At 32.3% G+C, this 72089-nt stretch overlaps 7 protein-coding genes across 11 annotated transcripts; 3 read left to right on the forward strand and 4 right to left on the reverse strand.

The window, feature by feature from the left end:
* The first annotated feature begins 8197 nt into the window (after positions 1-8197).
* Positions 8198-13078, forward strand: LOC125839761 (thymidylate kinase). Of its 4 annotated transcripts, none has more exons than XM_049518759.1 (6): positions 8198-8304; positions 8983-9360; positions 11678-11789; positions 11867-11926; positions 12242-12346; positions 12697-13078. In XM_049518759.1, the coding sequence occupies exons 1-6, from the start codon at positions 8276-8278 to the stop codon at positions 12811-12813; spliced, it is 801 nt and encodes a 266-aa protein (XP_049374716.1). In that variant the 5' UTR covers positions 8198-8275; the 3' UTR covers positions 12814-13078. The 4 variants fall into 4 exon arrangements, with proteins under 4 accessions (XP_049374716.1, XP_049374714.1, XP_049374717.1 ...); XM_049518757.1 differs by having other exon boundaries at positions 8202-8304; positions 8944-9360; XM_049518760.1 differs by having other exon boundaries at positions 8208-8304; positions 8986-9360.
* Positions 13079-14813: 1735 nt separating this feature from the next.
* Positions 14814-17589, reverse strand: LOC125839737 (BTB/POZ domain-containing protein At5g48130). Its single transcript, XM_049518730.1, has 4 exons — positions 17492-17589; positions 16958-17027; positions 15674-16852; positions 14814-15530 (listed from the first exon to the last, which is right to left on the reverse strand). The coding sequence occupies exons 1-4, from the start codon at positions 17587-17589 to the stop codon at positions 14814-14816; spliced, it is 2064 nt and encodes a 687-aa protein (XP_049374687.1).
* Positions 17590-21426: 3837 nt separating this feature from the next.
* Positions 21427-23172, reverse strand: LOC125839774 (probable serine/threonine-protein kinase WNK11). Its single transcript, XM_049518774.1, has 2 exons — positions 22654-23172; positions 21427-21916 (listed from the first exon to the last, which is right to left on the reverse strand). Exons 1-2 carry the CDS (start codon positions 23155-23157, stop codon positions 21548-21550), a joined length of 873 nt encoding a protein of 290 aa, XP_049374731.1. The 5' UTR covers positions 23158-23172; the 3' UTR covers positions 21427-21547.
* Positions 23173-28796: 5624 nt separating this feature from the next.
* Positions 28797-30507, reverse strand: LOC125839746 (uncharacterized). Its single transcript, XM_049518740.1, has one exon. The coding sequence runs from the start codon at positions 30407-30409 to the stop codon at positions 28877-28879; it is 1533 nt and encodes a 510-aa protein (XP_049374697.1). The 5' UTR covers positions 30410-30507; the 3' UTR covers positions 28797-28876.
* Positions 30508-31834: 1327 nt separating this feature from the next.
* Positions 31835-39399, forward strand: LOC125839756 (SEC12-like protein 2). The gene is made up of 10 exons (XM_049518754.1): positions 31835-32206; positions 33381-33475; positions 33855-34002; positions 35645-35736; positions 35832-35928; positions 36297-36372; positions 36475-36595; positions 38461-38577; positions 38669-38736; positions 39028-39399. The coding sequence occupies exons 1-10, from the start codon at positions 31952-31954 to the stop codon at positions 39132-39134; spliced, it is 1176 nt and encodes a 391-aa protein (XP_049374711.1). The 5' UTR covers positions 31835-31951; the 3' UTR covers positions 39135-39399.
* A 412-nt stretch (positions 39400-39811) lies between these two features.
* LOC125839752 (WRKY transcription factor SUSIBA2-like) lies at positions 39812-44868 on the forward strand. Of its 2 annotated transcripts, XM_049518749.1 has the most exons (5): positions 39812-40062; positions 42531-43229; positions 43317-43485; positions 43577-43738; positions 44393-44868. In XM_049518749.1, the coding sequence occupies exons 2-5, from the start codon at positions 42536-42538 to the stop codon at positions 44628-44630; spliced, it is 1263 nt and encodes a 420-aa protein (XP_049374706.1). In that variant the 5' UTR covers positions 39812-40062; positions 42531-42535; the 3' UTR covers positions 44631-44868. The 2 variants fall into 2 exon arrangements, with proteins under 2 accessions (XP_049374706.1, XP_049374707.1); XM_049518750.1 differs by lacking the exon at positions 39812-40062 and having other exon boundaries at positions 42413-43229; positions 44393-44847.
* A 1180-nt stretch (positions 44869-46048) lies between these two features.
* Positions 46049-49640, reverse strand: LOC125839743 (scarecrow-like transcription factor PAT1). Its single transcript, XM_049518737.1, has 2 exons — positions 49513-49640; positions 46049-48051 (listed from the first exon to the last, which is right to left on the reverse strand). Exon 2 carries the CDS (start codon positions 47824-47826, stop codon positions 46189-46191), a length of 1638 nt encoding a protein of 545 aa, XP_049374694.1. The 5' UTR covers positions 47827-48051; positions 49513-49640; the 3' UTR covers positions 46049-46188.
* Positions 49641-72089: the final 22449 nt, after the last annotated feature.

The following is a 72089-nucleotide window of genomic DNA, read 5'->3' on the forward strand; positions in this document are numbered from 1 at the left end:
CTGTCTCATAGATACAAGCTCCCCCTTTTCATTTGGGCTACCGTGATGCCTCCCTTTTTCAGTACACATTGCACCAGACTTACCCATTTGATATCCGCAATAGGGTAAATCACACTTGCGTCCAACCACTTTATTATCTCCTTTTTCACCACCTCTTGCATCGGTGGGTTAATCTCCGCTGATGTTAAACACTCGGTTTACAATCACTATCAAGCTGAATCTTGTAAGTTTAAATGCCAGGAGGAATTCCCACTATGTCAACGATAGTCCAACCTATAGCGTTGATATTCCTTCTCAACACCTCAAGGAGCAATTTTACCTTCCATTCAAGCAAGTCAACTGCAATGAGCACCGGTAAGGTGTTATTTACCCCCAAGAAAGCATATCGGAGATGGGAGGGAAATACTTTCAACTTCAAATTTGGTGGTTCTTTTGTTGATGGCTTTGCAGGAGGACTTTCTCTCAATTTTTTAGATAAATGTCCAACTCCAATGGAGTCTTTGAATATTCCCCCATGCCTGAAAGAGTGGCTACTACCTCTTCGTAGCCTTGAATTTTGAATTCATCATAGTTAGCAAGCATGACCTCAAATGGTTCACTCATACACATTAAATGGCTCACACTAGCCACCGTCTCATCAATAACATCAACAGTAGAAACCACGTGAATATCGCTTGGGTGTTTCATTAACTTACAAACATTAAAGGTTATTTCATCTTCGTTCACTCGGAACTTCAGTTCTCTACTTTCAACATCCACTAACGCTCTCCCGGTTGCCAAGAATGTTCTTCCTAAAATGATGGGAATTTCAGCATCTATTTCACAATCGAGTATGACAAAATTAGTCGGGAAAATGAATCGGTCAACCTTTACCAATATGTCATATAGTATCCCTGCAAGATGTTTGATTGATCGGTCCACCATCAAGAGTCTCATTGTTATGGCTTTCGGTTCACCCAACCCAAGTTGTTTATAAATCGCATATGGCATTAGGTTGATGCTTGCTCCCAAATTGCATAGGGCTTTGACAAATTGAAGCATGCCGATAGTGCAAGGGATGATGAACGCTCATAGATCTTCTTTCTTTTTTATCAGCTCCTTAGTTATAATGCACTGCAACTATGAGAAACTTCGATTGTTTTTAAAATCCAAGCTTTTTTTTTTGTGAATAACTCCTTCATAAACTTGGCATAACTCGGCATCCCCAACAATGCCTCCACTAGAGAGAGATTAATTGATAAAGTCTTGAACACCGATAAAAACTTCTTGAACTTTTCATCCTCATTCTTCTTCTTGAGGTGTTGGGGAAATGGAGAAGATATTTTGGGTAAAGGTTACATAACTTTTGGGATTGGGTTGTGTTTTTTCCACATCTTGTTGTGGCCCTTTGGCAATGCTTTGATGGATGGATATTTTTTCTTCCTCCATACCTTTGTCTTCTTCATGTATTTGAGCTTCGTCATTTCTCATCACATCGCCTATCGCTACCTTTCCACTACGAGTAACCACAGCTAGACTTCTATCATTATTTTCCCTAGTCATATTTGGTTCCAATTGTGCTGAAAGTAAACTCAATTGACCTTCAAGTAGCTTGATTGCATCTGCGTGAGAGTTCACTTTATTGTTCAATGACGAAAAATCGGTTTTCATCCCTTTTAACAAATCATCTGGACTTCAACTTTGGCAAGGAGACATGACAACAAATCATTCACTCGGGGACTACTTGCACTCCCTTTCGACTTTGGGCTCTCACTCGATTAAGTGTGGTTTTCTTCATGGCCATTCTCTCTTTTCCAATATTCACTTTGCTCAGCCCATTCTTGATAGTATATTATTTGCTCTTCCTCTTTGTGATAGTTTCAACCTTGATTCCCACATCCCTGTAAATAGCGCGGGTGGAAACCCTCATCGTATTTCTTGGAATTCCAACCTTGATTCTCCCAGGCAGCTATGCTATTTGATTAACATTTTAAAGACACTTCATCGAGTTCTAAGTGACAACGATTGTAAATCAGTATAAACCCAACTAAATGAGTTTGGATCGATCCTACAGAGAGTAACTTTCTTTTGAGTTTGAGTATGAGAGTATGACGGTGACCTTTGCAGCTAAACGAACGCAACACTTAAGAGTCTAGAAGTCAAATTCCAAGATGTCACTACCAACCCACTTCAACAATGAACAATGAACAATCAAGTAACGAGATAACACTTAAGGGGTTGACTAACCAACTGTTGAATTCAACTTAACAAGTGTATATCATTACCAACAATATTAATTCGTCATGGGTAAAATGGACTATAAGTAAAGCAATTTTCTCTCAAACAATTACCTTATTTCCGTTGAGTTCTCTCGAACCTCAACACTATCCATAAGATGAACAACCCACTTTCCCATCAAATTTACTTTTTCGAGCTAGATACAAAGGCTGAATCTCAAGTTTCACTTTCTCAAGCTGAAACCGTCATGACCCATTACTAAGGATGCCAAATTATTACATTGGCTCTATACTTCTCTCTCGAGCAACCACAAAACTTTGAACTATATTACACTAAACATGCAATAATGAAGTTAAACCACAAAAATAATTCAGACCCACTTCAAATTAACACCAAAATTCACTAATTGATAACATACATTTAGTCAAACGCAACAATTGGTCACATTATCAAACATCCAAGGTTAGGGTTTTAGCGAATCATAGTAAAAAGATGAAATTCAATACCTGTCACATTTTCTATAGCTAGGTAAAAATGAATTTCGAAAGTCAAAATTGAATAATATCTTTTCTATTACAAAACCTAAATGAAAAACCTTGCTAAAATCACCTGAAATTAACAATGACAGTGTCTTTGCTCTCTATCTTTTGTTCTTTGCATTTTCTAAATACTTTCTCTCTCTTGCAAAAATCAATTTATACAGGTCTGAGGTGTGACTTTTTGGGACCAATCGGCGAGGAAAGTCGGGCTTCGCCGACCGTTCGGTGACTCGCCGATCGTCCTTTGTCTCGCCTTCATTCTTTACATCTTCTTCATTCAACCACTGTAATTTTAGGTGAGCTAGATCGGGATCGTTGTTTCATTCCGCGATGTGCCCTTTTGTTTTTTAACTCGCCCATCAGCATTTATTTGGATCTCCATCAGTACCTTTGGCGACAATGTCGTCCTTTACTGATGTGATCGACGTCACGCCGAATGGAACTGTTGCTCGCCGAAGTTACCCCTTATCCAGTCTCAGAGTTCTGCAAATTTAGGCGATAGATGAGCAACTAGGTGATTCGTCGAGTGATCTCGACGATCATCAGACTTGTTTTTCCTCTTCTCTTTTTTGCTTGTGTTGTCCTTGTTGCCCATTTCTGTCCTAGCTTTGTTCCTTAATCAATATATCTGAAAATCATGGGTTTTACATTAGTTATTGACATAAATTTAGCATTTGAGGGCATTAATTATATACAAACAAATCCCTAAATGAGTCCAAATTTTGGACTCATCAACGGTGACTCGAGGTCGGGGTTCAAGGGGTGTAGCGGCCTCGCGGCATGACGCCTCTAGGCCGGGAGAGGCCTCTAGGCATGGCGGCTCCAGTTCAGGGGTCGGGAGGTCAGCCTCAAGACACAATGGGAGTCGAGAGGTGGGGTGCCTCGAGGTCGATGATCGGAGGTAGGTAGCCTTGTATACTTACACCATATTTTTAATGTCTATTTCCGCATTTAAAGACCCATTTTTAGGAATTACCCAAATTTCTCGATTTTTCATGTGTATTTAGCCCTTAAATCTGGCGCCTCAAAGCACCAATTTTTTTTCTGATAGAACTTTTTGAGCACCTTCGTAATGAGTTAGGGAACCACCACGTATACTTACACTATTTTTTAATGTCTATTTCTACATTTACAAACCTTTTTTAGGAATTATCCAAATTCCTCAATTTTTCGTGGTATTAGCCCATGGATCTAGCCCTTCGGAGCGCCCAAATTATTTTCTTAAAAATATTTATTAGGACCTCCATAATAAGTTGGGGAACCATCACGTATACTCACATAATTTTGTAATGCCTATTGCCGCATTTACAAGCCTTTTTTTAGGAGTTACCCAAATTCCTTGATTTTTCATGTGTATTATCCCATGAATCTGGCGCTTCGGAGCACCCAAATTTTTTTTCTAAAAAAAACTTTATGAGGACCTCTGTAATGAGTTGATAAACCACAATGCATACTCACACCATTTTTTAACGCATATTTTCACATTTATAGACCCTTTTTAGTAATTACCGAAATTTCTCGATTTATCGTGTGTATTAGCCCATGGATTTGGCGCCTCAGAGGACCCACAATTATTTTCTGAAAAAAAACTTTATTTGAACTTCTCTATTGAGTTGGAAAACCACCACGTATACTCACACCATTATGACTTCGTTTTTCGTATGTATTAGCGCATGAATCTGGCGCCTCAGAGGACCCAAAAATGTTTTAATTAAACATAAAAATAAAAAAGACTATCCTTTGAAAATTTAATTAAATTAAACCAAATTAAAACAAGGACAAATTACTTAACTACACTCTTTTACTTACCTTAATATCCATTTATCTCTACTTATTTCAAAATTTTCAAAAATCTCTTATTTACCTATGTATCCCGTGCACAACGTTATGTATCCCGCTATGTGGAATGTATCAAACACTATGTATCTTGTGCACAACGCTATGTATCCCGCTATGTGGAATGTATCAAACTTAATGTATCCCGTGCACAACGCTATGTATCCCGCAAACATCATTTTTAGGAATTTTTGGTAAATAGAAAACTAGAAGAGATAGGATGTTATTTAGTACTTATAATATGTGGTTCCTATAATTTATACTTAAAACAAAGGTTAGAGTTAATACCATGAATAAATAATAATAAAAGAGGGAAGCAAGGTCAAATTTGGACTTTTGGTCCAATCTGCCCTAAGTCTAAAAATGGGTTTGCTGCACAAAAATGGGCCTGTTTTAGCCCTTTATATCTTCCAACCTGCTGTTGCAAAAGAAAAGCAAAATTGGGATTTGGCCTATTTTCATCCCTGTCCTAAAACTATCAAAGTAGCTACTAAAAATGGATGAGTTTTGGCCCATTCATCTCAAAGACATGCTGCTGAAATTTTTCTTGTGCTGTTGGCCCATTTTTGCTGCTATATACAGTGTATATACCTATTGTATATTTCTGTATATTCTGCGTATCCTGCTGTATACAACATATAATTTCGCTCCGGAGACCTGGAATTCATCGGTTCTATTGACCCAGCTAACTCGATGAAGGGAAGAATTGAGCCTTTGGCCCAATGAATTCATGGTGAACTGGGGAAGATTTCATGTAAAACAAATAAATAAAGGAATTAGTATTTAAAGGAGAAGATGAAGTGATAGAAAATATTAGAGAAGCACATGCTTATTTATCTTCATTAGCAAAATAGCAAACTAAAGTAAAATGATGAAGACTTGACATTTTTGTATCATGGATGATGATCAGTAAAGGGACAATATGAACTAGAAACATGGTTTAGAGACAACCCAATTCTTTATACTTTTTCAGGAAATAAAAAATTGAGCCTAAAACAGGCTAGGCTGACTTCCTAGATAGAACAAACAAGTAAATAAACTAAGATTTAAAACGACTATAAACGGAAACAAAAATCAAACTCATGACCATGGATGGATCACTAAATAAACGAATTTGGAAATTAGAAAAGTCCTTAGACCCAAAAACACCACATAAGAGAATTCAGAACAGACCACAACTAAAACTCAATTAGCATCCATCAGACAAAAATACATGCTAAAACAATGAGTTCAAGTTTGCAAATAAAAAGGCAAGATTTCAAATTAAGACAATGCCATATGAGTTCAATTAAGAACGGACACGAATTGAATTAGTTTAGTAAATTTGGTTAACAATTAAATAAGACAAATTAATATAATTAAATAACAAGCTTCTTAATCAAAATAAAATAATTAACTTAATTATAAACTAATTAACTCTAAAATATAAACTATTAATTAACTAAATTAATTAACCAATTATTAAATTAAAACAAAATCCTTTTGAGACGATTTTTCAAATATTTATAAAATATACTTAATTATATACATATATATTATTCAAAAATTAATAAAAACGACTACAATTATTTTAAAATAACTTGAAAAATGTTTAGAATTTTATAAAGTTAAGTATTTCAAATCGTTTGAAATTAAAGAGACTCGATGATTAATTTATATTATGGAGGGTCAAAATTGGGTGTCAACAACCATAGCCTCCAATATTGGTATGCTGGCTATACATCTGAATTGATGGTTTGAACACCGGGACTTTTTCCTAGTAACTGAGAAATCTTTGAGGGCCAATGGCACATTGTTCAATAGTCTGTGGATAGTGGCCCATTCCTTTACCCTTTTTCACTTAATATCATGCTTCTGACTGCGGTATAGTTCAAATCCATGACTTGCACCTGACACACATATCATGAGTTATGCTTTACAATTAAACCAAAACCTAGGGGGCGTGTCCTTTATGCTAGTAGAATTACATATCTCACTTCATCTAGCTATACATTAGTTGGTATTTTCCTGTATTATATTTGTTTACAAGAACAAGACAGGGAAACCGAATATCAAGAGAACTTGGCAGGAATACATTGACTAAGACCAGCCTTTGCTAGTTATTCACATTATCTCTTTTGCTAATTTCAAACTGATAAAAAATATTTTGCCTCTGTGGATCAAGAAAATGAAAATAACTTTGTATAATGGCTGGAACAGGAATTAATTGGTATGGGCTTACCAGTTCAAAGAACTCTTGACCAGTTGTCTACCTATAATTGTCATTAGCCTGAAATATAGGAAGACCATTTAGCTCGTCAATCCAAATGATAGAAAGCATGAAATTTACGTTATGATAGCAAAATTACACGTGGTCACACTAAATGAACAATTCTTAAGGAATTTGTGTGATAGCTCCTGATATGTTTGGATTAAGAGTTAAGACGCCAGAGAAATAATGATGATTTGATTTTTTATTCAAATTTAAAGTTTTATGTATAGTGTAATTAAATTTTAGATAGATATAAAAATAACAACAATATTGTATATCAAAATTTTGCCTATATATAATACTATAGAATTCAATCATTTTATTTATAAAAGTATTCATCCTTTGAACGAATATATGCAAAGCAAATTTATTTTTTGTAAGGTCTTTTATAATTGAATTCAATTTATCTTCTTTAATTTTTTCTAAAGTTTGATCTTTTTTTTTTTTTTTTTTTTTTGCGTATTTGAATGATAAAATAGTCACAATTTTTATTCACTATCAAAGTTATTTTTAAAAGCTCATCTACCCTTTTTTTTTTTGCAAATGTAACCAAAGTTTAAAAGTGTCCACTTCTATATTGCAAATCCATTCTTTCGTTTGCATCTTTTTTCTATTTAAAAAAAAAATATGAATGTGAAATAAATATTCTATGTATACATTTCTTAAAATTGAGATAATATTATATGATGAAATCTATGCTATAAAAAGATTAAATAGTGCGTTGATTGAATGTTAAGTTATTTATCTAGAAGACTAGAGATCAATTCTCACTTAATATATATGCAATTCTAACTAGTATAATGTTGTCTTGTACTATTTTAAATTTTTGACAAATATTTTAAAGTTCAGATTTTTAATAGTTTAAACTTTAGATCAATACTTTAAAATTGGCAAGTAACTGTTCAAGCTTCAAACTGTTGATATGAAGTTTAATTACTTGCCTTTATAGAGTTAAAAAAGGTATAAATTATAGGAAAATACTAAATAACATTCTATCCCTTCTAGTTTTCTATTTACCAAAAATCCCATAAAAATCATGTTTGCGGGATACATAGCGTTGTGCACCGGATACATTAGGTTTGATACATTCCACATAGCGGGATACATAGTGTTGTGCATGGGATACATAACATTTGATACATTCCACATAGCGAGATACATAGCGTTGTGCACGGGATACATAGGTAAAATAAGGGATTTTTGAAATAAATAGATATTAAGGTAAGTAAAGGAGTGTAGTTAAGTAATTTGTCCTAAAAAAAAAAACCTCTCAATTCCTCAAGCCACAGTTTAGTGAATGGTTATGTTTTAAATAGAAACTTCATAGGTGGTTATTTATGCAAATAACCCGAAGAACCCTAAAAGGCGCCAAATAAAAAAATGGTATTTTTCAAAAGAGGCGCGGAAAATAGGTTTTTAGGTATTCAGTGATATGAGCAATTTCGCACTCACCACAACACTGTAAGTTTCCCTTTACTGAAATTTGTGTATTTGGTTGTTGATTGATTCATTTGAATTTTGTTTGATTACGAAGAAATAGTGAATCTCTTTGTAAAAGATGAAAATTTGTTTGATTTATTGATAAATTTATTATTGTACTGTGTGTATTTCAGATTTTTCGCCAAGTTTATGCAGAATTTCTTAGTAGCAAAACTCAAGAATTATACATAGGTTTTGCGTTCCCTTGATATGGGTGTTTCATACTGTCAGGGGCAGATCTAGGGAAGGGAGGGTGTTTAGCTGAATTCCTCGACGAAAAATTATATTGTGAGTATAAGGTTAATTTTTTTATTTTTAGGTAGGTATATATATTTTGAATCCCTCGAACAGGTTGAGTTAGTGGTTTAGGGGTTCAAAATTCACTTTGGGGTTTCCAAGTTTTAATTTTTATAACCCTGATGTAAATATTTATGTGCATATTATGCTTGATAAAATGCCAATGAGTGGATGATCAATAGGATATGAGTCTTTTCTGTGAGGTACATTATATGAGTATATGTTTGGAGTTTAGTTTGTGAGAATAAGTTAAATGGGGATTAACTTGTAAAGTTTGTTCTATATGTCATCTAGATCTAATGTGTTCTGTGTTAAATATTTTAGGCGAAGGACTTTAAAAGTGGAGGAAACTTTGTTTTCCAGCAGAAGCTTTGTACCAAAGACAATTTCGACTTTTCCTAGAAAATTTGGAACTTGGGCAGCTTTGTTTTCATTGAAGTCTAGCTTGGATTTGAAGTTACGTTTTAAGCCTTCAAGACTTATTCATATGGAGAATAAAGAGAGCAGCAGCTCCAGAGGTGCTTTAATTGTGTTAGAAGGGCTGGATCGTTGTGGGAAGACATCGCAATCTGGCAGACTGTACAAGTATTTGGATGAGCAGGGACATTCAGTTGAGTCGTGGAGATTTCCTGACAGAAATACAGGCGTTGGGCAAATGATTTCTTCTTATCTTGCTAACAAATCACAGTTGGATGACCATGCAATCCATCTTCTCTTCAGTGCAAATCGTTGGGAGAAGAGGTTTGTTCAATTCACACAGCCTTACTTGCATTGCCCATATGTAGTGTGTAAATTGTGATGCTCAATGTGTCTGATACACAGAGATTACCTGTCAGAGTTCAGTACTTGGTCATGTCCCCAGTCAACAGGGGCACACCCACCACCCACGTAGGTCCATGTGGGTGCTCGAGCACATACTGCTGTCGAGCCTGACTATATATATACATAAAGATAGTTGTTACTGAATAACAAACAAAAGAGATCAGTGAGCACCCTGCAAAATAAAATCTCAGTGGATGTTTTGGTTTTATGGTGGGTCAAAGAGTTGTAAAATCCTACTTGCCCCATGGTCAATTCTCGCCTCAACCATATTTTTCTCATCTAGCTGATGCTTATTTTACCTTTCTTGTTTGTGTATGTACTTTCCTCCTTTCTCTCTAAATTGCAACTTTCCAAAACTGAAGAACTTCATCTTCTCCATGGCAAAAAGGAACTCCTTTTGTCTCCTTTGTTACAGCTCTTTCTTTCATGAAGGAGATTTAGCCCTTTTGTCAGGTTCCACAGTTTGTTTAATTTCCCAAAGTAATCCCCCTTCTGTTTTCTTGAATGGCTTCCCCTTCTGTTTTCTTGAATGGCTTCTGATACTAAAAGCTCACTCAAATATAGTATAAAGAATAAACTCTCCGTTGTAGAATTTTTACTCACAAATTTTGTAAATAAATCAAACTATTCAATTTATGTTCAGTCTAGGGCTAGTCTATTGCACAAAAAATTTATTTTGGAAATAAATTTAGTGTGAGCAATGCTGCTATTATTCATAGTTGGCCAAGAAGAATTGAATATATAGAATGATCTTTTTTTTTATTTTTTTTTATTTTATAATTTAGTATTAATTATAATTTTTACCATCAATTTTCAAATAGTTCTACACTTAAATTTGATGATTTTAACGATGCAGTGGAGTACCCATGACTTTGCTATCTACCACCGTCTGTCAAAAATCCTTAGGCATGACATTTGTCACTATCCTTTCCATATCTAGGTATATGTGGGGATGGAATTGGCTAGCTTATTAATCAAATCAATCAAATGGTTAGTCAGTAGTCATATATCCTCCTAATTTGATATGCTGACTATCTATCTGAACTGATGGTTTGAATGCTGGGACTTTTTTTGATTAAAAAATGAACGCTGGGACTTTCTTTGAATAACTGAGGAATCCCTGATATGTTGCTCGTGAGCCGCCAACTACCAGTCTTGCAACAGAGGGCCAGTGGCACACGGTTCAATAGTCTGTGGATAATGGCCCCATTTCTCTATCCTTTTCCATTTAATATCACGCTTTTGTCTGTGGTAGTGTTCTAATCCATGACGTGCACTTAACCCTCATATCACGAGTTCTGCTTTACCACTAGACCAAAACCATGGGCATGCTTGGACTTCTTTATGCTATTGGAAGTACTTTTCTCACTTAATCTAGCTGTATTTCCTTATAATTGTTTACAAGCACTAGATGGATAAATTGAAAACCAAGAGAACTTGGCAGGAATACATTGACGAAGACCAGCTTTTGCTAATTATTCACATTTTCTCTCCCGCTACTTTCAAATTGATAAAAGACTTTGCCTTTGTGGACCAGCAAATGAAAATAACCTTGTATAATGGATGTAAAAGGAATTAAGTGGTATAGACTCCCTACTCTTACCAGGTTAAAGAACTTTTGAACAGTTTTTTTTGAGATAAAGGTAACTGAACTTTTGAACAGTTGTCTGCCTATGATTGTCATTTGCCTGGAATATATGAAGACCATTTAGCTCGTCAATCTGAATAGCAGAAAGCTTAAAAAATTGTGGTCTTCAATTTAGAGCAGTGTTTTATAAAAAAAGTTTAAAGAGCTTGTTAGGCTGTGCAAATGCTTTTTCTCCCCCCTCAGTTAATTCAACATTTGTCTTTCAGGTACCATGCTTGAAAGTTCTCACCAAAATGAATAATCAAATGTTTATATGCATGCTTTTCTAATTTTCTATTCCCTTTGTAGTTTGTTCTCAAGCAAAGGCATTGATGAAAATAGAAAAGTTTTTGGCAATAGTTGAATTCCCAGTAGTTTGTTCTCAAGCAAAGGCATTGATGAAAATAGAAACGTTCCTGGCAATAGTTGAATTCCCACTTTTGAAATACCATTGTTATTTAACTGAAAAGTTTTACCTATATTTTTTCATTCTAGGTCGGATAGTATATCTGAAAATATGCAGTGAGTTGGCTCATGATCATTGTAGAACTTAACATGCGTTTAGCCTGGTGTGCCCATAACTTATTAATTTCTGTTGAGAAACTGCAGATCATTAATGGAGGAGAAGCTGAAGAGTGGAACTACTCTCATCGTTGACCGCTATTCTTATTCTGGGGTGGCATTTTCCTCTGCCAAGGGACTTGATATTGAATGGTGTAAGGTAAAATCGTGTCTTACTTCATTGATGTTGTAATTTCAAAATCTCCTAGCAAGTTTAACACTGATCTTTTACTGCAGGCTCCAGAAATAGGGTTGTTAGCTCCAGATCTGGTTGTATATCTCGACATATCACCAGAGGTATTTTTTTTTCTTCTTTTTTCACCTGTATTAAGTTAAGAGAGATATCGTCAATGCAATTTTCTAATTTGAAGCCTGTCTTTGGGATATATGTGGATTTCTTGAGCAATCTACTCTGTTATTGAGGATCAGCTGTTCCCTTTTTACTTGTTCCATATTATGCAGGTTTAAAACCAGTCTTACCTTTTAGAATTTATTCTCCTATCGCTTGTCTTGTTAACTAATCCTTGTCAGCTATATTTTTGAATTTGAAAGATATGCTCCCATTGTTGTTATCATGACTGTTTATTAATGATTCAATTCTATGATAACTAGAAAGCTGCTGAAAGAGGAGGTTATGGAGATGAAAGATATGAACAGCTTGAGTTTCAGAAAAAGGTGGCTGGATCTTATTTGTCTCTTTGTGATTCCTCGTGGAAGGTGACTTGTTTTCCATTTGTCGACGGAAATAGAAATGTCTGTTTAAGTAAATATAGCAACTAGTCTGATAACCTACTAGTTGTAGAATACCGTCATTTGGTTTTTGACTCAGCAGTACTTTCCGAGTTAGTTGGGATGTTTTTGATATTTAATTGGCATGTCTATGGTGACTAAGCAGAAACATAATCTGACAGACTAAACACTACTGATCAAATTCGGATTTGATCTTCTTTATACACATAAATTCACTTTTTTTCATGAATCAAATAACAGGCTGATCAGTTTTTTTTTTATTCAAAGCCTTGGCGATAGCTTTGCCTTGTTGATGTTGTTTCCTTGATTTATTGCAGGTTATTGATGCAACCCTTTCGATTGAAGATGTAGAGAAGAAGCTCAGAGAAACTGTACTTGACTGTATGATGACGTGCCACAAAGGGAAACCATTGTCTCAGTTATGGCCATGTTAGGTCTAGTGAATGTCCGCATGAATGATATGTATACCTTCTTTATTACACTGTATTATTTTGATGTATTTTTGCTATATTTAATCTTATAAACGATATCCTAGGAAGTGTGGAGTGCTTCATGTTTATAGATCCCTGTTATGTTCATGCTGCAATACCAGTGTTTTTGGTGATTATCTGAAATTCTATTTTGGCGAGTGGCGAAAAAGAAAGGATGCAAATGTTTATATAAAAGATGATTGTACTACAAACCATTATATTAACAGAATTAAGAATCTTTTCTCCTTGGTAATTAGAGAAAGGAAAACAAAAGAACTGTTTCCAAGTTTTTCCTTTTTGGGTCTGAGTAGAATGAGCTGGAAGAAATTAAGGAAAATGAAATCAATTTTCTTCTTACAGCAACATACCCATTGTAATCCCACAAGTGGCATATGGGTAGGCGTGGTGTGTACCCATCCTTACTCCTTACCTTGTGAAGCTAGATAGGTTGTTTCTGATAGAGCTTGTTGAAGAAGAAACGTAGTCTTTTTCTTTTTTAAATTTATTTTCCACGTCCTCAGTGATAAACTGAAATTCAAAACCTAACTCCATCTTATGAACAAAAGACTTACGGGGAGAGTTGAGTGTTGGAATAACACAGACCAAATTGAGCAGAATGGATATTGCTTATTGACTGATTCATATAGTGGCTCCAATTTGTTTAGGATTGAAGTAGATTTGTTGATGTTGTAGCTGCTTTTGGTTTCTAGAGTTGTTCGCTTGATCCACATTAGCATACTTTATTTAGAGCAGTACTAATAATCTAGGATCTTATGAATTTGACAAAGCCAAACACAACTTACAGAATAATTTTTCATGATCTGATATATGAAGCAGATTCTTGGTCATTGTTAATTTGTATGTTAAAAGTAATCCCTCAGCTGTCTTTTGGTACCTAATTTTCTCGTCTTTTTGCACTGTGTAAGCAGAAACATGTTGATGATTAAGTCAAATGAAGATACTAGATACACTGTGATGCAGTGGTGATTTTATTAGAGAGGGTTGTGCTTGGATGCTAGAAAATGGATTATACTGATGAAACACTGGATCAATTTCATGCTCCTGTATATAGGACCTCCCTTGCGCTTTTAGGACTTCTATACCTTATCTGGCTTTGCTTGTGATATTTAAACCAATAATTAATCAAATAAAAAACATACTTGAGTCTTGCATTTGTTTCACTTTTCTGATTGATATATAGATTATAGAGGCTTACTTATTATTGGATGCTTTTCTTTTCAGTGATTTTACCTCTATATTGTCTTTTTCAAACTGCATTTATGTGATACGTGAGCCAAAAGTCTTTTGGAAACAGCCTCTCTATCTCCACGAGGTAGGGGTAAGCTAGGTACTCTCCCCAGACCCCACCTGTGGGAATATACAGGGTATGTTATTGTTGACTTGTAGTTTTTCCTTTTCAGTGAAAGACTTATAGGCTCCTCACAGTTTCTAAATGTGTATATAAAACCGTCTTGCTATGACAAACTCTTATTCTTAGCAAAAGCATCACAAAATATCTGGACTTAGTATTCCTGTTCCCTTGCATTCTTGATCAGTGAGGTGATTGAGTTGCTACGCCCAATTCTTATCTGAAGTGTTTCGAGGGTCAAAGACATCCTTTATTGGTTAGTTGTTTATTTGCTTGAATGTAATTATGGCCATAGTCAGCCACTGCTCTCTGAGATGTGAGTCCAATGCAGAAGTGGAAAAGAGGCTCCTTTTGTGGAACAAAATATGTCATTCTGTGGTATATCTAAGCAAATGTAGGGCATTGTAAAAACAGTTTGGCTATTGCATATGTTCAACAAAGTACAACAGCTTATGATTCATTATAATAATATCAACGTCCACTGACATGTTCTTATTTGATTCCCTTGCTATTTACATGAACTTTCTTACATCAAAATTTGGTAAATAATATACTCTCATATTTTGTGGTCCTTGATCAGCAATGTAGTTGTAGTTTAAAAGTTCAATATCTTTGGCCTAAGGCCATTTCCACCTTGCTTTTTTCTTGATTTTCCTCTGCCAAACAAAGTTATCCTCCGGAAAATCTTAAGTAACCTAGTAGCATATCGTTTTTGGGAAGAAAAATTCACAGAACCAATGCAACTAGTTACTTGTCCAACGCTCTTCTTGGTTGGTGTTCTTCCCTCTAGACCATATGGTTTCAAGCTTTGAAAATCTGCGGAAACTGGTTCAACTTTCTTGGAGATGGTTTCTGTTTGCTTAGATATGTGCTGCAGTTGAAGCGTTTTCTTCAAGGACATCAATTCTTCTTCAAGGTTTTGGATTCTGAAGCTCGTGGATTCATATTCCTTCCTTGAGAATTCGGACCTTTGCACTGCTGAATCTTTTAACAAGAAGCTTAGTGTTTTACTGCCTCCTTCACTTCCCTCCATACATGGACTCTCAACCAAATTCTGGCTTTTGGAATTTGGATATATTGTACTTGAGAGGCTTCCAGAGTACTCTCCACATTGAGCATATCGGAACGAGTCTGAACATTCTTTAAAAGCTTGCTGTGTGTTTAGTTGCTGAACAAACAGCGCCTGGACAATAAGTCTCAACGGCATCAATTCATTTTGAACTGCTTCAATGCACACTTCTTGCGAAAGTTTCTGGCAATTGAGGTATTTGCACACCAATCCTTTCTCTTCTTGTGACATATCTGGATGTGCCTGGATAAAATGGAAAATTTATCTTTATTGAGGAAAGAAATTTCAACAGTATATCGACAGCCCTATGCGTTCACTTTAGAGGTGTGAGTTGATTGAATTATACAGAAATGTGCCTTTAAATTTATATTATGTAGAAAACTTACCATGAGAAAAGTGCTTAAAGCTCTATAGAGATGATCGTGCGTTTGCCTGCTGGACATTGGAACAGTTTCAATGAGCTCTAAGAATCTTTTCGAACTCCATTGTGGATCAGTGGCTATCTTGGTTAGATATACATCCCAAAGTTCAGCGACGATGTAGTTTCTTGGTGAAGGTGTATGAGTTAACTCCATGTTGAAGGACACATATTTTGAAAATATGCTCTTCATTACTGATAACTCAATGCAGGAAGAAATGGAGTCATTGCTGCTATCCGGAAGGAGGAAATCTTCCATTCGAGCCAAGTATAGTAGGGACGCAATCTGATCTTGCAACTTTTCCCTACTTTCACTTGTTAAATCAAGTTGAAGTGATCTTGAAAGCAAAGAGAAATAAAATCCAACGGGGATTACTTTACTCGCTTTCTTTCCCATAGGGAGCAAATCAAGAATCCCTTGAAGAATCTTGGAAACCTTTTCATTAGTATCATCAGCGTCATCATCCTCAACGTCATTGTCAGCTTTTCCATCCTTCCTAGCGTCCTGCCAATACTGGTGAGTTTTTCTAGAAAGTACCCATTTGTTTGCATAGAAAAGAACTATGGGGCTGACATATTTTTCCTTCATCCCTTGTCTTCTCAGAGATGATATTATCCTCTTGAAGAATGGAAATGGCAGAGCGATGAGATCTTTAATCCACAAATCTTGGCTGAGAATAGCCTTAACTGTCTCATTACTCCAAGGCTGACTAGCTAAGGCGTCTAATGTAACAACTGGATGGTCTCTTCTCCTTTCAGGATCAAGAATTTCCATGCAGGCCAAGAAGGCAAGTGACTCGATGCAACGGCTAACAATCAGCAGCTCCTCAGCCAAAGGAAGCAACATTTGGCATTTTTGGAGTACTATCAGAGTATCATCCCAGCTTTGCAGCACAACCTGGTTCAAATATATGTCGAAACGCTCACAAAGATTGCCAGAGATGTACTCTTCTGTCATTTCAAGGTACTCTGCTGCACATCTTAGCGCTGCAACGTTGAAAGGGTCGACTAACGTGGAGGATCCATAGATGAAGAGTGCCATCATTTCAAAAGTCTCTGCTCCTCCAGGGAAATTTCTTGGTAATTCAACCTCATTTGATTCATTCAGTTGTCTTCTGAAGTATCCGCTTTTCGAGAACAAGGGGTGCTGCAACATCAAAAACCAAGAAAGTGAGCTAATTGATAATATCATAATAGTGAAAAATGGTGCTTAACTGGAGAGCTCCATGCTAGTTGAGTTGGGAGATCTCACCTTATGCAAGTTAAAGGTTCTATCAGCTATCCGAACTCGAATTGTGACAGGTAAACCAGTTTCTTGACTCCTGAAAGAACATTTCTTGATAAGTAAAAACAACATAGCTAGTGAAATCTCACAATGCAAGTGGAGTCTGGTGAGGATGCAGTGTCTTACCCCTATTGTATAAGGGTAGAGATACCGTTTCTGATAAGTAAAGCATATCAAACAAACACTACTAGAAATAAAGTTTTTTCCCACCGTGAATTAGTGGGAAATTTGTGCTATTAAGGACAATTTTTCCACCAAACCAACTCACTAGGAAATACATGGTGGAAACAGATTCGTATTGAAATAGTGGGAAACTTTCTAATTTCTTCTTTTCTCATCGATTCAATCAAAATATTTGTGGAAATAGCCACCGTACATTTTTTAGTGGGAAATTAGTGACTTTTACTAGTGAAGTAGGATTTCTTGATTAGTTTAAGTTAAAACAATACAAAAAAAAACATAATTAAAAAGTTGAAATGTGGAATTAAACATAGTTGTTACCATGAAAGGATCTTGATTTTAAGCAAGGCACCAACATTAGGAGATGAAAGTGGACTATAAAGAATTGAAGAGTCTTTTGGACTTGAAGAAGTACCCATGCATTCAGCCAATAATAAGACTTGTGGGTTGTAAGGAAGTTTTTAATGAGAGATGGAGTTAATGTGCATGAAATTTATCTAGTCAAATATGAAACATTTGTTTCTGAAAGGAAGCATAAATGTTGGAAAATCCAGCTCAAACTTCAAAAATATAGTACTAATAAAATGGTAGAGTGCTTCTAGAATCCAGAAATCCTGTGAAGTGAACAATCAGTGTGGAAATTATAACATAAAAAAAGGTCAGCACCCAAGGGTAGCTAGCCTATTTGATCAATGATGTAGCTAGATAGAGCTGGAGCCAGGATTTGCAGCTTATGAGTTTTGAAATCTCAAGTTATTGAATTCTAAATTAATAATTTGTACATATTTAAGGACTTTGAAGGATAAATACAGAGTTTGAATCTAAATTGTTAGAGTTTTGCCGACACTCAAGCGGGTCATTGACACTTATGCCCTTATTTTGTTGTGTTGGCCGTTAACTCATGCCCTTCATAATATTTCTCAAGTTATGCTCCGCATGACTCTTTTAAAGAAGTTAGTGCCAAAAATTAAAGACTAGATCATCTTAAGGGCAAAAATTAAAGACCAATCCATTTTAAAGACAATTCATGTAATTTCAACCGCTCTAGCTTTTGCCCTTGGTAGAGAAGCATGATATTTCAGGTCCAAATTTCAGTTAGATAAAAAAAATATAGTAATGATTTTTTTTCATTGGTAAAGCCTTGATGGACAAAGTTATTCCATTTCTCATACATGTATTTTTGTGAAAGTAGCAAATACCTAATTAAATAATTAAGATATATGTTAGCTGTCTTGAACATCACCGTAAAAAAAAAAAAAACATAAAAAGGTCCATACTTGTTATGATGAGTATAGTAGTTTTTGTTTTGAGTCAAAAGTCACAAGTGGGACTCAAGAAACTCCTAATATTAAGGCTTCAAAGACGTTCGAGAAGTTGAAGTTTGAAAATATAGCAATTTTCTTGGCTTTTGGACTGTATACACACGTGCATGACAATTGAGAAAACTAGCTTCCTCATTGGAAAAATTAAAGCATTGCATTCTCCCATAATCTGAAATAATCGAGTTTGTGAAAAATTCAAAGAATTTATACCTAGAAAAATAATGTATATATTTATTCTATCTGTCTTAATTTATATAACATAGTATTTGATCATGCATTCAGGCATACAACAATCTTTAAGGTTTTTTAAAAAATAATTTACAAATTTAGCATTCAAGGGTGTGTCCTAGTCGTCAATGAAGTGGTTCAGAACCCTGATGTCTCAGGTTTAAAACTCAGTGGAGACAAAAAAAAACACTAGGTGATCCTTGGTGGACAATGTTACTTGGTAGGTATCTCGTGGAATAAGTCAAGGTGCGTAAAAGCTGGCCTGGGCACCATAGTCGTACAAAATTAAATAAAAACAATTTATATATTTAGAAACTACGTAAAAAGTATAATAAGTCATAAGAATTAACAATTTAAAATGTTTGTGAATAAATTGCAGTCATAAATTTTTTTTGTTTCACAAAATTCGAACTATATCATATAAAATGAAACATAGAGTACATGATATTCAACATTCCCAATGAACTTTCTAAATACTAATTTTAGTACGTAGCTTTTGAAACTCAATGCATGTATACGTACACCTCTCACATTGGAATTTATATATTTTTTATTTTGTAGGCATATATTGACTTTTTTTCCCCTCGGAATTCACTCCTATGGTTATATAGGGAAGGGGAAATAATTGACGAGATTTTGGAGAATCGAACTCTGATCAATAAAGTGAAAATATAAATAGTCAATCAACTGAATATTACTCATTCTTACAAATTGAATTTTGTTCAACATTTTAGGAAAATAAGTGGTCTTTTATTACATAGTTCTTTCTTATATCAACCCTTATTGTTTCAATTAGTGAAGGATAATTATGTACTCTCAATCTCATGATTGAGGTTACTATCAAATACTTCATCTGTTTCACTTTATTTGGCTCATATCGATTTGATGCTCCTCTTAATAAATTATTTATTAGTGATTCATCTTACTAAATTACCATATGCTTTGAAAATCTAAATATGACTATTATATTAGTACTTTATGTAGTTATTTAATACTAATAAATATAGTATTGAATTTTTTAAAATTAATTTGTTAAAATGAACAAATAAAAAAAAGTCTATTTTTAATACAAGAATCAAGATTTAAGGAGTATGCAGTTTTTTTTTAAAAGACACGTAGTACTAATATTTTTAAGTGAACTCATGGGGGAAATTCAAGTGTATTGGGAAAGACAAAATGTGGAAAATTGAAGCCAAGTCACAAATTAAATCAGATTAATTTTTTTTAATTAATTAGTGAAGTGCAAAAGAAGTTTAGAGGGTGCTTTTTGTAACATACGATAAGGTGAGCCAACAATAACCAAGACGGCACGGCTTCTAAATTGTAGTAATATAATATACTTTAGAATAATTAATTAGGCTTTGCTTTTGTTTCAAGTATATTTACTTTGCTTAACCAACATATTTTAATCCCAATCACATCTTTATCCCTTTTTTCATTCTTGTGTCCCTCAAAAATCTATTAGATGTTGTATATACATGCATACATACAAAAGTTTGTCTTTACTTGCATGTTTTTCTTTATTATTATTTTTCGTTGATTTAATAGAGTCAGTAATATATGAGTGACCACTGAGTAATCAGTAACTTGAATGAAACTTTCAGAGGTTAATATTTGTGCAGATAGATTCTTGTAATTGAGCTTTCAGAGCTAGCCAACTGATTCAGTATAATCCTTCTCTCATGAGCAGAGTCACCTTAGGCGAAGGGTAATCCAATATACATTCTTCATTGAAAAATTATGAGTGTATTTTTAAATTTGCACAGCACAACTGGAAAAAAATAATTTGCACATGCCTTCACCAAATTTTTGGTTCTGTCATTGCCCTCCTCCTATACTTCGAACTAAGATTCTTCGTCAAACTTAGGTTGAGCAATTCAAGCAAATTAAATTGCCATATTTTATAATAATTTTAACATATATATGAACAAAAGGAAAAATGTTATGAAGGTAGCTTTGTTGTCTATACGATCGGATGAATGGAAGACCAATCATCCCCAATTTTTACTAGCATAGACAAGTTCTAGATGACGTGTAGATCGCTAGCACATCCCCAAGGGTGATATACAATATAGTCTATAACTAATATTAAATACGAGCTAAGTAACATAAGTGAACTTAAGATTTTAAGTTAATGAATTTAGAATATATATATAAATAAATTATCAACACACCAATTCTTTGTTTCTTTTTTTTTTTGTTTCAAGTGTTGCATATAACAACATATAAAATATAAAAAATTTAAAATATGTATTTCAATCCATTGTTATATAACATCAATAAACAGTTGCATAAACGGTTTTTCTATCTATTGCACGCAATAATTTTTGAATCGGTGACATAAGTCTATTTTCTAGTAGTCCGATATAAAAGTTAGGCATACTGATGAGTTTACATATGATATACATACATGTACACACCATATACATATCATATACAACTGAGGTGTATATGTAGTGTATACTTCGATCATCTTTGATAAACTAGATGGTTGAATGGTACATATTTGATAACTATCCCTTCACATGTGATATACATACATGTACACACATATACATATCATATACAACCGAGTATATATGTAGTGTATACTTCGACCATTTTTCATAAATTAGATGGTCGAATGGTACATATTGATAACTATCCCTTCACATATGATATACATACATGTAAACCGACTGTATATGTAGTGTATACTTGGACCATTTTTGATGAACTAGATGGTCGAATGATACATATTGGTAACTAATCTTTATGATAAACATTAATTGATAACTTAAACTTGAACAACAAAAAATAACTTGTCCATATTTAAACAAAGTGCACCTCAACAATTAGCAACATCAGAAAGGAAAGGATCCATTAGCAAGTCAGCAGCAGATGGTCTTGCTCTTGGTTGTCCAATGCATTTTTCAATGAAATCCTTCAACTCTTTATCACTCACTTTATTGAAAGCTTGAGGCTTTACTCCTGATGTAACCTTCCTGTATAATTTGGCTAGGCTTTCACATTCACTATATGGTATTTCCATAGTGGCCATTTCTAGCAAACACATTCCAAATGAGTAAATATCTACTAACTCTGTGTAGTCCTCTTCATATAGTTCTGGTGCCATGTACCCTGGTGTCCCTAGCATTGAATGTGCTGCATGACTCTTCCCTACTATTGTAGCCAACCCAAGATCACCTATTTTTACCTGTATAAACATAACAACTATGATAATTAGCGCGTTGCTATGGTACAAGTAGAGGCAAATTCAGGATTTCAAGGTTCTTAGTAGCAAAAGCAATTGTATGTTGGGATTTGAGTTGCCAATTTAGTGGTTGTTGAGATTTTAGTGGTTTTGAGGTCCAGGAGTACGGGTCAAAGAGAAGGACTAATAGGCATCTAGCCTGACAAGCTTCTGAAGAAGGGGTGCATGTGATAGCTTAAGCGAATCTTACATCAAAATAAGAGAGGAAAGTGAAGATCAACTTTATAAGGCATCTCACAAGTTCATATGATATGCACGCTTTTGGGCTCAATGATGGCATAGCTCCAGGGACAAATCTGTGAGGTTTGTTGAGTAAAAACAATGCATGTCTAGGGCTTGAGTTGTGACAAAAATATTGGGTTTGGGTCAACAAAGATGATTCCTATAATACATTACACCAGTCGAGTCCAAATGAATTTCAAAATGAAGATATCTCTGTTTTGTTCCAAACGTGTTGCAGAATGATCTAGAAAGTAGTAATACTGATGATCCTATTTGGTCAAATACCTAGCAACAAACTCGAATATTATCAGAACTCAATATGGATCATCTATGAGTATGTCCTGTTTTTCAAATCTTTTAGGATTGGAACCTCAAATTTTCAATAACTTCAGATAAGAAAAACATTAAGCTAAATGCACATAAACTAAAAACAAATAGAATGATCAAAATTGAATTACCTTTCCAACATTCCCATTGATAAATATGTTGCTGCAATTAAGATCTCTATGAATAACACAAGGATCATGAGTATGCAAATAATCCAACCCCTGCAATATCTGTCTAGACCAATTCTTCAACGCCTTTATAGAAACGCGACGATGCTTCTTCCTATAATCCCTCAAATTCCCAGACACACATTCCTCAGTAATGAAATTGAGTATGTTATGTTCCTTATCTCTCCAGAAATGATACAACACAATGATATTATCATTCTTCAAGTTTTTCAACAACGTAATCTCAGAACGAATTTTACTTATAACATAAGGCATGTCAATAAATTTACTCAATCGAATTTGATTCCACGCTACATCTCTTCCTTCTTGTATATCAAATGCTCTGTATACCTTCTTCACAGCACCATGGCCTAGTAACTCCGCGTATCGACCAAATCTCCCTGATGGATCAACTTCAGCAAATAATTCCTTTTCTTCTTCCATTGAATCAGCACTTGCAGATGGCATTTTTAGCTCTACTGAAACAATTTTTTTTAAAAAAAAAACAATAAGAACTCGACTCTTCTGTTATTCAATATTCACAATATCATCGTCTTTTTATAGACTAGGCTTGATTTCCATGTCCCAAAAGGACTACGATGTAATTTATTCCCTATCCCAATAAGATTAAATTATTACAATTATATAACTTACCATAAATATAATTTTAGGTTCCACTATAAAAAAATAATAATTAAAACATGTATTTCTATCGATGATTGTTCATAAAACTATTATTATCGAAATTCTTCAGACCATATATATGGAAAGTGAAGAAACTTACTTACCTTTAGCAAGATGAAAAATAGAGAGGGAGTAAATAAATTGGAGGATGAAGGTATTAAGGCAATTGATAAATTATATGCAAAAGCCTTATGTTATATTTATATAATTTATAGAGAAGTCTAATTCAAGTAAAATAAGGATTGGATTATACGTAGGCATGCAAATATTAATTTCTACGTAGTTTCAAAAGTTATCAACTATATTGTCAGCTCATCAATGTCACGTGTGTGTTGCCATTATAATTGGTAAATAATTTATATTTATACTTAGGTTTTTTTTCTTTTATTTAAAATTTTATCTAAAGAAGAAAATACTAATGTTTTCGAACAATATCAATAACAATTATGGTTCAATCTCAAACCAACTAAGATTGGGTCACTCTGAAAAAAATATTTCTATTTTTAGGTGGTTTTTAATTTTTCCTTAAATTTTATGGTCTTTAATATCTTCCTTTTAACACCTTAAATAATAAATATGCAGACAAAAATACCCCAATTTTTTTATAAAATAAATCATAGTTAAGAATACTTTGGATAACAATTTTTTTTTTTAAAAATAAGTAATAAGGATAAAAATTAAAGACCATCAATTTAAGGGATAAAAATTAAAGATTACGTCAAATAAGGGAAGTCCGTGCAAAAACTTAATTAAGATCAGCTGTATAATTAATTCTTATGATCATATTTCTCTCGTTATTTTGATTCAACGTGGGTGATTAAGATTGAAGTTTTAGCTTAATGGCGCTGGAAAAATCTGCATTTTCCTCCCTTTTTTTTTTTAATCTTCTTTCTATGCATTGACCCAACTTTTCCCAAAAAGTGTGGGAAAAAAAATGTACTAATATTAAGATTGATTAAATCATCCTTCTAATTATTAGAATGAACAACTTTTCTTTTTAAGAGTAAATTTTTGTTACAAGGTTTGTGAGTTGATGTCCATTTTACTTAGAGGCTTAAAATCTAAACAAACTTCAAATGTATTTTTTAAATTTTATTAGATGTAAATTATCTTTTATAATTATTTTTTCTAATATTTTAGATACAAATTATTACTTAATGTTTTTTTATAAACGATTTCTTCAAATATATATTTTTAATTATTAATTTTAGATAATATTTTAGTAATTCAACTTTGAAAACCATCATTTTACTGAATCAATCATTATATATATTGTTGACATAATTCTATAAGTAATAAGTTGACAAATTCTAAATAATTAAAGATAAGAGTTAAAATTATAGAGTTTGATTCAACAAGTAGATAATTTGGCATACCCCATTTTAAATATGTTTGTTGTAATGCTTGAAAATTAAGAAGAAATAAAAATAAAATAAAGTTTGCAATTCAATTTCTTCAACACTTGACTATTGATTCATATTTTAGTAAAAAAAAAAAACATACTTAAAGTATCTCAATTTATCGAGTTTTTATCCAAACTATAAGGTGTGTACTTTTTTCAATCTGAACTATTACCAATTACTTATTCAAACACATCTGAACCATCAATTATTCTCTTTTCCTACCATAAATAATAAACATTACTATTGTTGGTGTAGTAAAATAAACAATTGATAATTGAGACCACCAATAAATTGGTGATAGTTCAAATAGATGTGCACCTAATAATTAATTCAAAAAAAAATTAAAATTCTAATATCCCTCAAATAATTAGTAAAATTCATTGAATATATGCTTACCAAAAAAAATAAAATCAAAGTTGCATCACATTTCTTCAATTTACAATTTTCTATTCAATTTGCAAGTTGGAGAAAAGCTAGGACAAGCATGTGAATATATTGAAAAAGTCAGAAAAAAATTTATGGCTGCTAAATTAAGTCTCAAATATCTTGAAGAAAAAAATATCGAGGTGTTCCCATATAAGATTGCATAATATATCCGTGGCATGAATATTGCTGTCACCACACAACAGAATACAGAGAGCAAAGTAATAATACACTAAAATAGTTCATGTCATGTGCCATCCGTGCCCAAAAAACACTTCACATTCACTGAATCTCCCAACACAAGCAACCAACAATTAATTGTGTTACCACCTAGCTTAATTGGTAAAGTTATTGTGTGATTAGAAGGTCACGAGTTTGAATTATGAAGATGATCGATAAAATTATTGTTGTGTGATCGGAAGGTCACGAGTTTGAATTGTGAAAATAATCTATTGTAAGAAGATAGGGCAATGCGCTTAGTAAACCAGATTGTCCTTTTACAACCTACCTAGAATTTGGATTCTTTAAGTTCTTAATATTGATCAAATTGTATTTTAAAAACGTAAAAGGATTCACATTGCTCTTAAATTATGTGAAATTGAACAAAAATGCCCTTCGTTAATAGTTTGGTCTAAAAATGCCCGACTATCAGTAATTTGATCCAAAATGTCCCTGTTGTTACTTAATAGATCAAAATTGCCCCTTCTCCTAATAAATGTATTATTTCATTTCTTTTTAAAACGTCATTCTTTTCCTAATAAAAATATTACTTTTAAAGAATTAGCTATGGAGACATTTTTGGACCAAACTATTAGTGGTTTAACCATTTTTGGACCAAACTAATGACGACACGACATTTTACACTAAACTATTAATTGATGACATTTGTGTTCAATTTCACATAGTTCAAGACATTTTTTTTTATCCTTTTCCGTTTTAAAATAATAAGTTCACACCTACTATTTGTTGCGATTTTAATGAATTTTAAAACAAATTTATGTTCCACGTCGAAAATACTGATCCAAATATACCTGGTGATTAAGCATTGCATTGGCCAGATGCAAAATATCATAACATAAGCAGATCCAAGATTTTAAATTTGTAATCATAGAGCTCAATACACCTTTGGATGTGTGTGTGTGAAATCTACGTTATATAGGACTCCATAATACTAGTCCAACATCAGCTCATTAATTTCACGTCTCAAATTAACCATATTGTCCTATGCATTTAGAATCCGATCTACTTTGACAATCTCCTCTTAAAGCAAAGTATCAGTTCAAATGAAGAGATACTCAACACTTTCAAGTAAAAAAAAGGGCATATGCCTTTTTGGCACAGGTAAGTCCTGTTCTTTTTAACAACCGCAGCAATCAAGTAAGATAGATGCAGGTACCGAGTAACTTTCTCCATCAAAACTTAAGCATACTAGAAAGACACTTCAATGTTTTAGCAAACATAAATGACCACAAGTCCACACCAGTCTAATCACAGAAGATGTTAGTTTGTTCAGTCTATTATATCTAGGTATTGTGCAGTTGAGATATAGATGGTGTAATTCTTATTTAGTTTATCAAATTCTAAAGAGGAAGTTACAGTGCTCTATTAATGGTCACCAACAACAGTTCACTACAAATGATTCCTCACCTGACCATTATAGCAACTTCAACCGTCTTAACCTTTCTCTTTTCCACACAAATTCCTCTGTTATAAGAACCCAATACAGGATAGCTCAACTGAAGGCCCTCGTCCTCCACCTCTAACCTTAGAGATTGGATGTTCAAGTCACCAATGGAGAAAATGAAAAAACTCCACCGTTGATTCCCATACATGGGAGTATAGGTGGGGTGCTTTTTCTTAATTACTACAAGTAAGAGCATCCTAGGTACTAAACTGAACTTATGGGAAAACATATTAGAAAGCTACCCTCAATTGACATGCTACTTGCAAGAGCAATTCAACTTCAATAAGTGAAGTTTTTGCCACAAGAGAATCATTCCTGAATCGGTGAATCCTATGCATTAGACTAGTCACTAGAGTTTCTTTAATAAATATGTTGCTTTAACTAAAAATCTTGTTGTAATACCTGTACTCAACTTCCCCACCTTTCTTAACTCACAATCTCACATGCATTACCACTTCCTCTCTCACCCAAAAGTTCAGGGGATCGAGGAACTGAGTGGCCTAGAATGGAGTTTTGACTTCTCACCTTTATCTACCACAAGCAGAATTAGTAACAGGGTATCAAACCGAATATTCCTATATCAAATTTTGTTTATTTTACATTGTTTTCATATCTTAATCTACTAGTTTCTTCATTATCCGTAACAACTCCTACTTTGGTTTACCATATGCTCCTTTTTAAGGAACCTAAATACATCAAGGAAAGCGAGCAAAAATGCTCTGATAAAGGAATAATTACCAATGTGTTAACAATAGCTGACAACCAGTGAAATCCCAAAAACCCAACAGCAAGAAAGGCGACAGTTCCTCATTAATTTTTTCCATCCAAATCAAAAGAGGCCATAGATCTCAGGGGATTAAATATGTTAACCTGCAATGAAGTAAAATTCTTCTGGAAAAAATTGTATGATGGGGTCGGTCCTTTGTACTCCACAAAAGGAAAAGAAAAGAGCTAAAACATGGCAGAACAATGGATTTAAGTCACTGCATCTCGTCAGATAGAAGATGAAAATATAAAGAAATTCCACATCTGCCACAACACTACGCTGCCAATGGCACCATTTACAAACTACCACGACATACTGGAACTAGTGAAGGTATTATATATTACATATAACGATGCCATCAAATATTAAGAAGCTGAAAACACACTAGCGCATATCTGGTTCTCTAACAGAAGACTTCAAAGAAGTCAGAACTACGTTCAACCTGACAAAATGTCACCTTGGCCTTACCCCTATCTACATGCCACAACAAAACCTGTATTAAACACACTAATACACGACCTTGACCTCAAAGATAAATATCCTCCACGAATCTATCAACTGACTTTCCCACACCCACTAATCTCCCTTTTATAAGTTGCAGACATTCAGTTAGACAACCGCTCAAGGTTAAAATGTGGATATCTACACATGTTTTATAGCAAGTTCATGTCGTCTAAAAATGGATTTTTAGTTTCTTCTCTCCCCCCGCCAAACCCCAAAAGGTTACATAACTGGTGAGCAAATGAAATATGAATTTGCCAATTGGGTACACAGTGCTAATTGGTCTCCTTTACAACTAACAAAAACATGGAGAAACAGCAAAACAAGTTAAGCTACAAAAGAATCAAAACAACGAATATTTAATATTTAAAAAGAATACTCATCAGCTTGCTACACAGGAATTGTTCATTGCTTTCAAATGGTGTCCAAATGGATAAGCAGCTTTCCCATAAGGGAACAACTCAGCTTACTTGAGAAAACTGAAGCTCTATCAGTTCGTAAAGTGATAAATAACGAGTTTGATAAGCAATACAGGAAAAAGGAATGACGCATAATCATAACTAGCAAATTCAAGATTTCCACATTTTACAGACATCAGCAGATGCAAAGAAAACATTTAGTAAAGTTAAGGTAAAAGAGACAAAGATTGAGTACGGTTAACATGTTATTACCAATATATTTTTTTGATAAGGAACTGGTAATTACCAATACAATGCTATAAGACAATTACCAAGGAGGATTAGATCCTTCTCTTACAGATGGTGACCTGGAATCTAGACTACCTTCTCTTCCTAACCTTGACAAACTCCTGCCAATTTTAGGAGTACTCAGTCCAGGACTTGCACCACGGTAACTTGCTCGGAGAGATTCATCTAAAGAGTGAGACGACTTGGCAATTGCCTTTCGCATAAACTTCTGTGCAGCAGGTGAAAGAGTACGTGCAGCTGGACTAGCACTCCCTCCTCTAACTGGTGAAGGTAATGGTGGTTTCTGAAACATCTTTGACCTCTCCCTCAACTTACGAGCAGCTTCACGAGATAAAGAATGAGCCTTTGTATCTCTGGAGGGTGGCATTGGGATCTTATACTGAGGGCCTTCACCATTTCCACCAATATCAATGGGTGTGTCCTCCTGCTCCAGCCGCAAAGGTGTTCCTTCAATTTCTCCCCACGTTATAAACGGTGATCCATCCACACCAGGCGCGGGTGAAGGAGTACTAACAAAACTATATCCATTCTCAGCCTTCTTTCCTGACTCAACAAAGAACTGATTCGGGGTCTTCCGCAGGTCATCCAAATCATACTTCTTTGTCTTATCACCTCTATCAAGAAAAGGAACCGGAGTTGCCCCAGGAACAGGTGTATAAAGCACAGCCACTGTCTCATCCTCTTTCGGCTGTGATTCCATCATCTTACCATGAAACCTTGTATTCACCTTACTAACTTCTTTCGTCAATCCCTTAAGCCTCTCTGCTCTTTCTTCTTCAGTCAAGGCTACCTCCCCATTATCCGCCGGATGATACATCAGCAAATTCTTAGCAGCGTATTTCCACCCTTCCAATGTAGCCACTGGCTGATCTGATGTCCCATATCCATCAGTAACTACCTTCGCCCTCTTAGAATCCTCAATCAACTTCATCTCCTCATCCTTCTCACCTTCCAACAAATACCCATATTTCTCCTTCCTTTTCCTGTTCACTTTCTCAATAAGCTTTGAAAAACTCTCATTATCCTCACTCGTATACCTCCTAAAAAACTCATCTAAACTCAAAGACCCATCCACCTCACCACCACCTCCCTCAGCATTATTCCCAACACTAGACCAATTATTACCATTAACTACACTCGGAGTGGGAGTTTTATAAGGATCATCAAACGGAGTAGTCGAATTTCGAAAGAAAGTCGAACCAGGGGTTCGTAATTTACCTTCAGTGCTCGATCCAACAGCTCTACCTCCCCTTCGTTCGATAATTTTCAACTGAGCATCACGAATTTGAACCGGATCGCCTGTGCGAATCGCTTCAAGCCAATCAAGACGATCGCGAAGCTTGGGGATATCTGGGAAGAAATCACGCTCGATTATTTTCTCTATAGCGGCCACATATGTATCCTCATCGAGTACTTTCGACCGGCGTTTATTGGTTGGTACTGTAGAAGAATTACTGTTGTGGAGGGTTGAATTAGGGTTTTGCTCGGCCAACGACGGCGAAGGAGACGGCGTTGATAGGTGGCGCGGGGAGTGTCCCGGCGATAACAACATGGTTGATGAAGAACGAAAATTTGTGTATAGAAAGTAGAATGAGAAGAAAGACGAAGAAGAATGTAATATATGTAGAGCGGCGGTGACCCAATTGCGAAGGGACAAGGAAAACCAGATTTGACCTCTAATTTGTTGAACGCGTTCTCTTTTTCCACTTTTGGGAATATTTTTCACAAAAAATAAATTATGCGGATTTCTAAATTACGAAATAAGTACCGTATTAATTTTATACATAAGTCTTATTTATTATCAAATAAATATGAATAAGAATTATGCAAGTATTAATAATATAATAATTAATTATGAGTAAATTTATGTATTATTTTATAGAAATATAAGTTATATAAGGATTAGTTAGTTATTCATGTATTTGCTATGCAAGTTTCTAAATTGTTGTCATATTAATTTTATATATGAATAAATTATTTTATTTTATTTTTTTGAACTTGGTAACTTTGTATTATATCACAAAATAGTACATGGGTCGTACTGTAACCTTATATACAAGTCTACTCCTGATTTCACTTCTCTACGTCTAAATTGAGTCTAACACATCAATAATAGAGACAGTGTCATTAGAGTATAATTGATTACACCAAAAGACTAAAAGTAAAATGCAGTTTAGTTTAACTTTCTGCACATTGTTCTCTATGCTCTCAAAACATCTTGAATTCCTTTCTTTCCAAACAGCCCACCAGATAGCCCCCGGGATGTATAATTTATACGAAAATTAATGCGTTGATAACTTGTTTCTTATCCAATTATCAAATGTCCCCTCGGTGTACTTACGAGTCATTTGCTAGATGGTTAGAGTTATCTTCATGACTTATACATGTATTAATTATGTTGATTTCTAAATTTTAAATCGGATACTGTATTAATTTTATAAATGAATAATCTACCTCCTAATTAGCTATCAAACATAGTATTACTTATGCAGATTTTAATATAGAAAATTTTACACAAATATCATAGTGTTAAGAGCTAATTACATCATAGTTATACTCTTTTTCAAATTACAAAAAAACCTTAAATTTGATGGAATTCGGATACATCTTAAAACGTCCCATCACGTTCCAATTCCAGATACATCACGTCTCGATTTTGAATACATCACTCAACGTCTTGATACATCGCGTATGTTTGATACATCTAGTAAAGTGATGTATCCGATCGATCATCGCATAAAGTGATGTATTTGAAATAGGAGAGAGTAGAAATTTTTGTAATTTTTTCAAATGGTAGGAAGTTTAAAAAATATAATAAAATAAGTTGTATATTTAGGTAATTTTTACTATGCATAACTCATGTCTAAACGAAACACCCCTTAATTAATTTACATTAATTACACAAACCGGTCTTGACTCGGAAAACCCGATTCTACTCTATTGACCGGTTTTACAACCTCATCGAACCGGTCCCGTTGAAGTATTAGTGTATTACAGAAATACAGCAAACGTTCTCACCATTTGACTGAAGCAAACCAAAGCCCCTTGGTGCGCATCTCAATTTCTCGATACGCTGAGATCAGAGTGACCATAGATGGCTGATTCCACCAATTCGAAGAACTATGGAGTCCCAATTTACGGTGCCGGTTGGGTTCCACCGAGCGCTTTCAGATCTGCCGTCGAACCGTCGGCCGATGATGAAAAGAACGACGGAGACAAATCATCGTCCTCGGAAACGGGAAACTATGTTGTCCTTGCCGGAGGCGGTGGGGAAGGGAATATCGGTATTCGTAACGCTCTCATTGTTGCTCAATTTGATTTTGATTCTAATGTGCTCTCTGATGAACCTGTAAGTCATAAATCTTCATTCCATGTACAGTGCTTTTATATAAATTGAATTGCTCTGTAGATTATTGTTTGTGCCTATGCTCATCATATACGCAAATGTTGTGTTCTTCCTAGATTCGTCTGTATGATCTTTAAGAAGCTAAGGTCTATGAAATTGCAGACTATATGAATTCCTGATGACTTTTAGTTTTCAAGTGATCAAATGACCGAAACTGATGGAAACTAACTTAGCAAAGTATTAATTTTTTTTCTCATTCCTCGGATCCAGGGGACTTTTAAAAATAAGCTCTTTCCGCCTCACAAAAGCTTGGCCAAACAGGCTATAACTTCGCAAAGTAGTAGTTTTTGTTCATTTCTCGGATCCGGGGGACTGATGTACAGCTACAGAAGTTATGGAATCAATATGTATTACAGTCAACGGGCTTCTCTAACTTTTAAACATGCATCATTATGTAGCTTAATGAGCTATCCCCTCTATTTTATTTGTATTTGTCTTATGATACTATTTCTGTTTTGAAACATTTGAATATGTTCGACACTATTCTACTTCTGTTTAGCTTCCACAAGAATCATAACTTTAAAGAATCTGAAGCAATTAATTTTTTTGAATTTTATACTTTAGTTTGATGATCTTTTGTTCAAACTAACTTTCAATCATTAACTTACTATTTTCTTCTTAGTCGAAATGAATATCTTAAACTTTGTGTGGAGTCAAGCATTGTCATATAAATTGAGTTGGAGGGAGTACATGATAAAACTATTTTGGGCATTATAATAATCTTTTGTCTTGAGGAAATTCTTGGTGAAGCCTAAATCCTGCTTGCTGAAAGATGAGAAGGGCTCGGATGGGTTGACCACAGACATCAGATTTGCTATTTTTCAGTGCAGCACGTTATCTTTGTCAGACCTGGTTCCTTGTGATGCTTATAGATTAACATTTTCAGCTGTTCTAGCCCTAATAAAACTATTCTTTTTACAAGAGCCTTAGCTAAAACTATCAAGTACATCCAAAAGCAACAATATATCAGTGATCTTTATGATTGGTCAAATAACTTTAATTCCATTGCCATGTATGCTCTTCACTTTTGCTTTCCTTGAAACATTAGAAGAGCATGAGAGATTATATTTGTCGCCTCCTTGGATCAGATTGACTAAAATTGTGTGCTTTGTTGAAGGTGGCTAGGTTAGGAACTGGAGGTGATCTGCCTTATAGGATGGCAGTACATCCAGGTGGAGAAGGTCTTATATGCTCATTGCCAAAAAGCTGCAGGTAAAGTTTGTGCAATGGGATTTACTTTGAAGGCTTAGATTACTATTCATGTTGAGTATCTCTTCATTCTTTTCACCCCTCACTTTGTGACTTGTGAGTGGTGGCACAGGCTGAGGGGAGCATAGAATCACAAAAGCATACTGTTGCTGATAGAACAGTTAGGGGTTTATATAGTTAAGGACTAAAGTGATATCACTTGACATCAACTCTACAACTTTTTGAAATTGTTCATTTTTGTGATTTTTCTCCTCTATCTGGTTAGTTGCTTTAGCAAACTTAGTCCACAGTAGACCACTTGCAGTAATTAAGCTTGGAATTTTTGCCTGTACTTTTGGCGAGTAGTGTGGGTAAGCATCTAATCAATGTGTTACCTGTGTAGATGGTTTGACTGGGATTTTCAGACAACTGAAAATCGTTCATTGGGTCTGCGATCATCTGAGAAAGTACTTGAGCCATTGGAAGATGTTGGACAACAATTAGCGCTAACTTTTAACAATGAAGGTTCTTTACTTGCTGTCGGTGGTGAGGTAGATATCTTCCCTTAAACTATTTCAGGTTGAAAAGGAAGTATGGTTGTTGCTTGCCATTGAAGGAAAAATGTTCAATGTGAAGGCACTACTGTTTTGTTCATTGTGTATGAAACATTTAAGAAGGCCAGTTTTGTAAGCTCCGGTTATTCTCATACTTCGGTAAAAGTTGGACAAAGTGTTTTTTAAAAACATAACCAGGTCTCTGTTTATTTTGCCCTCTAAAATATTCTTGTAAGCTATGGGTTAGATTGTCTTTAAAGGAAAAGGAGGAGGTAGTCTGAGTACAAATTATGGCACCACTAGTTAACATCACTAATTACCAAAAGAAACACTGGTGGTACACATGTTCTCCCTGCATTAAACTGTAAAGGTTGAAGAAAATGGCTTGATGAGAAAAGGTTGCAGAAAGTGGCTTGATGAGAAAAGGTTGCAGAAAGTGCTTTAAAAAGCTGGGTTGTTTTCCTCCTTGAAATCTTGTTCTGCCCCACAAGTTATAATTAGATGTACAGGAGAAGGGAGTAAACTCAGGATTATAGCCTGATTCTTTGGCATCACTCTGTAAGCGATAAAAGGTTTCATCAGTCTTAGTTACGAATATCTTGTATGTTTTTACTCACATTCTGAATCCCTCATTGTTACCTTACCTTTAGAACCCATTTGGCTTTCTCCTTTTCAGATTTTAGTTCTTTATTGTAAGAAAGATGTCAGAAGAACTTTAACTCTTTCAGAAATAATGAACTGCTGAAGGCAATTAGTAGCAAAGTAAAAGAAAAACTTTAAACAAGTCTTTTTTCATTTTAAGAATTTTCTTAGTATCAGTTCATAATACACAGTTTAAGAAGTTTTTCCTTTGATGCTACTAATAAATAAATATCGAAGGGAATAGATTTCTATCAGGAAATATTAATCTCCATGCTAGTCTTTTCCCAGTATCCTCTCATTCTAAGCTTGCTGCTTCTTTTCGACTTTTTTGGAGTTTAAAAGAGTCTTTTGGAACTGACAGAAATTGTTAACCATTTTGTGAGTGTGACCAAATTTATACATTATCCTCCATGACCATCTTTTTTTTTTCCAGTAATGTTTGCTAATGTGTGTATGGACATTTAAGATCAATTTCTTCTGGCTGTAATGTAAGCCTGCAGAACAATGACGAACCTTATGCTCTGTGGTTTAGAGCAGTCTATGGCTGCCGTATATAAATGGTAAAGAGTAGGTTAACCAGGAAATCAATCACTCTATCAGCTACGCTGTGAAATACCAAATAGTTTGGGAGGATAATGAGTAAATTTAAAAAAAAATATAATTTACAAAGCAAATATACTATTCTATTTGTTCTGTTGCTCTATATAGTGAAAAAAAGGAAAAATGTTCTAATCCTCTATGCTGAACTTTAGCAACTTGGCTTGGTGGTGTAATTTTAGGCAACACAGTCATGCTGAACTGTCTGTCATCCCATCCCCAAAGATTCCTTTTGCTTTGTCAACTTTGATTTGGAGAAAAATTATTACATCTAGTTTCAGATTAAGATATGATTGATTTGTTAGATCAGCTTCTGCTACTTTCTTGCTGTCCTTGTATAAAGAGTGAAATATGGAATTTCAAATAAATATCTTGATTATTGAATTTTGGTGCAGTACAGGATGGCAAGTTGACGGTTTTTAAGTGGCCTAGCATGGAAAATATTCTTGATCAGGCTAATGCTCATGCTTCTGTGAAGGATCTAGACTTCAGGTCCATAGCATTGCTCAATTTCAATTTAAGCACTTCAAGCAATATGTTTTATGGTAGAGGGATTTTGACTCAAATGTTTTTGGTTGTATATGCAGCCCTGATGGAAAATTTCTTGCATCTGTTGGAAGCGGCCCTTGCCGGATTTGGGATGTGTCAAAATCAACCTCTGTAGCTTCTTTGACGAAGGAAAATGTAAGAATATCTATGAATGGCTTTTAAATGCTGGAAGATGGTCAGTGTGTTGTGTTCCACTTTTTCCCTACCAAAAGAACGGAAAGAAATGATGTCAAATTTCCGATTTAATTGACACTTAAGAGTTAAGACTACCAAAAAATCAGTGTAGATTCCATTTTTAAATGTTTTGTTTCTCCTGTCAATTAGCTTTATATAAACTGGTTCTCTCTTACACGTGGATTCTTATTTTTAATAAGATAAAGAGTAGTTACATCATACATGTGGATTCTTATATATTCCCAATTCAAGGACGTTGTGTGGGCATACACCCCGATCTTTCTCTTTGTTGTTTTGGTTATCTGACAGGAAGCGTCTTTTGTACTCAGGATGAGATTTTTGGCTATTGTAGATTTGCACCAATTAACGATGAGAATCAGGTTCTATACATCACCACAATGCGAGGTTGATATGCTACACTGATAATTTGTCTGAATTACCTTATTTCAGATAGTGCTTCACTTGGCATGTATGAAGAATTAACCCTGTATTCTTGTATTTGCAAAGATCAAGGTGGAAGTATTTCGAAGTGGAGTACTACTACGTGGAGGAGGATAAAATCAAAGCGCGTTGTTCGTGATCCTATTTGTGCCTTCAATATTTCACCCAATGGAAAGCTTCTGGCAATGTAAGACTCTTTGTTGGTTTCTATTCCACGAATATCTATAAACATCATATGTCATTGCACCACTGAACTCTCCATATAGCTGAATGTTCTTAAAGTTGGAAAGATTCATATAATGTGCTAAACTTACTGCTTCCCTTCAAAGAGTGTGAGCACTTGCCAACTACAGCAGCTTATTTGTTTTTTTAAAAAAATAAATAAATAATTTAAGAGGAGAAAAACAACTAGTTGACTTGTTCCAAAGGAGATGGTGGAGAGGTTGACACATAGGAGTAGCATACCTGGAGATTCCAGGTTCAAAGCTTAGTTATAACATAAGTGGTTGTAGGCATGTGTTAATAGTTTGTTGTAGTGTATTTTAATAAATACAGTTTAATTAAGGGAATTCACGATTCGGTGAAAATGAACCGAACTGATTAAAAAATAGATATTTTTAGTTTTAGCTTGGTTTGACTTCAAAATTTTAAAATTGATACATATTTGGTTAAAGAATCGGTCTTTCTTTTCGTTGTTTAATCTCTCTTTGATCAGTCAATGTGTGATATTCGTAATTCTCATTAGTAATTACCACCATAATGAAATCAAATATTGGCTACTCCTTTTTTATTTCTTCAAGAAACGTCAATGGTGTTAGATGCTTTGCACTTCTTGTTGTAATGTGAAATTAATGAGCTTCATACAATAAATAAAGTAATTATTTTCATTAGAAAAAAATTAATACTCCTAGTTGATAGTGCAAGCTAAAACTACAAGAAAGAGCAACACTTTTTTGGTAAATAAAGATTTTATCATGAAATGTATTTATGTAAAGATCGAGAAAAAGCACTTGAGAGTTGGACAAACAGCCCATTCACTTTTGCTTAAAAACTCCCAAGTTATCCACTTCTGCCCAAAAAAAAATAAAAAATCCAAGTTTGTATACTTATCCACATTTACCTAAAACTAGTCTCATCCTTACTTGTGAGCAAATAAAAAAAGCAAGTGCCTAGTCTTTCAGATTACTACATAGAATTAAAACAAACAATTGATGTTCCTTGTTTTTGACATCAAAATCAGATTAGAACATGTTAGCAAAAGAGCAAAAAATGACCTGGCAGTAAGAAACCCAAGATATTACCTTGTATAAAAGGCTAAAAGCTGACACACAACTGGAACTTGTCATAATTTTAGATTCAGACAACATGTGTCCTACAAGTAATTTTTTACTGCACAAGACAAAATAGGAAAATACATGTAAAACTGTATAGAGCAGCTATAGTAACATACATCTAGCAACCAATGAGAACCAAAAGTGCATTCTAAATTACCCAAATATCCTCCTAAATAGGACGACCACAAGCTCCTCTCCTTCCAGCTTTTATAGTAGTAGTAATAATAATATGTGGGTCCACCTGCTAACCTCGGTGAGCAGGTTTACTCGACCACCTGTGCTTGTGGGTTGTAAGGGACTGCCTGGACACCAACACGAATAAAATATAAGTTGCTGATTGACTTCTGATGGAACGTATTATCAAGATGCTTTCTCTTGTATGATTAAGCCTGTATCATTGAAGACGCTCTGAAAGCAACTAAATCCCAGAGTAAGATGTCAGATTGTTAGCTTGTTGTTCAAGAGACATGATGTATTGTTCTGAGGGACTATTGAGTCAATTTCAGTTTCTCCATCTAATATATTTAATAACAAATTACATTTAGATTGTAAATTTTTTAGGAATTTCCCATAAGTTCATATCATACATGATGATCTGCATGAAACCACCATCATCCTATTGACATCTTATAATGCTGAATAGTAGAAGTAATAAATATGTTCCATAGAATATGTTCTTGGGAGCTTAATGCTGCCTGTATTTCATTTTCCTTTGCAGAGGAACAATTGAGGGAGATGTTCTGGTAGTGTCTTCCAACAATCTTCAAGTGCAAAATGTGGTAAAAAAGGCTCATCTTGGTCTTGTAACAACATTGAAGTTCTCAGAAGATTCGAGGTCCTAAAATGTTTTCATGCTCCTGTTAGTAACTGTAAAAGCCTGCAGCAGTCAACACAACCAATTCTAATTTATTTTTTTCTTCCTTCAGGGCTTTGCTTTCTGCCTCCTTGGATTCAAGAGTGAGAGTGACAATTATAAAGGAAGAGAAGAAAAGTGGTGAGTATTTAATTTGCATATCAACATTAGGAACATGATGGTAGAGAGTAGCTAGTTTATGTGTGGTGATTGTTAGCAGGTAGCCAACTGAGTCCCGAAAATGAGCCTAAAGTTAGTAGTTTGTAAGCTTCTGCTGTTAATCCTGATTAGTTAGTTTTAACTCGATCGTTATGTAAGAAAAAAGTTGATATTACTGATGACATGAACTATTAGGAAACAACTGCAAGAAGTTGTGCATAATCGACTATTGTTATGGTAATTATGTCATTAAACATATTGTTTACATTGCAGGTCTGAGCTTGTGGATCGTCATACTTGTTCTTTTGATTGCAATTGCTGTATATTATGCTGCAAGCAACGGGATTCTTCCATTGGAGCTAAACTATATATTAAAATGATGAGCTTTATACCCCCCAAAGTATTCTTATAGGTGAAACGGTATCTGAAACATTTTTGAAGGCTGTCTCTGGAACAGTAGGCTTGGATTCGAGATTAATTAAAAAACATCTGGTGTTTTTAACGTGCTTAAACTGTTAGACACAGAGAGATTATATACCTATTTGTCCTCCATTATATTCTCACTGTACAAAACAAGTTGTGTAGGTTTATTTCTTTCAATTTGCAACCCTTTTCTGAAGATTTATGTTACTTAAAATTCTCTTTTACCTTCAGATCATATAAGAAGGGAAGTCAAATTGACGATATTTAGTTGAAATCGAAAGAGTATTTGAAGCTGAAATTAAAAAAGAGTTCAGTTTTAATCGATAAACTTTAAAATTGAACTGTACTTCTGCTCTACAAAATAAATATGCAGCTTACGTATAATTTAGCTTTTCGCACCCCAATATGCAGCTTACGGATAATTTAGCCTTTTTGCACCCCACTTTTTGAAACTACACATGTATGCATTAAAAAAAAAGAGAAGTCAACAACAACAAAAAAATACCTGAGTGCTGACAAATGCCACTGTCAATAGGCCATATGTCTATTGGTTAGCAGTAGCAAAGTCCAACATAGGAATTAGATTCCCCTTTCAATAAATCACTATCTTTTCCAAATCTAATCTTTTTAGGTTCCTCCATTGATTCTCTCACACCTCCAAAACAGAAAAAGAGCTCATCAAAATTCTTCTTCTATAATTTTTTTGTTAATTAATCCCAAAAAAGGTTGAAGTAGTTGCCTTTCAAACACACACACTCACACTGTAGTGATACAGAGCTAAGAAAAGAGTAGTAGTTGGCCCAAGTCAATTTTGCTGAATCAGTTCTGATTGAGTTTTTCAGCTCCTCAAAAAAGGAGTAAGATTGGAACTTTGTGTACAACAAGGTTAGAATTTCTCTTCTCAATTCATAGAGCTTTCTCTTCTTTTTTGACCTTTTTTTCCCTTCCTGTTTTTGTTTATACTCTTTTCTTGCTAAGTTTACTTAATGAATTTTAGGGCTTATGCTGTTGTTAATTCATTTTCTTTAACCATTTTTGGGGGTTTGTGAAAATTGGAGGGTCTTGAGAAATTGTTGAGTTGATTTTTCGGGTGATCACACAACTAATAGTTATTACCTCGAGAAGTGGCTTTCTTTGTTGGAAAAAATGTTACTTTCTGTGACAATAACTATTAGTTGAGTGATCGTATGAGAAATCAATGTGGATGTTGTTCACTTTTTATGTTTATTTTATCTTTGATTCTGAACTTTAATTAGATACTATTCGGAACTGATTAGTTAACTATTCAGCATCTAATTAGGAATAGAAGAATCATAATTGGTAATATCCTCCTACTTTGGATGTGTCAATATTCGATCAAGTTAAGTCACACAGCTTATCAAACACGCCTCAATCCAAACTAGTTGGGGTTGTTCTATCGCCGTCAATTTGGTGATTCATGATAAACAACAACATACTCAATGTAATCTCACAAGTGGAGTCTAGGAAGGTAATATTCTCCTACTTTTGTGGTGATTGATGATAATTACCACAAAATTCTAAATCAGTGTTGGATTGTAAAGTGTTTTTGTTATTTTGGAGAATCATACATATAATTAGTTTGATGCTGTACTCATATCTTTTGATTGTAATACATTGAGTGAATAGGAAAAAAAAATGTACATAGCTCTTCGAATTGAAGTACTTGCCAATAATTCTACCACTTCTACAAGGAGTAGCTTTGCCTGAATGTAAAGTAATGAATTTTGTGCAACGTTGAGAGGGTCTTGATATAGTGGGATTGTTTACAACCTCTAGCAGATGGTTTGAAATTGATTCTAAAAGAATTTATTTCACCAAGTAGTGTCTTTGACATCCTTGACTCAGGCATCCCTTTCAGGTGCAGCTGACGTATTCAGAAGGACTAAACGTACTGATGAAAGGGAAAACTTAGGAAAGAATAGCTAAATGATAAGATAAGTCCTGAATGAGAGGCGAAATAGGATTAGAGGAAGGAGCCAGTTTTTAAATAAGTAAATCAGATCGAAAATAAAAATCAAAACTGAATTTGCATTGTTGGTAACTTTTGTTGGTTGAAAGTGAAGGAGCTGTGGGATGGAAATACAGAAAAGAGATGGTTATCGGTGGGTTTTCTGTTCTGTAAACATGCAAGTGTTATGGGTAGAGGGGTCTCTTTGGAGGTTGAGTCTTTTTCTTCTGATGAGTGATGAGGTTTGATTTAGGGAACAAGGGGGGAGGGTTCTACGGTTGCCGCTGGTGGTGGTGGACTAGTGGTGATTCAGGTAAAGGCCAGTGACTGGAAATGCTGATTTTAGCGCTGTGATGGACCGCGGTGGTGCCAAAAAATAAAGAGAAAGAAGAAGAGAACAGTTAGCTGATTTTTAATGAAAGCAGAGTGTTGATAGTTGTTTACTTGTTTATCATGAAAACCTTTCGACCAAATTTTTTTTGATTGAATGAATTGCCTCCTAATCGAGTTAGTTTAATCACATTTGCTTCATGTTTTTGTTTGAACTATTTCATGGTTGTTATAGAGATTTCTACTGGGAATATTGTCTTGGTATAGGACCTTCACATCGGTGATTTTAACAAATCAGCAACGAGTTCTGCTGGATACAAAGAACTAGTGTATCCATAATTGTCAAATCGATAAATGACTAGGTTTTTCGAGGGATTTTAGCGAACAAGTGATGATAGCTGAACTATCTCTCAGTAATGACATGATAGATGAAGGTATAATACATAAATAAAACTAAAATAGGATGATTGAGGTAGAGTACCACGAGAATGCTATACAATATGAAGAAACTTAATAAAGAGAAAGGAAAGTTTATGATATAATTGTGAGACCAACAATGTTACAGGGGAAAGCGAATAGAGGCTTTACATAAAAGTATGTATGTTAAAGTGGATGTATGCTCCCGATGGAGGCAAAGTGCTATGTGAGTTATCTGCCCAAGTCTTGGTGGATAAAGTTACCCGGTACCCTGTGCTGGTGAAAGTCGGGTATAATGGTCCAGCCCTCTACCCTTCTCCACTTAATACCCGGCTTAGTTAGCATGGTGCAGGGGTTGAACCTCTGGCATAAGTCAGAAGTTCCTTAACCTTTGCCACTTAAACTAAGTCCTCAGAATAATAAATCTGTCTTTGTATGCTATTAATATCTACATGTCATTGGTTCATCGTGCTCTAAAAGAATTGATGTTCGATATGTTCTAAATAGACAGGGCTGACTCGTGTGCTACATTTTTGGGATTAGCGGATCTATATGTTGTATATGCCAATATACTTGTACTTCACTCCCATCCTAAATGTCGTACTTTGTTGTTTTTACTTCAAATACTTCTGTTCAGGTTGAATGGGTGTATCTAAGGATGATGTGTCACAATCCAATCAAGAAGATAGTTCCCTTTCTAATGTACCTGAGAAAGATACAGAAAATGTGCATCAGAAAAAGGGTCCTGAGAGTGAGGGTGGTGCATCAGAATCTAGTCGAGTTTCTGTACTTCCAAAGAAGGAACCATACATAATATCTTGTAAATCAGATTCTCCTGTAAAAGACGGAACCATTTCCCTAGTACCTGGAAAGGCTTCGGATTCTTCACAACAAATACAAAGTCAGAAGATGGAAGACGTTGTATCTCAACCTCATCAAGAACAAGTAACTTCTTCACCAATGGCTGAGAATGCTTTGTGTAAGTTACGATCTAGGCGGAACCCTGATACGAGTGTCCAGGATTTGCCATCTTATAAAGGAGTCACTCCCTTCAGTGAACCTGAAAAACCATCTGAAGATGGATATAACTGGCGAAAATATGGTCAGAAACTTGTTAGAGGAAATGAGTTCACTCGGAGTTATTACAAGTGCACGCGCATTAATTGTCTAGCAAAAAAACAAGTGGAGAGATCACAGGATGGGCATATAACCAATATTCACTATATAGCAAAGCATGAACATCCAAAACCTCTAAATAGTCCCCGAATCTCCCCTGAGCTTGTAGTGCCTTCTGAAATGAGACGACCAGACATGCCAATGGAAACACCACTTGAAGGTACTCGAGATTGGCCGAGTCAATTACTTTTTTTGGTCTAGATAAGTAGGAATTATAAATTTTAATTAGTGACATAATTAGCTGAAGGTGAGAAATCTACTGCACTTGGTGAAGCATGTCAATCTATCGAACCATCGGAGAGCCTGATTTCAGCGGCTGTTGTATCAGCTGGTGGTAGTGCACAAGATACAGTCCTGAAGCCACTTAAATCAGGAGATGAGGGTGATAATAATGGTGGTCGGAGCTCAAAGAGACGGTATGTGAAGTCAAAATCTTCTTTATTTGTCCTGCGTGTTCAGGTCTACACTATCTAAAAAATTGATAGTTGTGCAACTGTTCTGCAACAGGAAGAAAGAAGTACCTACGAGTGATGACATGACTCCACCTATGAAGTCTCCTAGTGAACTACGACACATCGTTCAAACTAGCAGTGAAGTGGATATAGTCAATGATGGTTACCGATGGCGCAAATATGGGCAAAAATTTGTGAAAGGAAATCCAAATCCTAGGTAAATATTTCCTTTTCTTAAAAACATGTTTGTGAACTTTTCCCCCTAGCAAAATAGATTTTCCTCATCACCTCTTTACCTTGAGTTCTTTTCTTGTAATGATTGTTTACAAAGTATTTATATTCTTCCACTGTGGCCCATGAAAGGAACGAAAGCAATCGAATTTGATGTATCAGAACAATTGCTGTCTTCATATCATACTGAATATCCACCATTCCTTTTTAAGTTGTCCCAAAGTAGTCTGAAAAATGGAATAGGTTTTGCATGAGTCACGTTCACTCTTCTTGATACAACTTCTAAACATACTTCTTTTTAGAAAGAAGTTAAAATACTAAATCCTCCTATATGGTCTTACGATCATATCTTGCGATGTAATCTATAAATGAAACATTAGACCTTTTAATCAGATTAAAAGAACAATAACTAAAGAGCTTGCAGTGTAGTTTTATATATAGAAGCTGATATGATCAGTTTCTGTTTCACTGCTCCCAGATTCTATTTGTCCAATATGCATGTTTGTATCATACTTTTTGTCTTTGATAATGTTCAGTTCAACTTTCTGTATTCTTTTGTCGTTCTCTTTCCTTCCACCCCCACTTCCTGATACTGGTGCTCTCCGTCTCTCTCTAAAAATTCAGCTTCTTTTATCCGCAGGAGTTACTACCGATGCTCGAGTGTTGGTTGCCCTGCAAAGAAGCATGTGGAGAGGTCATCCCATAATCCAAAATCAGTGATTACAGCATATGAAGGGCAGCATGACCATGACATCCCACCTTCCAGAACTGTTATGCAAAATACAGCAGAGGCTGATTCTAATACAACAAGAATAAGTGGAGAGTCCACATCTGAATCAGGTGAAAACAAACATGTTGTCCATATTGGTGCAAATTGAGAGCATAATGCCAAACAATCAAACTCAATACAAATTTAGATAATGTTACATCATCAAGTCATCTAATCTTTTCTTTTTCTTATTTGTTGTAATTGGTCAATTATTCTCCACTGCAGGAGAGAAATGAAAGGATAAAAATATGTCTTATAGAAACAGCTGATTTAACCTCATAATTGGTGTGGATTCCTAAAGTTATTGTATAAGTTGTGTTGTCAATAAATATAAGAGAGCTCAGATCTGATCATGCATGTATCTAATTTGTTGGCAGTTGATCTGACTAATTTTGTCTCCTTCAACTAGTTTTTATTTTTGATACATAAATAAGGTGCTTATTTATATGGGGTTTGGTAAAGATAAGTGTATCATTCCTTACTCTTACCTTATGCTAGGTAGAGTTTATTTCCAATAAGACCCTCTGCTCGAGAAAACATTTTAAAAACAGGTTTGAGATCACAAGATTAAATAACATTTTGATTATTCTACATAGGGGTGTACAAGCCAAACCGTAAAGTCAAACCGAATCGACGAACCAAATCAAATCGAAAAAAAAATCGATTTGTGGTTTGGTTTGGTTGGTTTGGCGGTTGAAAAAAAAACCCGACCACTCTTGGTTTGGTTTGGTATTAAAAGAAAAAAAGTCAAACCAAACTGACATAATATATATATATATATATATATATATATATATATAGATAAAAAATATTATTTATAATCTACTTTGTTAATATTTTTAGTTAGTTTATAGTTTTCAATGTTTATATATTTTATTTCAAATTTGGGCTTGTAAAATTTGTAAATATTTTATTTTGTATTAAGATCCGAAGTTACAATTATATTGTTATAGTTTTTCAAATTTGAAGTTAACAATTTACTTTGTAAATATTTTGTTTTGTATTCAGTTTGCCTGTAGCCTTTAATCTTATTAATTTAACATAATGAACGTTGATATTTCAAAAAAAATATTTTGTACTCATGTGAATTTTACGTCTTTTCTAAAATTTCTATTCATTTAACATTTTTTAAGTTTAGCTTATCACACAGGTAGGTAACTGAAAACATATTTGATCTCTTTTTCAAATATCATATAATTGTAAAAAACCGAAAGAACCAACTAATGCCAAAACCGAAAAAACCGACTTTATGTGGTTTAATTTGGCTTTTAGATTTAATAAACCGACATAATTGGTTTAGATTTTTTTCAATGAAAAACCAAACCGATTCTTCTGTACTTTCTTAAAAACCAGAAAGCAAGTTGTACTGGTAACCAAATGTTGCCTGGCCTCTCTATTACATGACATTGTCAACATAAAAAACCAGTAATAAGATTATTGGCTTATAAGATCATCAAAACCTATATCTATATCTTCCTTTGCATATCAATTGTAATATGGCAAATGTAAAAGTGGATTCCAAGAAATAAACTTGTACTTTGATTGATCAAGTGATACACTTGACAGGGAACCTGTTTTCTTACTATATTAGCACTTTAGCTGTTACAAAGATAGGAGAGAAAAAAAAAAAGGGACCAAAGAGAAAAGTTCTATGAAAGAACCATTTGTTATTTCCAGGCACAAGAAGCAACCAAATCTCTGTTCATCCAACCAAGGTAAAGAGCACCATCTCTTTCTTCAAGCCTATACTTATCAGAGTAGCTCTCTAGCAATGTCTTGATCGTTGCGTTCACCAATGAACTCAATGGGTATGGGTTAAAACCAGCCATTCTAAACCGCGACTTCCACTTACCAAGAAGTTCATGTCGTTCTACCCTTTCAATCCCTTCACAGGCTATGATGTTAACAACGTCCCTCGCCAAACAATGCTGCTCAACGTTGATGCGTTCCTTGTGTCCCCTTGGAAGAGTCATATCGATTGATTCAAACATGGCTGAATAATAATCCAAGGTTTCAAGAAATCGAGGAAAGAAAGCAGCAGTGTTTGTATTAGATTCTTGCTCAACAAGGGTAACCACCTTGGGGTTGAGGTTTTTGACCATCCGTAATAGTCTATCCCGATGATTTTCAGTGCTCACACTTTCATCTGGCATGTGATGTAATGTGAAAGCAAAATTCACTGCCAGTGCTTCTCCAGGTTGAATTCCAAGGTTTTTTAGCTGAACATCAGAACCCGACATGGCAGCAGGATGAAACTCAAAAGGCACCTTGAAAGTATTAGCGAGTTTGGAAAGCCTCTGCCCCACGATATCAAGGCCTCCTCCACGAGCATATGCTGAGGTGGAATCATCAATGCCTGTTATGCGGATATGTGGGGGTCCTCCAGGACGAGCTGCAAAAGCTTGGATCATAGGCACCCACTGGCTCCCTTGAGCAATTTGAAAATCAATTATATGAACTCTATTTTCGTCCTTCATTGCTTCTGCAATGGCACCATTAGCTGACATGTATCCAAATTTGAAGTAAGGGCAAATCTCGTAAAGAACGTGCATATAAGACAACAGCTCAAAACTTGCGGGTTCTTTGCATCTCAAGGATTTGCATATGGAACTTCCTGATGCACCCAACCTTGCAACAAGCCCTTCCAAGATGTATGCTCCTAGTCTCTGAATTGGTTCCCCTGACACTGATACCATTTGACGCAACTCAGATATCAACACTTGTGCAGTTACTAATTCACCATCAGAAACTGCTTTTGCACAAGCAATAAGCACCTGTTTCAAATCCCGTCTAGGTACGGCCAACATCATTTGCCTCCAGCTATCAATTTCTGAGGAGGCTATACTGCTTGCCAAGGAATTATCATAACTTTCCTGGAAGTCCGCATCAGGTCCCAGCATTACTGTTTCCAATTGCTTTAGCTTGTGCATGAAATCAGTCGCATCATCTGTAATACAAGATCCACTAATGGGGGAGCCATAGTTAGTTGTCTCAGGGGATTGGCGAATATCTGACAGGTACGGCTGAGATTCTTGATTGCAAGTCGTGCTTCCATTTGATGAGAAACTAGCAGTTGATGGTGAGTGGTAAACAGCGCAGCTTCCAGTGGCAGAAGATGCCTCCAGCATGCAATAGCGGTCACGATAAGTCTGAAAGGAGTGATTACCTCCAAGGCTGCCATTAATGTAGCTCAAATGGCTTTCTAAAGTTTGAAACCGAGGCAGACAGTAGGCCTCTGCCTTCTGCACAGGTTCACAGTAAAGAGTATTAGACATGGCTGTTCTTCTGCGCCGTGATGCTTGCATTGAAAAGATTGTTCCTGCCTCGTCAATATATGACCTATGCAGTCCGGTACCTATTTGGTCTGCACGTTTATTGGGCGTCAAGGATTATTCATTTGACAAAGTTTCATGGTTGCAGCGGTAGAGTGATTTTAATCTTCACTGTGAGTGTGAGACCAATCTCAGTAGCTGAGTAGCATTCAGAATTTGTATAGGAAAGGACAATCCCTATCAGCAAGACATGACAACCTACACAATATATGCACCATATTTGTTAAAAGAGAGCAGAAAAAGGAACTAATTGCGCTATTCAAGGTCTACATTACAGTTTATTAACATTTGGTGAGATTACTACAGCAGCTACACATTATGCTCTATCTACTTTAAACCAACCTTAAATTTGGTCACTACTATCTCAGAGCAATTCTACAAAGTAACAAATCACTCAAAGAAAAACCGAAAAATGATGAATGCTTGCAGAATCAATCACACATCAACAAAAATATATGTAAATCTGCATCATCAACTCTCCTACAACTTCTATAGGTTGTGTTACTTCATCTAATTTATATCAAGCTGCAACAGATGCTGTGAACTCTATATACTACTGTTCAAAGTTTTAAAAAATACATATTTAAACTAAATTTACATTCATTGCAAGAAAAAGACAAGTGACCAAACTTGTCTAATGGTCAAAACATGGAAAAACTTTAAGTTTGTCCAATCTGTTTACCTTGAAAGCAAAAAACTAGTTACACCAGAAATCCTTTGCAAAGATCCACTATAATCTCAATTAGCAAAAAGGACAAGGACCTCATATTTCAAAAAAAAAAAAAAGGTAAGAAAGAAAGAAGCCAGTGATCTGAACCAAACAAAATTGAAAGTAAAGAGAGAACTTCTCTTATTAAATAAGGCATTCTAAGAGACAATGTCAGCAATTCAGTTTTAGTTACACAAAATGCATTAATTCCTCAAGAGTAAAAGTTCATTCATGAAAAAGAAACAGAAGAATGAAGCAGAACATGAACCAGATAAAATGGTCCATGTATCTACACCCTTTAGTCAGTTTCTATTAGTTCAATTAAAAACTGAAACTTTCTTGAAATTGAATGCAAGCGTTTCATTCAGCTGCCATAAATTCCAAAACAACAGAATATAAACAAACTCTTTGCCATTCTTGATTGAACCCACTTTAAAAAAGAGATTCATTTTCTCAAGAATCCACAATATTTAGAAGAATAAAAGGGCAAAAAAATCTAAGTATAAAAATCCTACCTTTGGCAGATCTGTCAAAGAAGCATTCACAGGGAACTAAGCTAACTTTTGACCATAAATTTTCGAATCAATTTGAGCCAATTTTTAAAATCTGATCTTTAAATATTTCCAACTTCCTTTCAAACCAGTTTTTGGTGTTTCTAGCACTTCCACTCACAAAACTTCAAATTACAAAATGCATGTCCAACCACAACTTCAAAAACTCAAATTTTTAAGTTTCAACTTCAACCATGGCCAAACAGAACATAAATTTTGGATTTTCCCCCAAAAATCCTCAAACTAAAACAAGAATCTCAGAAAGATTTGAACTTTATCTAATTGAAGAAAAAACAGAACTGGGATAACATAGCAAAAGAAGCTTAGATGCAAGAACAAAGAATTTATGAGGAGAACTAAAGTTTTTCATATTTGTGAATCATCAGTTGGCATACCAACCTTAAAACTGAAGAATTCCATATTCTTTTTGTTTTTTTCTTCTTCACAATATCTTGTTTTCTTTATTACAACTCAAAGAAGAGTATATTTATTTATGCACAAGATAGAGAAAAAGGGGAACAAGGAGCAGAGGACCCTATGAAGGTAAAATTCTCTGAATTAAGTATTATAAAAAGATTAAGTTAATTATAAAGACCTCATAGTTTAGGATAAACACAAGAATGCCACTATAACTATGCTCTTTGTTATTAATTCATTCATCTAGGGGCAACCATCACTAGGCATGACCAAGTGAAAGTAGTTTAGTGGTAAATATCTCTTCATTCTTAATTAGATGTTTTGGATTTTGAGTCTCTTTAGGTATGAAATTGCCTTTATTAGGGAGTTTTGTATCTCTCAATATGAATTTTCCTTGGCAAATTCGGATTTAATCATACTTCAATATGGATATTGAACACTGAGTGAATTTTTTTTTTAAAAAGTAGAGTGACTATTTGACTAATACCTATGAGTCGTGGTGGGGTAATCAAACTATTTGACTAATACCTACTTTTCATCCTTGATCAGATGTATTGAATTTGAGTGGATACAAAATAACCTTTGTTAGGAAGCATTTTATCCTTAATGTAAGATTTTTCGGTATAAATTTAAATTTAATCGAACTCTAATATGAATACGGAATACTGAGTGAATTTTTTTAAAAGAAGAGTAGAGTGACTATTTGACTAATACTTATGGGTTGTGATGGGTAAATAGGATGAAATCTTAATTTGAGTATTGAGAATAGAAAAGAATAAGTTGTTTTTTTGTCTTGTGTGGTATAAATTTAAATTAAATGAATCAGTAAATTATGAATATCAAATTAAAAATCTCAATAGTTGGTACTAGTATATATAGTAAAAAAATTTGCATAATATATTGTATTTATCCACGTGAACATTAGGGTCAAGAGTTATGAAGAGCTTGTTTTATGGTTAAATGCTTTGTGTTCATTAATTTAATATGAAGTGTCTTTCTTACAAATAAATGTTAGACAAATACCTAATAAAAGGTCGATAATTTTAGCACGATTATAGTGTTTAGTTAATAAATGAAATTAATAACATATTTAATATGAAATTTTAACTTTTACTTAAGGATTTTTACTCTAAAGTTGATAGGTAATTAGATGTTATTAAGGGTTGTGGTGAGATAGATAAGATCTCTTTCATCATTAAACAATTTTTTTAATATAGGAAGCGCTCTCCTATAACGATTCTTATGTGATGATGATGCAAATTCAAATTGATCAAGACGCTTAGTAATTAACATCATTTAGTGAAAATAAGATCTAGTAGTAAAGAATGGTCTTCTTTGAATCCATGACATTATTATTCATATTGTGAGGTTTTTATCATAGAATTGTCTTTGTGAGTATAGTAACTCTTTGACATAAATAATCAAATTAGTATAATTCATTATTCAAGTTTAGTTGCAAAGAAAGAACTTAGAGAAAGAGAAGAAATACATAAGTTGATTTGAAATAATCCTTAAATGGATATGAATATGATTGTAAAAAACTATTTGAGTTCGATGTTTTTATCAATTCAGTAAATATAAGATATGTGTCTTGTGACTTGTATACACATGTTTCATCACTTAATCGTGATTAAGTGATATATATTTTAAATTTTAATTATTTGATTTGATATAAATACTCAAAACAAATAGATATTTTCTGAGTTATTAGTGTATGAATTTTGAATTGACTTGATCAACTCATCCAATTCCCTCAAGACCAAATTATCTTCCATTTTTTTCTTCACAAAACGACTGCATTCTTGTTCATGGTCAAGAATCAAGACAATATAACAAAATCAGATGTGCGCATTCTACACGTTACACTAATTAAGCTGGAAAAATATATTGCAATTGGTTATAATTTGATGTGACATAGAATTTATCTAATAAAGTAAAGAAGATTTTTTAATTTTGTGGTACTAAATTAACGATATGCCAAATGTATTAAAATGTCATTTAATTGTCTTAAACATGTCATGTGAAAAGTTGAAATTAAAAAGTTCCTAAAAAGATAAAAATAATTATTTTGAACGGATTAAAAAAGAAAGTAGAACAAACAAATTAAAACGAAGAGAATACATTTTCTTTCTATCCTTTTTGTCTTTCTTTTTAATTGACATAATTAAAAGGGAATATTATATTGACTTGCATAGACCATCTAACATTTATCGGAATACTTCAGTATTCAGTAACATATATGCTAGAACAATCGAGGTTAATTCATCGTTGATTAGGTCTCAAATTTGAATCCTGAATATAAAAAGAATCCCGTTGAGAGCCCAAAAAAAATGAGCTTGATCAATCGTAATTCATTTATCTTTAACCTTTTTACAAATTTTACTCTTAATTTAAATAACGATTTTTATGATAAACAACAACTAATCCACAAATTCAATTGGGTGCATCTGATATGTAGGTATTTTCTATCTTAGCAAATTTGGTATTGATTCCAATAAAATGTTAAGTTTTCTAAAATTACTTCTTTTCACATGATTGTATATTTAAAAAAGTCATAAATATATCAATTGTAGTATAACACACTTCTATTAAAATGTTAATCTCATACATCATCTTGTTACAACATTCATCATACAATAAATTAACTTTGAACGAAAATGGAAAAAACAAATCAACATATACCACATATTAATTAACATATATAACACACTAACATCATAAAACGTATTTTTATACGAAACAATAAAATATAGATCTCATACACGTGTCAACTAATGAGTAATCATATAGAAACACACTTATACACTATTCATTCAGTAATCATATAGAATGCATATTAAATGTTTGGACATTGTATTTAATTGTGGTATGATTTTTATATACAAATGTTATGGATTGTGTTTTCACATTTGTCTTAATTTATACACGATTCATTCATTAAGTACACAAAATTCATACAGTTGTTACTAAAAATTGTTCCAAGCACTAAATTTATAACAGTATGGATTTTGTATGAAAACTGAATGAACAGTGTATAAATAATAACCAGTACGCTAAAAACAAAATTATTATGTTTTATATCAAACCAAAACATTAATATAACCAACAAATTTTTTTTTATATATAGTCTTAACAAATGAACATTCATTATTTTTGCACAGGATAATTTGAACATGTCTTCCTGTTATGTCCAACTTGACGACATCTACTACATGTAACTTTTGACCTTTTGAATTTCACATCAGCAAACCCCTTCCATCGTTCAAGTTGTGGTCTTCCTACCGGTCTCTTTGGACCGGGTGGCATCAATTTAGGCTCTGAAATATAACTTGGTATATTCCCATGTACTCTCGCAAGGAATAGGTTCAACAGGGATGGCATATGCATCTTGAAAATTCTTCAGGCTATAAAAAGGAGAGCAGAATTTTGTTTCATGCAGTCTTCTGTATCTAAGAACTGCCATTTCATGCCCACATGGTATCTCATCATTTTGAAATCTTCCGCAACTACACATCTTGGTGTTTAAGTTTACTATGTACTTCTTTAGTCCATCAACAACAGCATGCATATCAACAGTTGATGATTATTTTAATACAAATTTCATATAGCAAATATGTACATTTTTTTTACGAAATTACTTCATTAATGTCACACAAATTTATACAAAAATGTCAACAATAAAATTTCAAAATTAATACAACCTTAAAACACTTATCATACAATTCGTCAAAATTTCAAAAAACTTTTTTTTTTTTCAGATTACTGGACACGCTTTCATACAAATTTTATACTTTCTTAATATACATTTCATACATATATCATTAAGACAACTTATTTCATAACAACTTTCAAACTCACTTAATCCACATTTCATACAACAAGATCATACATTACAATTATCTATATCTTATCGTATCAGATAATTCATTTCTAACTCACTAATTACTTCAGAAATGACAACATCTAATATAACACACTAAAATTTATAATTTAATACCAACTTAAAACACTTGTTATACAATTCGTCAAAAATCCAAACAATTTTTTTTACATCTTACAAAACACATTTTCTAACAAATTTCTTTCCAATAATTCTATTAAATTCATTTATAAATATACAATTACTTTATACTTTAAGAAGAAAAAATACACAAAAACAGAAAATCACTAATATTATACATTTCACAACAGTTAACAAGTAATGATATCATCTTAAACATAGAGACGATTTACAGTTTAATAAATTTTTTTTTCATTTCAATGTAATTTAAAAACAAACACTAAACAATAATAAATACTAACCCGAAGGATCCCATCTTTCACCATGTTTTATTAGAATTTTTACGTAATTGTCCATCTCAATAAAATCAATTTTTTTCAATGAAAAAACCCTTCAATTACTCGATTCTGGTAATTTTTTAGGCTGAAGAATTAAGAGAGAGAAACGTTGAAGAAAAAAGGATATGATTTGATTTTTTTATTTTATTTTAACTGATTTTGAGTGAATTCAGGATAAAAAAATATTGTTAATTTGTTTGGATCCCTTATTTCATGCTAATCATTAATTATCTACAATAAGTTCAAATTAAATTACAGGTCACAATTTTAGTTTTTTACTTTATTATTTCTAATTCCGTTTTTTTTTAAATTTTCGTTTATCTTTTTATTTATTTTTTAAAGTTTTTTCCAATTAATAAAAACATTTTTTTTGTGAATTTGTTATAACCTGAAATTTTTAATGCTATAGCTTGAAAGTCTAAATCTACTGCTATAGCTTGAAAATAGTACTATAATATATGTCATATATGAAATTTACACGTAAAATAATCACGTCGACAGTAACTTATAAACCATTTGCATATATAGTAGGTTGCAAATGTTTACTTTATTTTATTTTATTATTTATGTCATAGTCATTAAGTCACATTCTACATATATTTGCTAATTATATAATATGAAAATCGAAGCACAAGATTATATCCCTAATAGCTCATATAATTAATTTAGGGCTTAGTAACAATTAAAACTTTAAAAGCTAATGTCATTTTAGTGTTAGGATTGTGGTAAAAGATAAGATGAGATCAATTGTTGTTAATTATAATTAATAATATAAGGATGAATTAAAATATTGTACAAAGCATGATGATAAACGTCACTAGAAACAAATTTCACATCTTAATGTCATTATTGATAATAATGATATCTTATAATATGATTAAGATTGGATCATATACGTTGATCATTTGACGTTATCACTAACATATATAGAAATTAGAAAGTGACAATTTTGTCATGTATGAAGTAAGTGATTTGGATGTTTTCCTAAGTTTAATGATTAATGATAAGAAAGTCGAGAATTTTTTTTTTTAAAAAAAAGTAAAGGAAAAAGGATGTGTATTATTTAAACATATTAAATATCCTGAAATTGAGATTATTTGGTCGATGATTTTATTTGTCATTTTAATAAGTTTTTTAGCATTAATTTGGTTATTCAATAAAAGCTCAAACAACTTGAACTCATTCAAGTTCGAATTGGCTTGCCCGTTAATATTAAACATAAGGGGTGGGCTTACTCTTTCAGTAGTTATTCGCTTTGCACTTGGTTACTCAACGTTTATCGGGGCACAATAATTGGTACATCAGAGGTGCGTCCTTTCCGGTCCTCTTGTACTAGAGAAAGATCCTCTCAATGCTCTAACTCCCACATTGGATATAGATCGAACTGTCTCACAACGTTCTGAACTCAGCTCACGTACGTACCGCTTTAATGGCTACAGCCCTAGGTGGCGAAGAGCCGACATCGAAGTGTCAAACCTTTCCATCGATGTAAGCTCTTGGGAAAGATCAGTCTGGAGTAACTTTTATCCGTTGAGCGACAACCCTTCCACTCGACACCGTCGGATTTCGTCCCTGCTCGACTTATACATTATAGGTATGTGATCAATTGTTAATAACAAATAAAAAAAGATCCGAACAAATGAGATTGTTATAAAGAGTTTGTAGAACAATTTAAAAATAGCACAACTAGTGAATGAGGTGATCCCCTCATGTCTTCATGGGGATCGAGGAGGGATCCATGATTTGAATTTTGTGAATTTGGGTTCAAAATTTTAGTACGATTAATCAACTATGCACTGTATCTAGCTCAAAATTATTATTTTTTTGTTTTGTTTTTATGAATTTTGAAGCAGAGCTATACTTTCTGTTTGGATTAATTAATTGCTAATTCGAATTTAAGTACAATTTCATTCTATTCGGAATTAATTAGTTGGGTTGTGCTCCTATCTATTCGTAGTATTCTAGTATATACACAACTTGTGACAAATGTTGCATAAAAGTATTTATAATTAATCGTCTTAAATAATCAATGTATAGTGTGGTAGCTTTTTCTTTTTTTTTTGTTTCGCATCCGATGTCCGGAGCTTGCATTGGAATCCCAATTAAATTCAGATCGCATACTACAGGGCCCGTTTGGCGGTAGCGCTCCCAACATGATTTTCTCCATTCAGAACTCGAACTCGAGATCTTTGGTTAAAGGTGGAGCAATCACGCATAGTGTGGTAGTTAATACTATAACCCAAAGCTTTGAATAGACAATAATACAATACAAACTCCAATTAAGCTCCGTAAGTTGATGTTAGGATCAAATATATAACATCATGTCAAAAGCTATAGCCGATAGCAAAAATATAACTTTTTTTTTTTATCTAAACCCTTCAATCTGCATGACTCTGACCTAGGTCACTCAACTTCTTCGTTCTTATGGGTCTTGCCATAGGCAAAATATGGTGCTTATTCACGACTTCTACTACTACTAAAAGGATTTTTTTGATAAATAGAAGTAGTATAGTTTGCTTAAAAGTTATTATTATTTATGATAAATAGAAGTAGCATGCAAATGAATGAATTGAGTGTGTACTTATTGTGTTGAAGAACTCATCAAGTGGGACAAATTGGTTACTCATTTCACAAATATAATGTAATCTCAATAATAAGTTGTTTGCAACACCTTTCGGTCACTTGTCTACTAATCCAATGAACACCAATTTTATTACTATTATAGTTAGTGCTTGTGTCAATTATTCATTTTTAAAAAATAAATCAAACTTTGATATGACAGCCATTACATTTTATGTTGTCAGCATTACAAGTGTTCTAGGAATATTTATTTTTATTACTAATAGAAGTCATTAGAAATATAATAAAATATTATAGATAGCAATCGTATTTTTTTCTTTTAAGTAAGAATGTCTGAATGGTTACTCAATTTATAGTAATTGATCAAAGTTATTTTATTTTATTTTATCTTTCTAAAGTTATTCAATTTTGTCTAGCTGTTGGATTTCATGGTCGTCCAACTTTGTTTAGTTAAATTTTATGATCATTTTAGTCGGAAATAGAATTTCCGATATCTACTTAATGATGTGAAATCTTTCATACTCTTTTCAAAAAATATTTATAAATTTAAATTAATATTTAAATTTATTTAAGACTCAACTTGTAATTTCATGATTAATAACTAATTCTAGGATAAGTTATATCTCTGTTGAGTTGAAATAATAATTATGAAATAACTTATCCCGAGATAAAATAGTTAAAATGAGAAAAATATCCCCATCAAATCCTTATTAAGTAGGCCGGATAAAAAATCCAATCGGATTTAGGGTGAGTTGCGTCATAATAAATTTAAGTATTGACTCTAATTTAAAATTATTTTTTTTGAGTTTTTTTAATACAAGTAATTATTGCGTTATTAAATAATTAACAAAAAATATATTTTTGGCTAAAATGATCATGAGAGTTAACTAGTTAAAGTTTGATGACCTTGAAATACTAGATAAAATTGAATCTTTTGGAAATAAAATAAAATTGAGTGACTTTGAAAGTCAATTACTATTTTAGAATACAAAATAATTTCAAGTGCATACTCCCTCTGTTCAAATTACTTATTATGACTTTTGAGAAATAGTTGACTCAAATTATTTATTATTTTAAAATTTTAATATAAAATTAGTTATTTTTCTCCATTTTATCTTTAGTAGCAATCTTTTAAAATTACTATGAATATTTGAATAGAATAAATATTTCATGAAGAGATATTTTATGTTGGACAAATGAGGGTATATAGTAAAAAAATAGTCTTAAGGTGTAAATAAAAGAGAAACACGACATAAATTTTTGATGGATGAGTAAATCGTAAATCTATTTAAAGGCAATTTTATTTTATTTTTTTTTTAAAAAGAAAAAGATAAATGAGTAGTTTCAACTTACAATAGTGTTGACCAGATTCTAAAAAATCTTGGGTATTAATTAACTACTACTCTACATTCTAAGCCATCCGATTATATAGTCTTAATTAAAAGGAATAAAAAAAATCATAGAGCTCCAATACCTAAATGTCTAGCTAGGGGTACATCTAGTAAGTAAGTTGACTTCGATTCAAGAATCAATCTAGAATTATTCGATATTTACGTTGATGGAAGATAGTAAATATTCATGCGATAGGTGCTTAGCTAATATTTTTGTATTTTAATATCAATTTCCAACACAAAAACAGTGTGGGTACCATTAGCGTAGTTACATGCATGGTGGTTAGCGTGTCCAATTGGACACCTTTCGTCGAAAGAAAATATTGTATATACAAGTAAAATGATACACAAAATTATTAAATAACATATTTTGGATACCCTTAACATAACAAGCTGTTGTAGCCCAATGATTTCAGATGCTTGAAATGAGGTAGTGCTAGTGTGATCGATTCTCACTAGTTCTACTTTTTGAAAAGAGATTTTATGTGCTATTTCTGGACACCTTTTATGAATTTTTTGGCTATGTCACTGGCGGGTTCTTAAGCACCTGTTACATCAGTATAGTAGCGGGTACTTAACTACATGTTACATCAGTATAGGCTCAATGCACAAATTAGTCTAAACATCACCATAATTTTGTTAAAAAATCATTGAGAGAGCAAAATAGAAGGTTATATTGGTACATTTACATGATAAGGATTAATTAGTCTCCCCTTTTGTCATAAATTAAAACTAGAAAGGTAAAGTTTAAAATGATTTGCTTATTAAAAAGAAGGCTAAACTAAGCAAGTTGTGTAGATTGATAAGTACTACTACTACTATTTAACTTTTGTTTTTAGCTTGGGGAATAAAGGTGATTAGTAGAAATCTATGAAGCTATGAAGGGACAATTAATTAATTAAAAATTAGTAGTGGCTAATTAGAGTTTATTATAATAATAAAAATGATTATGACCCACACGGTTAAGAAGAGAGACAACTTTCCTTTATTAGATAGAGAGATTACGTAGGAATAAGTGACTTCCACTTCAGCTAACATGCCAATTGATCTCCACCCACTTTAATTTATCTTTCAACCTGCATTTCTTTAACATTTTATTTTAACGAAATTATTATTATTATTATTTAAAATAATAGATTTTTTTTTGTTATACTGTGGTATCCGACTCAGTTTTCGCGCACTTTGATTGATTCTATGGGATATATGTCACCTCCCATCAACAATAGGTACCAGGTAACTCTGTCACCAAGACTAGGACAGATGGAAATAATCACATGGTGTTTTTTTGTTTCCGTTGATTTTGAATCTGAGGTTTCAGGGTTTTCAACCACTTCATTGATCACTAGGTCATACCAGTGCAAAATAATAATAATAATAATAGAGTTTCAACTGTATATTGCTTTTGAGATGTAATTATTTGAACTATATTTTTTCAAGCTATATATGCATCGAATAAAGCGTGTCAAGGATTCTTAACAGGTTATTTAGTGTGTGAACTAAATTATTTCACAATTATAACCACCTAAGTAATGGCATAAAATAATATAAATCGAATGAGATTAGATGAAATATTCAGAATTGAGCGTCCCCCAAATATTTTACCTTTAATCATTTTATTGTAAATCACTTTCGTCTATTCTCACTTGCCATATAATATCAAAAATCTTATATGAATAGGCAATGAGTGTGACGTGTCTCGTTGTTCCATTAAGGATCATTAGGAGGATTTGATATCACTAATATTAATTTGTAAGATTGTTCTCTTGTGATATGAGATATCAAATCCCATCTTCCATTATTTTATTTTGTTTTGTCAAAATTGAAAAGGAAAAGAAAATTCCTTTTTCTAAAGCTCTTATTAGTTTACTTTTCTTTTATCATTAAGGTCTTAGTTGTTTAAAGAAAACAACGACTTGAGTAATGGTAATTAAGTAATTTCAAGTTTATGTTTTGTCTTTATCTACTTGGAAAATGTGATTAATTAAGTTCCTAACTTTGCTATCCAATTTAGGATTATGTATTTTTATTCATTAATTAATTTGCATGTAATCACGCAGGGATTCTCCCTCTTGGAGATGTAATTACGTTAGCAAAAGATAAAGAAATACATTTAAAAATGAAATGTTGTTTCCCCTTTGTCTCCTCTTTGTTTTATTTACCAAAAAAATATAAAATTGGTGTTTATCTTATGGCCCCACAAATTCTTATCTTCAAACATCAAACAAATCCTCTTTATTCTTTCTGTCTAGTTTTTTTATGTTAGGATATCGACTTTGAAATTCGAATTAATCTGAAGTCACACAATATAGAATAGTGAGAATTAAGTTCTCCGAATCGTATGTAATTATCATTAGTGTGCCTCCTTTCTCTAAGTTCACCTCCCGATTCATTGGATTATTAGCTTATCAAGCACTTGTGTGCAACTTATATCACTCACTTGATAGATGAAACACCGTTATTTCAATTTTTCTATTTTATTTTAATAACTTGATTGCCAATTCTAATAAAATAAAATAAAATTATATCTATCACATCATGAGTCATGCCAAATATATCCCTTCATTCAACTCCTTGTGTTTCGAAACAAATATATAGTACACATTTAATATTCATATTTTTAGTCAAGAAGATCTCAAATGCTTATCGTGATGAGATATCCTGTTTTTTTAGATTATTATTAATAAGATCTCGTGTTTTTTTTTTTTTACATAAATAAATTTTCTCCTAATTAGGTAGGAAGGAAAAAAAAAAGTCTCATAAGGAGAATGCAAGGTAACAATTTTACCACAAAACTTCTATACGTTATTAAAAATAGTATTAATATAGTCCAATTTAGAGTTTGAAAACATTATTAATAAGGTAAATTTAATAACATACACTTTAAATTTAATTTTTCTGAAGTATCAAGTCAATATGAATGAGCCATGTTTTTAGAAGTGTGTGTGTTTCTTGGTCTACTTCCTTTTTTCATTTTTGTGTGTTTCTAAATGTACTTTGTTCCTTGATTATTTTGGAGGGATATGTATAATTAAATTTTTAAAAAGGGTGCCAAGTCATTGATTGGCATGCGCTTAGTAATATATAATAGAAGTTAGATCTTAAAAACATAATTGAATACTTTATATTATTATTGTCTGTCTGCGCACGCGTGTGCAACTAGTTTATATTATATTTTTACAAAATAATAATCTTTGGTTCAAATATTAGATCAAAGACTTCATATATATAAATAAAATTCTTACCATCACTTTTACTTGTTCAGTATTAATTTAATATATTATTTTAAAAAATAATTTTATTATATTATCTTTAAATATGATAAAATCAATATGTTAAAGAAATAATTATAGCTGATAATAAGTATTATTATAGATTCAATAGTAAATTATGTTTTGATATTTTAATTTAAATAAGTAAAAATGAACGGAGCGAGTAATATTAGCTCCCCAATACCATGGAAAGCCATTTACAATATTGTGGGACCCTTTTCTTATCAGTGTGAGTGTACTATAATTAATTCACATGAAGTTGAAGACCTTATGAAAAAAATAATCCTTTTCTTTTTCTCTAATTCCTGGGAAAAAGTGTAGTCCCATTCAAATGATGTACTCGTGGGTTCGATAAAATTTAATATTTTAATATAAAGTTGAATTAGAGGTAGATTTATATAATTTAAAATTTATGAATTTGTATATTAAATATTAATTAATATACGATGATAATTAAGCTCATGATCAAATATATATATATATATATATATATATATATATATTCAATATTTTAATATAAAGTTGAATTAGAAGTAGATTTATATATAATTTGAAATTTATGAATTTGTATATTAAATTTTAATTAATATACGATGATAATTAAGCTCATGATCAAATATATATATATATATATATATATATATATATATATATATATATATATATATAAATATGTATGTATGTATGTTTGTGTATTGTACAAGAAAATATGTATATACAGAGCTTGAAATGCATTTCAATATTCATTCTCTCAATTTTAAACCTACGACGTTTAAATTTTGATTTTACAATTGGGTTTACTGTTTTAAGTTATAATTCAACGAAATTTAGTATAGCTTATTAGCTTTGATCAAAATTTTATATTTATATTTAAAATTTTACTTAATATATATAAATAATATATGGTAGAACCCATTTAACAAAAAAATTATGATCCATTTAATAAAAAATCATATGATGAAGACTTTATCAAGTGATATTCTTGCCATGTCGGGTGAAACGAAAAAGATAAATAGTAATTTTGTTTGTCATATAATTTACTACTCCTTCAGTCCCAATTTATATGACTTGTTTTCCTTTTTAGTCAGTAAAAAAAAGGATACATTTCTATATTAAGTAACAATTTAATTATAAACTATCTATTTTATCTTTAGTGAAATAATTTGCAGCCACACAAATTTCTATCATTAACACTCTGTTTGAATCAATGTTATCTATTGTATTGTATTGTATCGTTACTATTCCTACGATGTTTGTTTTGATTGTTACTTAAAATGTGTTGTATTGTATTGTTAAATTCCGTTGTTACGTAACAATGAAAACCCCCATTTTATGGAACAACCAATTTGGTGTGTTTCCATTGTTACTTAATTTCTTTTTCCAATTATATCTTTATATAATATTTCATAATACTATTTTACCCTTTACCTTATATTATTTAATTCTAGTCAAACCTCCTACCCTAGAATAATTAAGGATATTTTAGTAAATTTATAAATTACAATGCAATACGATACAGTCAAACCAAACAATAAAAATGCTATTAAACAACAATAAGCAATACAGTCTAGTCAAACATTGTATCAAGCATACAATACAGTACAATAGAGTACAATACAATACAATATATTATGAAACAATGGGTAATAATGATCCAAATAGAATGTAATTTTAGATTATAAAATTTAAAAGTCTTTCTTCTTTTATTAAACCTCATACCGAATCAAAGTATAAAATGAGACGGAGGGAGTACTAGAAATCTGGCACACTAGAAGAGGAAAAGGCAATACTAGTAGTTTTTTCAAAATTGTGACAGTTGATACTATACAAATTTCAAGACTGTCGGAATTGCAACTTACAAAAAATTGGTATCTTTTCTATATTTTTTTTCATCCTGATGTCCGATGTTATTATTGGAGTTCAATTAAATTTTGATTTACGTCAAAAAATTTCACGTTAAAAGATAAAGTGATCCCTTAAAAAGAATTGGTATCTACTTTTTCTTCGGTATGTAAGAAAAATGGAATTTATTGTTTTATCATCTTGCTTGGCATTTTGTATTGTAATATAATCTCAGAATATATTATAAACTTCTTAATAATGACATTTACATGATATAAATTTAAGTTTGTCTCAGACTATCTGGTCTTTTTAAAAAAAAAAAAAAATATAAAGGATTTTATATCTTTTAACATGTTTTACCTCATTAGGAAAAATAATTATTATTATTTATGGGTGAAGTTATTTTATTAACAACTCAAAACAAAATATTTTCACCCAATTAAAAAAACACAAATACTATTAATGGGAGATAGTGCTACTCCTCAAATAGTATTTTTTGTAGCAGCCTAAAAGAAGTAGTCAATTATACGATAACACTTTGAACACAAACTAATTTTAGGTATGCAATTAGTTCTCAAGTGTTCACAATGTTCATTTACTTTTTGATATCCTCCTTTGCATTATCATATGAATAGTTTTTTTTGTCTTTTTTTTGAATAATTTCAAAAGTATCTTTTAATTCCAAAATCTTATGTGACAAAATACTTACTTCCTTCATTTTTTTTTAAAAATAATAGTATTTTTTTTAGTCTGTTTAAAAACAAATGATCTCTTTCTTCTTTTGACAGTACTTTAATTTCAGTTTTTCAGATGACATGTTTAAGACCATTAGTCTTCTTTATTTTTTTAAACTTCACGTCAAGTCAAACTAAATCGTCCTTTTTAAACGAAGAAAGTATTAGTTACGTTCTGTATTTTTGAGAGTTGAATTATTTAAATTTTGACTAGCATTTTATAATACATATTTTACCATATTAATTTGAGAAAAAAAAATCACATCTAATCCAATTAATCAAAATTAATTCTCGAAAAGCAACACGTGACCCGAAGAAGTAAATTATTACTCCCTCTGTCCTAATTTATGTGGCACTTTTCATTTTGCTCGTGGAATCTTAAAAAAAATTAAATGAAAATTTATAGATTTGTAAACTATGTAAAAATTGCTATCATCAGTCATAATATTGGCAATTCAAATAAATAAAAGATATATGAGAAATTTGCGGTCAAAGATAAACCTATTTAAATCTTAAAATCTAAAAAAGTGTCGCATAAATTGAGACGAAGGGAGTATTATATATCAGTAGTGATAGTACTATATAGAAACAAAGATTTTTTTTTGTGAAAAACAAAGAAACAAATAACAAGAGAAAAGTCATGATGAAATGAAACATAAATTGACTTTGTGAGTCATTTTGCAATCAAAAGATGGAGACAGAGAATGTTGTCTTTTTCAGGGTTTTTGACACAGCATTCTTATATACGACCATTACTATTGCCTTTTGCACACTCTGTTTTCTTTGTCTTCCTCTCCTAGGGCCTAACTATCCTTGAAAACAATAAAAAGCCTGTCCAAACACACTAAAATATGGGCTCAATTTATATATTCTTTCTTGCTTGTATTTTGATTTTTGGGTCTCACATGGACCCCTTTTAGACCTCCACCCTTCTTTTTACTTTTAATCTTTAGGAAAAAGGATAAATATATTCTTGAATTATCGTAAATGGTATGCAAATATTCTTTGTTATATTTTTGGGATATTGGTACTCCTGTTATTCAAAAACTAGAGCATATATACTCTTTATGCTAACGGACATACACGTGTTATAATCTTATCCACCGACCCGATATTTATTAAATATCGGATCGACGGATAAGATTGTGCCACATGTCCTTATTTAGTCTTCCGTTAGAGTGAAGGGCATATATGCTCTAGTTTTTGGATGGCAGAGGCATGTCCCAAAAATATGACAGAGGATATCTGCATATCATTTACGATAGTTCAGGAGTATATTTGTCCTTTTTCCCCTAGTCTTTTGGTCCTCTATTTCCTTTTTTCAAAAAATAAAAATCCTTGAAAAAATAATATATTAAAAAATTTGAAATATCAAGAGGATCTAAATTTTGAGACTGTTTAGAAGAGATTTGAGTTGATTGAGATTGGAAAAAAATTAATCTGCAATGTATAAATAATATATATAAATATATATTTGATACATAGATACACACTATCTATATACGATTATATATTATCGATACATTACATATACATACATGACCATTTTGTTGAAAAGCATTTTTATTGCTTGTACATATTATTAAGTATCCCTATTTATAATATATTAGTATACCTACTAAATCCTAGAGTTCCCTTATCAAGAAATTTTTCATTCCTATTTTTAGGTTGAAAAACTTTAGTTAAGAGTGTAGAGATCTTAGCCATCACAATACACGCGTAGATGTTTAGCTCCACTGGTTTGCACTTTGGATGGTTATGGCGTATATCGTTCCATATATATATATATATATATTATTGTATTGTAGTGCATTGTTTTTTTTATGAATATAACGTTTAAGTAGATTGTATGATTTTAGAATGTCATATACCAATAATTTATAGAATAGATTTATTATATTACAAAAAAAGTACGATATTAAAAATAAAATAGAATTCTAAAATAATAATAATAATAATCATAAAGATATCTTTACTTAACAATAAATTTAATAATATAGTACGATACAATTAGATTTAATTCACAATCAAAACAAGCACCTTTATATTTAAAGTATCAACCATCCAAAAAAGTTGTTTTGAGTCTTTGGAGTGAACCTTAGCACATAGAATTTGCTCCCAAGGAAAAAGAATGGTGGGTAAAGGAAGGGAATTAAGAAGAACCCACTTTTGGAAGTTTCCCTTTTAAGTAGTTTGGTACTTATCTTTTTTTCTTTTTTTATACTTCCTCCGTTCACTTTTACTTATCACAGTTTAAATTGACAGATCTATTAAAAAAATAATTAATGATAGAGGTACTCTACCAAACTATCTCCTATTAAATGATGTTTTGAAAAAGAATTTGAAAAAAATAAGTATTTAATGTTGAGGGTAACACATGAAAAAAAAATTACATTATCTTTTCGTGATATAAAAGTAAAAACTCTATTTTAAAAATAAATGACAAGTAAAACTAAACAATAAAATAAACGAGAAATTTTAGTTAGAATTTAGAAGGGTCAATTAGTACTTACTTGCTACGTTAAACTCAAATAAAATAGCTAATATAACTTGAAAATCATATGAATCCAAACAGTCACTAAAAAATAATTATGGATAAATGAACGAGCTGAATAACTTAAAAATATGACAAGTTACTATATAACGTGTTATAAAAATAATTCCTTTTTTTTTTTCACTCAGTGTATAGTGTACACATTAAGTTTGATTAATTCAGATTTATGCCCGGTAGAGCCCCATTCGAGGATAGCGTTCTCTATCAAAGATTTTTTCATACTCACGACTCGATTATGAGACCTTTGATTATGAAAGGAATAGCTCCATTCCCTGCATTATATCCTTTGATGGTTTATGTTGTTAATTTTGCATTTTTAAAAGTCTTCAATTTTTTAAGATAATTTTACCATCACAGTAGTTATTGAGAATTTTACCCCCATATAACAAAATAAATCCCCAACTTTAAGTATTTACTCAACACAATAAAAGTGCTCAAATATATCAACTTAGGGGAATGAGCGCAGTAGAGATGGACATGGTATGATATATATCGAATTACTATATCATATCAAATTATTTGATATCTTGACTTTGATATTATAATATTTGGTATATATTTTAATTTTTTTGTTATTTGATATTTGGAAATAACATATCGAAATATCGAATATCATATCGAAGTATATGTATACATAAATAACATTATATATGTATTATTAAAATACTAATAAATGTGCAAACTAACATTAGTATAAACTAAACGTTTAGAAGTTAAAACTTTGGCTACTCTACTTTGATTGAAATGTAATTGATTAACAAAATGAGTTGTTTGTACTTTCTTTTGAATAAATATTTCTACAAGGGTAATATGTTTGTATAATATAACTAAAACTCCTTTTTGAATTGTCAAAGTAATAATATTCTATTATACGAATATATAATAGTCGAAGTTGAAAAAACTATAGTTGTCGATTTACCATACCGTAAATATCAAAAACGTACTTCAAAATATCGAACCACACAAAATTAAATTGGTATGATAATGATATTTTTAATAGTGAAAATATTCTAGACCTTGAATTAAATTACTCAAATTTTCATATTATTAGATAAAAAAATTAGGTAACAAGATCTAAGGTAATGTATTACACATGACTAACTTATTAACTTGAAATAACCCTAATAACATTATTACTATCAGATTTTTGTTGTAAATTTTAAAACATTATACCTTATAAAAATATTACACAATGCACAATAAGTACGATACACAAATTAAAGTCTACTATTAGAAGTTAGCTTTAGCCTGTTGATTTTTATTGATATTATAACCAATTTTGATAAAAAAAAACATTTGTCGCTGGGGAGTTTGTTGATAATCTCAATAAACAAAACACTATCACTAAAAAACTGTCAAATTAAGACTCTTGATATCTAATAAAAAAAAGAGTTAAGAGTGCAAATGTATTTTCAAGAAAGATTAAATGGCACATCATAACAACTTGTAGATCAAATTGACAATAAATAACCCACTTTTAATTTATTGGCAAAAAAATTTTAAAAAAAATATATATTTGACATCTAAAAGCCACATTTTTTGAAAAGTTTTTTCTTAAAATCTTATTTTTCTCTCCCCCATTTCCAAATCATTAGAAAATTTCGTGATTTATGAAATTGAAAATTTTCAACTTTTTTGGGCAATAGTTTTGATTCTAGATTTTGATTTTTTGGTATGAATTCTATGGGTAAGAAAGGTTTACATAACATTTTGTAAAAAAATGGTATGATAATCTCGATTTTTTTAATCTCCAACAACAACTTCAAATTCTACCATGCAATTATACTTTGACCAATGTATACCAATCTTGATTTAAACAAATATATACAAATTTGTTAGGTAAATAAGAGACCAATGAATATGGACCGATATATACATATATTGTATAGTTACAGTATACATAAATATATACAACTTCTAAATAAATGAATTCAAAATAGTTTCATGTATGCATAATCGATAATGCAATTGTAAAATTATGATAAATTCATAAATATTCTTTGAATAAAAGATTATGTATACAAATAGAACTAATTGAATTCAATAGTTAAGTAAACTTACCACATAATTATAGACACTATTTATTTTACAAGATACATACTGTATACATAACTATTTTTTCAGAATAATTAATACCTTGAAACAATCTTATTTTCCTTATAAAATTGGCCTTCTATTAGTATAATTGTAGTATCACCCTCTCCAATCTTATGTATACTCGTAATCCTATATTATTTTATATTAATATCAATATTGATGCTTTATCAATCTTATAATGAAATTAAAAGAAATTAATGAAAGTATCGACATTTAGATAATTTGATATCAATTAAATGAATCCACCTTGAAATAGATTTTTTTTTTCAATTTGATGTATACTTGTAATCTTATAGTATTGCGTATCAATATCGGTGTTGAATCGTTATTAATCTAATAATGAATAAATAAAATAATTTTTACTATCACATTCTTCGCTATGATGAATCAAAATTATCACATATGACATCTATTTTTTTCTATTTGTTGTTGAAGTGCGTTGATTTTTTTTTGGATACACTGATTTTGAATTGGTGAATTTCATGGAAACTAAATGACTATCTTTATCAATACAAGAGTTAAATATACTCATGAAAAAATAAAGTATAACTTACATAAGTCTCACAGTGTAAAATCTAAATTACATCCTATCCCTACTTTTTTCTATTTTACAAAAATCACTTAAAATAAAAGTCATCCGGATACATAAGTTTCATCTGATTACATCATGTGTGATACATTGTAAAAGCTGAAAGTTGCACCTATTAAGGAAAATAGTTGGTTGTTGCACTTTATTAGGAAAATTAACCTAAAATTGATTCTAAATCCCACGTTTCAAGCATAAGTGATTGTTATCAATCCATCCCAATCTGTAACAGATTAACATCTTCCAAAATTCAAATTTCCATCATCTTTATCAAGCCGCCATTGCAGCCCAAATCATGAAGAATTCAAATTACTCGACAAAGTTGGCTGATACAATATGAATATACATCTATTTTTTGAAAGATTCCGAAATTAAGGTAAGCGAGATGAGTTATGAAGGTTACAAAAGTGATGGATTGTAGTTGCACAATCAATTTCATTTATGAATCTCAAAGCCGCCATTTTAGTAGAGTTGGAGATCGATGAGATTAGGTAAAACTTGAAAATCAGATACATCGTAGAAGTGTTGTGAATGGATAAGCGAGATGAGATATGAATGATTTATTTTTTGTGTATCAGTAAAGTGTTGTGATTTTGATACATAAAGGTCATATTAATTAGTTGTTTTAGTAGTTAATATGATCTATATTTTGTGTATCAATATAATGTTTGGATTTTGATACATAAAACTATAGTTAATTAGTTGTTTTAGTCGTTACTATGATGTATGATACAACTATATTTATCAATGTAATGATTGACGCTTAACTGATTGCATGATACATTAATTAGATGATATTGATAGTATTTGACTATTTGCATGATACATCAGATGTAAAGATACATTAGTAGTAAAGTTAGATTGATTGTAAACTATTATAGTGTTTGATGAGATTTATCAATTTTTAGTATAAAAATGTAGTAAATAAAAGATACATGTAGCTAAATCATATATAATTGCATGTATCATTATACATAATTATATATTTATGTAACTAATTTGTTGTATCATTTGGCAGTTTGATCAACATTTCTTTGAAAAAAAATGTATCACTAACTTTTTATGTATGCAGGTTGTTCCGTCATCTGAATTTATTTTCTCGATTTATGAAGCTGGAAGAAGATACATTGTTTGGTTTGAGCAAAAAATATGTACTTGTGGAAGATTTCAACTAAATGAGATACTTTGCTCACACACAATTTTTGTTTTAAAGCACAAAAATGTTACATATATGCATTCTTATTGCTCTGATTACTACAAGTCTGATGTATTAGCAAAACCTATGAGGTTCCAATGGTTTCAATGCCAGATAAGAAAGATTGATCGATTCCGGACAATATCTTAGATGAAACTGTGTTGCCACCTACATACAAAAGAATGGATGGACGACAAAGGAAATGAAGAAAAAAATGCAGAGTAAAAGATAACAGTAAACACAAATTATTGTGGACGCAGTAGACAAAAAGTTCACAATAGAAGAACTTGTACTTTCTTTCTGAAAGAATAGTGACATTATTTTTTTTATAAGACATTCATGTTTATGTTGACTGTTTTTTCAATTAAAAGATTTTTCAGTTTCATATTTGACAACATATAAAGTGTATTGTTTGAATTTGCCATTTTTGATACAATATTAATGAGTGTTGCTGTTGAATTTAATAGTACGAAATGATTTGTGTGCCAATGTTATATTCGATATACTATTATTGAGGTATTATTGTAAATACAGATAAATTTTGAATGTATCAATTTTAAGTAATAATTGTGAGAAAATGGTCAAAAGCCGCCTCAACCTATAGTCGGATTTCCAACTACACACTCATACTTTAGGGTGGTCCTATTACCCCCTTAGACTATTTTAAAATGGAGTTATTTGCTCCCTATATGCTGAGATGGCAAGGAATGTGTAGTTCACTCTCTCAAAGAGAGTGTGAGAGCAAAAACAAATAATAAAACTTTAGCTTTATAAGTGTTTCTTTTATTTCATTATTAATTTTCTATTTTTTTTTATGCTTCCTTTTATTTTATTTTATTTTACTTTTAGCGTTTCTTTTCTTCTTTCTCTTTAACAAGAAACACCAGCAACAACAACATGGGCTGCAGCGGCGGCGACACCATGTGAACTTCACTCATCCACCACCAATTCTTCGTCTTCATCTGCCTTCCACTATGTGAGAACAGACCCATCAACCATCAATTTCGTTGTGAACCACCATTGTCACTTCCTTTGTAGCTTCAAGATTTTTAAAGTAGGAGATGCAGATTCAAGCATAAACACAAAATTTAATTAGTTAGGTATTGCATCTACCTTCCTATTTCAGATCTGATAAACCTTTGACTATCAAATCTACAATAAATATCGAATAGTACAAAAATCTTACAATATTTTCATTTTAATGATTTCTACCACCGACTTTTTGGAGCATTAAATTGTTAATAATTTTGAGTGAAATTTCATCAATATCGAGAGAAAAAGCAGGAAATGGTGTACAAATTGAGATTTTAAAGGGTAATTAGGCGATTATTGAAAAAAATTGAGGATTTTTTAAGGTTGAACCGAGAGAAATTTGGATGATGCCATGCTTGGAGATGAAAGAAAAGAAAATAATTGTATATCATATACATTATAACAATTGTATCATATGTTTCATATCATAACTAAACTATCTATTAAGAATATGATATAAGTAAATCAGTTATGTGTCTAAAGCTTAACTTTGTATAACAAAATTGTATAATGCAAAAGTTTAAGAATAAAGCGGTCCATAATGTATCAATAGCAATATATTGAAAACACGAAATTTAAGAAATTACAAAATACTGTAATATGAATAAATTTTTAGAGAAACACTCGAAAATTTTAGTGAAATTGTCTTAAATACAAAAAAATATAAAAACATTGTCTATGCATAGATACTTAATTACTACTCTATGTGAATCAAATCTTCTTCGAGTGGTGGTGTGGATTGATCCTTAGGTTTTGGTGCATCATCATTTTCGTTGACGAATCCATCATTGGCCTTGTCAATGCCATATCTCCACAACAATGTTGCATATCTATTAATAAAAATCTTCATTGTGTACCATAAACATACTATGTATTTGATACATTACATATAAACTGAAAAAATCAAAAAATACAACATAATTTTGAGATATATCATAATG

This window comes from Solanum verrucosum, unplaced genomic scaffold (genome assembly GCF_900185275.1).
Source record: "Solanum verrucosum unplaced genomic scaffold, falcon-dt-bn FXZP01000175.1, whole genome shotgun sequence".
Classification (NCBI taxonomy): domain Eukaryota; kingdom Viridiplantae; phylum Streptophyta; class Magnoliopsida; order Solanales; family Solanaceae; genus Solanum; species Solanum verrucosum.

Bases quoted from the DNA above. Each gene is read 5' to 3' on its own strand.
- LOC125839743 (XM_049518737.1), bottom strand. From the start codon at position 47,826: ATGCAAGCATCACGGCGCAGAAGAACAGCCATGTCTAATACTCTTTAC.
- LOC125839756 (XM_049518754.1), top strand. From the start codon at position 31,952: ATGGCTGATTCCACCAATTCGAAGAACTATGGAGTCCCAATTTACGGT. The intron at 32,207-33,380 runs GTAAGTCATAAA...GCTTTGTTGAAG, and splicing joins ATGTGCTCTCTGATGAACCT to GTGGCTAGGTTAGGAACTGG. The intron at 36,596-38,460 runs GTAAGACTCTTT...TTTCCTTTGCAG, and splicing joins AATGGAAAGCTTCTGGCAAT to AGGAACAATTGAGGGAGATG.
- LOC125839774 (XM_049518774.1), bottom strand. From the start codon at position 23,157: ATGCCATCTGCAAGTGCTGATTCAATGGAAGAAGAAAAGGAATTATTT. The intron at 21,917-22,653 runs GTAATTCAATTT...ATGTTTATACAG, and splicing joins TCAATGGGAATGTTGGAAAG to GTAAAAATAGGTGATCTTGG.
- LOC125839752 (XM_049518749.1), top strand. From the start codon at position 42,536: ATGGGTGTATCTAAGGATGATGTGTCACAATCCAATCAAGAAGATAGT. The intron at 43,230-43,316 runs GTACTCGAGATT...AATTAGCTGAAG, and splicing joins AATGGAAACACCACTTGAAG to GTGAGAAATCTACTGCACTT. The intron at 43,486-43,576 runs GTATGTGAAGTC...GTTCTGCAACAG, and splicing joins GGTCGGAGCTCAAAGAGACG to GAAGAAAGAAGTACCTACGA.
- LOC125839737 (XM_049518730.1), bottom strand. From the start codon at position 17,589: ATGGGTACTTCTTCAAGTCCAAAAGACTCTTCAATTCTTTATAGTCCA. The intron at 16,853-16,957 runs GTGAGATCTCCC...TTGATGTTGCAG, and splicing joins GAACCTTTAACTTGCATAAG to CACCCCTTGTTCTCGAAAAG. The intron at 15,531-15,673 runs GTAAGTTTTCTA...CATTTTATCCAG, and splicing joins CTTTAAGCACTTTTCTCATG to GCACATCCAGATATGTCACA.
- LOC125839761 (XM_049518757.1), top strand. From the start codon at position 8,276: ATGAGCAATTTCGCACTCACCACAACACT. The intron at 9,361-11,677 runs GTTTGTTCAATT...GAGAAACTGCAG, and splicing joins GCAAATCGTTGGGAGAAGAG to ATCATTAATGGAGGAGAAGC. The intron at 11,927-12,241 runs GTATTTTTTTTT...TATGATAACTAG, and splicing joins ATCTCGACATATCACCAGAG to AAAGCTGCTGAAAGAGGAGG.
- LOC125839746 (XM_049518740.1), bottom strand. From the start codon at position 30,409: ATGTTGTTATCGCCGGGACACTCCCCGCGCCACCTATCAACGCCGTCT.